Source organism: Magallana gigas, chromosome 7, assembly GCF_963853765.1.
Source record: "Magallana gigas chromosome 7, xbMagGiga1.1, whole genome shotgun sequence".
NCBI classification, from domain to species: Eukaryota; Metazoa; Mollusca; class Bivalvia; order Ostreida; family Ostreidae; genus Magallana; species Magallana gigas.
The window spans coordinates 20,049,073-20,121,161 of NC_088859.1; the positions used below are offsets into that span (position 1 = coordinate 20,049,073).

Sequence of the window (72,089 nt, forward strand, 5' to 3'; positions counted from 1 at the left end):
TACTTTTGTATTCTGTTTTAATATGAAATATTTTATAGATTTATAACCTGTCTACATTCTTTGCAGACAGACTCCTTAATCCACATGAAGTTTACCTGTTTTAGGCGTTGGTAAGATCTTGAACACAAAATGATGGTCTGGATCATCGCCACGGGTCCTACCATAATCGGCGACATTGTAAGAAATTCACAATTGGTATGGAAGAGAGGCAACTCTCATATAATCATGAGTTTTCTGTATTTGTTTTCTTACATATTTCAATTTAAAACTTAAAATGTCATTCTTAATATGCTACAGTAAAGTACATACGTTCAATAAGTCGGCTACATACAATAAGATTTCCTGTTCATCTGAATTTAAAGTTTTTTTTACAGTTATAAACAACACAGAAAAAAGACGAAAAAATGAAGAACATTTACAAAACTGAAAACAATCTGAACGTTATTATCCAATTTTTAAAAATACGTTATTCAACTTTCCTGACTTTTCTACCATGAATAAGATCATCCACACTAAAAGATTTTTTGTTGCTTTTTATTTTTTGTACAGTGTATGCTTTTTTTCATTTGACTCTTTCTGCAAATAATTGTTTGTGACTTTGTGTAGGATTACATGTATGTGTAATGTATGACGTACATTTACACGTTATAGGTAAGAATTATATTTTAAGTACAAAATATGATCTGACTCTGTAAATAAATTTCATCACTGATTTATAATAAAGTCAATTTATTTTCACGCCTACCTAAGGCAATTTTTCTAAACATTCAGACGTAAAGATATTTCTCACAACATCTCCCGTGAGAAAATAATTTGCCAACGAAGATTTTTTGTTTCAAAATGGATAAATAAAGAGCACTAATATCTTGAAAAAATATTGATGATTCGTGTAGGATTTTCTTGAAACAGTGATAAATTTTATTTTCTGTAGGATCAAAGTGTATTCTATAGACACTTTATTTCCAAGGAAAAATGAAAATTTCATTTTATTTTATACGAACTAAATAAAAAATCACAGAAATTTGAGCATGCTTATTTCATTCTTGTAATAATTAAACATGTCCTAAAGTGTATCTTATATCGGATTTAATTTTTCTTATGATTATTTTGATGAAAATTAATGCCTCGCCTGCCAGAAAATATGCAAACAAAAAAATAATAATAATTTCTGTAATATAATGCTTTGAGCTAATGGGAAAATAGAATTAGATATTTGAAATATTAAAAAGACTAGTACATTGTTTTCTTTAAAATCGTATTTGGACACATTACACGAGAAGCAGCGAGTGCATTATACCAGGCGTTTCAGAAATTGGTTGTATGTGTGATTCGTAATCCCAGGTAAAGGGTCTATGACGGCCAGATATTAGCATACATATTTAGTCTTGAAGAACATGAAAAGAAACCAACAACAACAGCCTCAACACGTTTTATTATTGTAAAGTAAATTAAGGTTTACAGTACTGTATTCAAGTGTACGTTTCATCCCTTACCAATTGTCATCAATATATTTGCATGTACCCCTTTTTTGAATCTCTTATCATGTTGCTATGTAGGAATACCCAAAAAGAGCCAACACTGTACTAGTTCAATACTGTATAAGCCCTCGAACAATTAAAAGCTACAATTATCAGATTGACTCTTTACAACACAACTCAGGTTTAACATGTACATGCATTATTGTTTAATTTATGGCGATAATAATTAAACAGATCGGGCACATACTCATTTGTTAAAGGGATCAAGACATCTGCTATTAAATAAAAATATAATGAAGCTAGTATGTAGTGCCAATCCAATTAGTTAACTTTACATAGACTATTGGTAGAACACTCACTTTGGTTGGTAATTAGAGATCGTAGATAGCGTCTGTTGCTTAACATACATGTAACATGAATGAATGGGGTTCTGTATAAGGCCCTTTAGACAACACACTCAAAATTGCATTAGTGAATTAGTAAAATAACGTTAGTTTTCGTGATACGAACAGAATGAATTTCAAAGTTATTGGTGTTTTTTTATACCTTTCTAATTTTTAAAAAAGATCGGCTTTATATTTTATGAACGAATCTTCAAAGTTTAACTACATGAGTTTTATCTAAGATAAGTACTGAAAAACTTTAATCTTCTTGGAGAATCGTTCAGTTACCCATAATCTATCTTCTTTGTCCACACACAGTCCGTGTGGATAAGACAGGTTGTCTGCTTTAGTCAGAATATAACAAATAAAGTGACCATCTTCGTCAAGTAAATGTATTACACGATTGGTGAAGTCTGCAACCAGAATATGACCAATACTGTCACAGCAAATGTCACGTGGGGTAAATTTAGACACATCACCCGTTGATATGTTACCGTCGTACACAAAACGGATGTCTAAGTCTTTGTCAATCACCATAATATTCCTCATATTTTCGTCTGTGATACATATGTCATAGTTGATGTTTTCATACACTGAAGTAGGACCACTCAAATAAACATGTGTGTACTCTCGTAACAAATTCCCGAAATGATCAAACCACACAACCTTTGCCTGTACGTTGTGACAGTCCTGGAGACAAACGATGATTTCACCACTTCGTGTTCCACAGATACCGTTTGGTTTACCTTCCGTTGTCGCGAATTCTTCTATTTTTCGATCAGACTTGATCCTCCTTACACGTTTGCAGCGATAGTCCGTATACAATATGGTCCCATCTTCCAGTACTGTCAGCCCTGTTGGCATATCTATCCCACTCACTGTTTGAATAGTTTCCAAACACTCGCCTTTTTCGTTTAGTACGTATAATTCAAGCCCTGTTCCGCTTTGAAGAATTTTATTTGAATGGAAATATCGAACGTATAAGGTGTATTTTGATTGAGAATCTATTTCAAATAATGGTTTTGGTTTGGACAGCAATTCTCTGTCTTTTGATGTTCTCCTGTCAATCACCGATGGCTTGATAATACCAAATTGGGCGTTTATTTCCTTAGTACTTGGCATGCCTTTGAGAAATCTCGGTGCCCTGAAGTTTATTTTTCCAGATAAAATATTTTTGTCAGAAGAAACTTCTTCATCTCTTTGATAAAGTACTTCTGCATCTTTGTTACCGTCGATCTTTGCATCTCGACTATTCAGTTCATTATCGTACTTCTCCAAAATATCCGCGTCTCGAAGTTCCATTTCATCAACAGAATTCAAAGCTTCTTGTAACACATCGATAACAATGTTATGTAGAATCTCCGCTTGCTTGTTTGCTTGACGTCTTATAACTTCGTAGCAATTATGAGCTCTGGATCCAACAACTGCAGCTTTTGGGTAAAAATAAGGACCTTTTCCTTGATTATCGGCTCTAGAGGATGCATTTTCGTTCAGTTCAAAAATATCTCCTATTGTATGTTTGTTGTGCTGTTGCTTTGTGCACTTCAGACAAATAGGAACGTTGCAGTCCAAACAACAGTATGTATGGGCAGCGGAAAGGGCAAAAAATACATTTTTACAAAATCAACGATAAACTAAATTCAGCAATCCAAAATAATATTATCAATGACCATAAATGCAAAACCAACAGTCTTCTTTGCAAAATAAATGTACATAAAAATCATCCAAAGATATCTAAATACAAATCAAACACAAAAAGTAAAACCAACAGACATAAATGTAAAACGAACATACATCAACATGAAACAAGCGGACGCACAAATAAACGCCAGGTGGCGTTTTTTGGGAAGCAATATACGTCATCGATTATTGGAATCCGGGATGGTTCGCACCTATTTTGTTTCGCCCTGAGATGTTTCGCACCTGCCTGGGAGCGAAACATCTCACTGTATTTAGATATTTTTCTCGTATTATCATTCCTCTGAAATTAATTATTACCTATACAAGAATTGAAATATGTTTTTAAAAAAACACTATTGAAACAGTGCTTGTCTTTATGCATGCATCGCCAAGAGAGCGTTCTTGCTTGATTAGGATTTTTATTTACTAATTTTATTAAGCCATGTCGTTTTATATGGTTCAGAACAAGAGGTGTGAACTGTGTAGTAATAACATTTATAGCCTGTTATTCACTTGAGAATTACCTGTATTTTTATAATGAAAAATTTGGGAATGTTAATTACAAATGTAAAATATTATATTGTTAGCATAGCTCTGTTTATGGGATCATTTAATTACATAAACTATCAGCTTGAACTTTACATTACCCACCCCCCTCCCCTGTATCCATTATTTAAACTACGCCTATTACCAGTCTTATTCTTATGGCAAAAGTCAAACTCGTTAAAAAAATTATTTCTATCCGACTTCTTTTTATTCTATAAATTGTTTATTTACCGGATGGCAGTAAATACAAAATTTACAAAGATGTCAAGTTGTAAATTTTGCATTACTTCCACCCGGTAAAATTAAAGTGATACGAAATGCAACAAATGACTGACAAATTTTACGTGAATAGAGGCGTGAAAATTTGGTTTGCTATAATTATCTATATAGATGTGCCTTAGCCTGACGGAAACGGAAAGTCATAAAATAAACATTTTGTATAAATTGTTATCATCAAAATATGCATTAATTAATGCATACAATGTTTTCTATAACGAAGTTTGATTTATTTTCCTACAGTCTTATGTATTGCCTGTACAAGTAGTTTGAAGAAAATTTAAGGCATGGCAGTATTCACGTCGCACTGGCGTCGGAAGCAAATTGAAAAGGGGGGGGGGGCTAGACTGATCCTCAGAAATATTGAGAGATAAAAACCTAATTCCCAAAATCATAAAAATCCTAATCCGTGGGGGAGGGGGGGGGGGATGAGGGTGGGGGGAGTAAACCTATACTTCCAAAAGAAAAAATCTAACCTAGTACATTAAAAATTATTTCCCCCCAAATCATGAAAATCTTAATCCGTGGTGGGGGGTGGGGGGAGGGGGGTGGGGGCTAGTATGCCTAAGACTCTAACTTCTCAATCTTTCAAGGTACATTAAGGAACAATTATATTTCCTGCGAGAAAAAGTGTGTGGGGGGGGGGGGGGGGGGGAGGCTGAACCGTCTATTCTGCTATGTGCCTAATGGTTAGGTCTAACTTTGCAAAAAGCCCCCCCCCCCCCCCCCGGTTCCGAAGCCTATGTGTCGATAAGCTTGAAGTATTCTGATACATGCACTTAATTTTAATTCACAATGTACATATATGTCTTGTAGCATTTAAAAATTTTTTTTTTCCAGATACATGTATTTGTATATCATCATGTTTATGGGTAACAAATAAATGACTTTTTTTATATATAAGACTGTACAATAATTGATTATACATATGTTTTCATCCGAATAGGAAATTTGGAACAAATGTACGAGTATAAACAGGTCATTAAAATATTATTTATAATTTTAAATAAATCATAATAAATAAATGGGAATGGAAATAATATTTAACCCCACGTTTGCTATAAGAATAAGACTGATAAAAATCGTAGTTAAATAGTGGATGCAGTTGGGTAATGTAAAGTTCAACCAGATACCGGTAATTTATGTAATTAAATGGTCCCCAAAATAGATCTTTGCTAACTATATATACATGTACATTTCTAATTACATCAACACTCCATTACATTACATAACAATACAGTCAGATGGTTTGCTCCGATGCAGGTGCGAAACATTGAGGTGGGAAACATCTCTGGGTGAAACAGAATAGGTGCGAACCATCCCGGATTCCAATAATCGATGACGTATATTGCTTCCCAAAAAACGCCACCTGGCGTTTATTTGTGCGTCCGCTTGTTTCATGTTGATGTATGTTCGTTTTACATTTATGTCTGTTGGTTTTACTTTTTGTGTTTGATTTGTATTTAGATATCTTTGGATGATTTTTATGTACATTTATTTTGCAAAGAAGACTGTTTGTTTTGCATTTATGGTCATTGATAATATTATTTTAGATTGCTGAATTTAGTTTATCGTTGATTTTGTAAAAATGTATTTTTTGCCCTTTCCGCTGCCCATAAGTATGCACATAAATAGGGTCTATGTTTATCACATTCAACGAAAGGTCTAACTGGTATTATTCCAGGCTGGTTCATCTTGCAACGTTCACAACATCCGCATCCTTGATTTGGTGAAGGTCGTTTTTCCTCTTTGTTTTCTTCTCCCTCTTTCTTTCCATTTTTGAAAGATAAAGTCGTCATAAACTGTTATAAAATAAGATATATACTGAATTAGGAAAAGGCTAATCGTAAAAATATGAATATACATTAACTGTTATTTTGCCCCCCACATGTTAAAAAATGTACTATTACAAATACACATGACATGAAAACAGAAATTGGATTTATAACTGCGATAATATCCTTAAAAAAACCTTTCCAAAATTGATATTTTATTTTTGTTTTCTTTTGAAACAAAATAGTGAATTCTCACGTTATTTTAGAAACAAATGATGTAAATTTTGTGTTTCATGGTAATCATACACCAGAATCAATTATACAAAAAGGTGATTTTGGGGTGGGGTGGGCTTCAAGTATTTGATTTTCATAAAGAATGTTATTTCCCATTGTACGAAATTTCGCTTAGTAAAATTGAACTTATTTGAGTGGAGTTGTATATTTTTTATTTGTTTCTTAGTATCGGGGGTTTTGTTTCTTGAATGTCTTCAACATCTGTTTAGTTATGATAAGTTTGCAACGAAATGGACTTAGTGTATATCTCAATGGACTTATGGTCAATCTTCTTCAAACCTATCTAGATTATAACGATTATCCTGATGCTTATTGCTATTACTCAAACCGGCTACGCTGTAAATGTACATGTAAATAAAAGAAAATATTTAGAAAAATCTCTGTTCGTCTTCCACGTATACCGTGAATCCAAACCGGTCTATGGAACTAAAACCTGTCCCCCTCCGTTCGTCCGTGAGTCTGTCTGTGATTCATGTAATCTAACAAGGTTGTATTATCATTATCTTGTTTTAGATGATTTGAAAACAAACGACTATTTGATTCAGCAATAATTTTGTAATGTTATTGCCCTTGGACGGCCTCATTCAAACCAGTTGAATCTTGTTTTCCCTTTAGAGACATTTTGCTTTGATATTAAGTATTAGTTTTTCAAATTTCTGGGCTTTCCTCATTGGTAATGTGCCTGCCAGGTGTATACACTTTAAAACATTGATTTGATACATGTATTTCCTTATGGATTCATTTTGTTAGCTATCTCGTAATTATTTATGTTCGCCATAATAACATCAAACGACAAAATTTGATAAAATAATAATAGTACATAGTGATGATATGATAATAAAGTGTTTTCTCTTGAAGTCATGTGATACTCTCTTTGTATTGCAATGACATGACGTTCATTTAACTTTTTTGGGTTATTCACTTTTATTTATCTATTCATTTAATTTGAGCGAGCAGATTCAGTCGGGTGAGGGGGGAATGGTGTTTTGCATGAATTTTCGAGCTAAATATAATGACTTAACAAGATACACCTTTCGCGTAATTTAGCTGTGGGCCAGCGAAGAATCAAACCTTGGGAAAAAAGAAGAAACATCTCTAAAGTAGACTTTATGGGTAAGGGGGAATTATAGTCTACAATACCGTAAAATAAAACGGGTAATGTGTAGATAGAAAATATTGAAAACAGGCGAAAAGGGATAGCATTAGCTGGAAAGGAGATGCGATAGACCGAGTGTCCAAACATTTCCGCAGCCCAAATTTCAAATATCTGAAAGGAGGTTATAGCAAAGTATCTGGCATATCCAGTTTACAAAATCTTATACAATATCACGTTTGATTTTACTAAAGGAAAGGTAAATAAACGTACAAACATAGTGTGCATGTTTTATATTGACCAGGAAAGTACCAGCCCAAAAATTCGAAACAAAAGAGACAGTGGGAAGTTTTCACAAATCGAAACTAGGTTTTTCATTCTTTTCATTCATTTGCCAAGTTACTTTAAATTTACATAGTTCTTACCTGTTTAAGGCGTTCAAATGATCTTGAACACAAAATGATGGTCTGAATCATAGCAACGGGTCCTACAATAAAAGTCGACATTGTATTAAAATTTTAACCCCAACACTGCTTAAAAAGAACGGTAACTCTAATATTATCATTATTTCGGTTTTAATTGTGGTTATTTTATCCCCTATTGGTGGTTTGTTATCTGTTAAACGACTGCTCCTATAGTATCATTTGTTTTTAGTTTTCTTTAATCAAAATCGTCTGCTTATATTTCTAAAAAATGCATATTTTCTCCAAAAAAAAAAATTCTTTCTATAATTTTAAGCCTGTACGAACATTCAACTATATATTTATTTAACATTATTACATATAAATATCTGACAAAGCATGAAATGTCACGATTTTCAGATGAGTCTTCAAATATGATTTTTTTAGATTCCGTATCAAGAAATGAATTCACAAATCTGGCACGTGGCATCGTTATTTAAAAATGGGGTAGGGGAAGGGTCAGACTTATCCAAAAAAACTTGACACGCCAAAAAAACCCTTCAGTTTCACTGTTCATTTTTTTATTTTACTTCAATATTTCACTTGGTCTAAAAAAAATTGTTGGTGCCAACTTCTTCGTTATTCGTTCACTTTTTTACAATTTACATTTTTATATGTAAATTTAAGAAAAATCTTAACAATAGATCTAGATCTATAGTGCCTTACATACAAAATTAATTTGCAATTTATGGGCGCACACAAACTTGCGGTATGGGTTTGAAAGACTTGGTCTCATTTCTTAATACCCTATATAATATTTGATACCCCCCTCTCAAAAATATTCTCAGGCGTTTTACTACAAATATCGTCCTTTACCTGCCTCTGATATTCTTGTAAACACCCTCAACAGTCCCTTAGAGGAAAGTAGTACGGCTTGATTACGTGTTTCTGTATGTAAACTTAACATACTTTCCTTTCTGAAGTCGGCGAAGTTGTCTAAGAAAAAATCTGAGGCAAGTAAAGTGATGACATCAGAAGTAAAATGTCAAGGGATTATATTAATAAGTTATGCACGTGTGTTAAGAAATTTGGTAAATCAGTTCGAAACTTGAGTAAATTTTTTGTGTGTCGTAATTTTTTTCTGGTATGTGATGAAGAACTGTACGTAGCTCTACTAAATATATATGACATTTCAACACGAATAGTCTCGCAGAGCTACAGTTCTGCAGCTACTCGTTATCATACACTTGGATTGTAGGATAGAGAAGATATTGACTAGTCCCGCAGTAAAATGATATATTTTTATATTTTTTTAAAAATCTTGAACGTAAACTCAACAGTACCTCGATATGAAATGATGGTGCAAATAATCCCAACAAGCTTGCTTACCGCTTTCCGGTACTCTCAGTACTTTGTCTCAGAGCATTCGCACAAGTTGAAGCTGTCGACTTGTATATGCTTTCCAAAAATTGGAATAAGTAGGTCTTTGTTTTAGACGTTAACATGATTATTCCCTGTCCCCTTTGGAAGTCCAATCAGAATGTTACTGTCGTTTTTTCTTTATAAAATACCTGCTTTATACCAACATATATACATCTAATTAATGTACTTGCAGGATTTGAGAAATGGGTACATTTTTTTCATGTTTTAACTATTATATGGACTATTGATAAATTTAACAACCCAGTGACCAAGTTTGACTACCAGCCTCTACGACATAGACTTTGGATTTATATAGAAGAGAGAGAGAGAGAGAGAGAGAGAGAGAGAGAGAGAGAGAGAGAGAGAAAGAGATGGTTTGCAAGGAACTTGGCACTTACATTTTAATTTGTTTTCAAGTACCTCCCCCGCATGCACGGGTGATGCATTAAATGTTTTCATTTTTAAAAGTAATCCGACACTTATTTGTATGCCATGCGAGTAGAAAATTATTCATTCCTGATCATCCAGTCTCAACCTTTTTATTTTTAATTTTTACTTTCATCGATTACGCTTCTTTAGGCATTGCATACCATCGTTGATCTTTTTAAAAAAATATTATTATTAATCTTGCGAAAATCTTTAAACAACAAAGGTTTAACTTACAAACACACAAACAAATTCACGTTTAATTTTGATTCAATGATAACTTTCACAAAGTTTTCCATTTGCAATAAACTGTTTATGTTGTCATTATATCATTTCATCTTGGCTTGTTCTTGCAACAACAGCAAAACAGAAATAAAAAACAAGCAATGGATTATATATACATATATAGACCGGGGAATATCAGATCTTGCTTCAATTGCTGATCCGAGTCTGAGAAAGAGATATGTCATCGAATGCTAATTTCTACGGATGTCCAGTTATGCTCCCTTGATAATTCTTTACATTTTAGTATAAATAAAGGTCATCTAGGGTTTTAATTTACTGTTTTACAGTCAGAAGCAAGATAAATCATTAAGATTTCTCTCTATAATATGGGAACAAGGAATTAAGAACGATCGATTTATTGCGTCACAAGAGGAATACATTTCAGACATAACAAAGTTCTAAATACTTTAAGACTTTGATAAAACCACTAAACACTTCTCCAACCCAAATATAACCATTATCATCTATGGAAAGGCTCGATGGAGAAGATAATTGTCCCAGAATTCCTTGTCCGGAAGTGTCTAACACGCGCTGCAATGCACCGCTATCGTTTACAACGTGAATTATATTGTTGATGTCGTCTGCCACAATAATATGTGACAATTTGTTACAACATATTCCTTGGGGTCCGAAAGCCTTGAATCTTCCGCCGTAATAGTTGAATCGAAATCGCCCATCATTTGTTGTGACAACTACTTTATTTTGATCTGAAACACATATGTCTCCAGAAATGTTTTGCGTAAGATAAGATGGTTTTCTAAACAGACGCCGACCATTCTGTTTGATTTCTATTTCTTGCTTTTTATACCCGTCGCCCCCGTATCTGTCTACTTTGGCTTTTTGTCCTTTGCAAACAGAAACTAAGATATCCCCATTTCTACACCAGTGCATCCCACGGGGTACAAAATCGCCGGTACTGCAAAACTGTTCGATGTCCTTACCGATTACTTTATATAAAGCTTTATCTGATGGTGAGCAAAACATGAGTTCTCCCTTTTTGGAAATGGACATTCCACCTATCCCATGTTGATCCGGGCTTTTAATCGATCGCCTTTCTTTTCCCCTATTGTTCAGCAGCCTCAGCCTTGATCCGTTGCCGCTGGTCCAGACCGTTTCCGAATCAAGACAACACACATGCTGGACTGCCGAAAGACCGGAATTGATTATGTTTATGACAAGGGGTTCAACAAGGCGCTGTTCTTTCTCCTCCTCCTTTATTCTATGAACCTGCACATCGGCAAACATTGCAGACGATCTCTCTGAATCTAAAAATATTAGAAATCTCAACATTTAATTCTTGATTTATGGATTATATGATAGTGTAGACTTCCTATTTGTAGATTGATTGATCGGTTGATTAACCTTATAACGGAGCTATAAATTTTGTTCTTTTATCCAATGTTAAGTTAATAATTATGATCGAATATATTCTCTCTCTCTCTCTCTCTCTCTCTCTCTCTCTCTCTCTCTCTCTCTCTCTCTCTCTCTCTCTCTCTCTCTCAGTGAAGCAAGACAGATTGCGTGTCACAGGTACATTCTCTCTGTTTGAAACGTAATGCATGTACATTTAAACAAAGAATTTTAAAATAATAGCCATTCATTGAAAGCGGTTTTTTTTCAAGCACATATTATCTAGTTCAACATCAAATAACTTGTATTGTCTTCCATGCTTTTTAAAAACGATTTTAACTATAACATTGTCAATAAGCCAATCTATGACTAATAAAAAAAAAAAATATACGACATGCATGTATATCTATTGAACAGTTAAGAAAAATACATAGGCCTATTGGGAGTTGGTTACATCCTAACCACTACGTAGGTACATTCATTTGAATGTTCATCTTCATGTTTGATTCTTTCGAGTTTCGAATCCTTATTAATTGATTAGGAATTCATTAAAAAAATATATTATAAATAAAACTCACCTATACCTTTGACAGTTAAACAGTTTAAAGTTTATTCATTTTCACTTCATCGACGGCGCCATGTTTGTTATGGACTGTATCTATGTTGTGGTTATTGATTTTTTTTTTCACTTTTACTTGGTATTTAAAGTTAAAACAGGCTCCATCGAGAATTGTTGTGCTGTCTTCTCTCTGAAAGGAGTTATGAGTTTTTATTGAAGTGTTTAAATTCGTATTTTATCGCCGCCGTGCTTTTGTGTTATGTAAATTTAAAGCGATTATCAAAGCGAAATTGGTTGTTCAGCATGAAAGATCTCTCTCTCTCTCTCTCTCTCTCTCTCTCTCTCTCTCTCTCGTCGTTTTTAAAGAAAGTTAATAAGATTTAAACTCCAAATCCCACTTGTAGTTTAGCATTTATACAGCTGTTATAAAGGTATAAAGTGTATATCTGACCCCTATCCCTATCATATTTTTATTTCATATTAGTTTCAAATCATAAAAGCACATTTTAACGTTCGTGTATAAAAATTAAAAGTTACATTAATAGGACAACTAATAAAATTGCATCGTTTATATTCATTTAGTACAGTAATTTAAAATTAAAAGAGAAACAGGAGTGCAATTTGACAAAATACCGTGCTCTCTGAGAATTATTGAAAGATAAATATTTACACAACATATGTATATAATAGAATTTTTAAAACATGTTTGAAATATTTTAAGAACATCTTGATAGACGTTGGAAATTGAAACTATACATTGTGAAATTTTTTTTACAAGCAATGAAATCGTGTCTGATACTCGGTCTAATACAGGGAAATTGTATTTGTTTCTACGTGTATGACCTTGTTGAATATGAACATCATTTTTTCCTAGAATGTGCTGCATAAAAAATATCAGGTTTTACTTACTGTGGATATTAATTTTCAGACCCAAGTGTTTTATCATATATAATGAATGTAACGTACATGTACTAGTATTTTTTCAAATATAATAAATATAACAATTGTTTTATTGTTTTCGCGCGAATAAAACGCTAAAGGGTTTAAACTTCAATTCAGATATTCAACATTTTGTTATCCCAAGTTTTTCTTAGTGTGGATATTAATTTTCAGACCCAAGTGTTTTATCATACATAATGAATGTAAAGTTATAGTATTTTATTCAAATATATATATAATAAATATAAGAATTGCATTATTGTTTTCGCGCGAATAAAACGCTAAAGGGTGTAAACTTCAATTCAAATATTCAACATTTTGTTTTATACTTTTAAGTTTACGGATTAATTGATGCATGCAAAAAATATTAGGCATAAAATATGTACTTCTCTAAATAAACAATTACTAATGAAAATATTTACCAAAAGAAAGTTTCTTGAAAAATAAAATTAACGGATACTTCAATAAAAACATGTCACTTTAAGTCTGGAATAGTGGTCAATCATGCCTGTATAAGAAAACGAACAAATATTGAAATCTTACCCCCCCCCCCCCCCCGCAACCCCCACACTTTCGAACCCCCCCCCCCCCCCCCCCCCAGCATTAAGACTTTTTTTAATATGCTCGTAATAAACAGCATGAGCATGAAGAAAAAAATATTTGTTTTGGGATTAACATCTAATTATCATATTAGATTATATTGAAAATACATGCATACATAAGCTACTTTAAAAACTTAAGACACGTGTACATGTATGTATATCTTTATCATATAGTGTGCGTAACATTAGACAGTTGAAAAAAAATGAAATGAATGAAATATTCTAAAATAGCCTACATGTAATTCCTCTCTCTCTCTTTTTTTTTTTTTTGTTTGTTAAAGATGAAGGTTTTTTATTAAATTCTTTTCAAAAAATCTAGTTTAAAGACAAACTATGTCGTATTTTTCAGCTTATTCAGTACCAGTATCATATAATATTTACAGGAGATAAATGTACGTATAATTATTGACGGTTAAGTCATTGCTTATAACAGGAAAGGAATTTAAAACACTTGATCAGATTTCATCAAAATAAAAAAAAATGTCCCAGAATTTTTAAAGGTTCGTGAGATATGTGGGTGTTGACAACGTGTAAAAATGTAATGACCTAGAAAGTGTACTCTGCGCAAAACTAGACGCGCCCTTTCTCATGAAAGATTAACGTGTTAACTTGCGCAATCCCCATTGTATATTTTCACGTTTGAAAGAATTGCGAAATGCCGTTTACGTAATGTGTCACAGTGTTACTACAACCCCCCCCTGCCCCCCCCCCCCCCAAAAAAACCCCACAAACATACCCGTTGAATCTTATACGCAGTTAGAATATGGTGCATGTTTGTGAAACTGTTAGAAATCATGAAAATGATTCACTTTAGAGAAGCAATAAAACTTTTGTAGAACTTTTAATTTATTCTTTATACAGTTCAAGCAAAACACTAAGATTTGCAAATATGATTAAAATACATTTCTTGTGTATAAAATCATTTTTTTAAATTGTTTTATTATATTCTTCATAACAATATAAATTGCATAAGAAGAATGAAAAAAAATATTCAAAAAATAAATAGATAAATAACATAAAACCGAAAAAATAGAATCGGTATAATAGATAGATAGATAGATAGATAGATAGATAGATAGATAGATAGATAGATAGATAGATAGATAGATAGATAGATAGATAGATAGATAGATAGATAGATAGATAGATAGATAGATAGATAGATAGATAGATAGATAGATAGATCAAAAATGTACTGAAAATTATTTTATATCTAATATCCGGACTTATATAGTCTTGCCTGATTTTTATCCTTATTTTTTTTATCTTGTGTATTTTTATGGTTATTTATTTATTTATAGATATTTATTCTTACAGTTCTATCATTTCCCTATTTCACTATATATGACGTATGTCCGATACCGTTTGCGTCGAAAGGTTCTGTCTTCGACTTTACGGTTATTAGACGCACCAGCTCCGGTGCGAGATTACACGAGATTTTACGCGGTAGTGTATTTTCAGATTCAATATGGCTACAACTGCAGCCAAATTTAACGATATATACGATCTCAAAGAGGAATTGGGGAAGTAAGTAAAAATTTTTTGTGATTGTATAAGTTCTGCATGTGTTAGAAATATTCTCTATATTGGAATTCCTTAATTATGATGAATTGCACATAAGGGTTTGATTGGTATTTCACTGTGATGCTATGATACAGAGGAAAAAAATCAATATTTTCTCGATCTGTGACGAGAGTACAAATTAATTGATTGTGTGCGTTTCATGTATTTGAAAATTATCACAATGATGGTTTTGATCCATTGTGACAGTGTTCATAGGTCAACTGGATCCAGTTGTATGAAATTCTTTCGAAGGAAACACCCTTTCAGTATGTAAACTAACGTTATAGTTAATTTCGGTATGGGTGTAAATTGAATTATTGATGGCAAAATAAACTGTCAATGTATCCTATGGATTTATTGACGTCTGAGAGGACTGACACCAATAACATGTGATAGCAGAAGACAGATGGATAGAATAGAGGAAGACAGTTTTTTTTTATTGAATGTGTGTGTGTGTGCTGTGCATCAGGTTAACACAAATTGATATTCACCAACAGATATCTAAACTTTTCTCAGGGGTATGCTTAGACAGATGCAGTTGTAAAACTAGATGTTATATTCCAAGAAATGTCGATATTTATGAAAGTCTGATAATATACAGAAGCCTTCATTTTTTCTTCTTACAAATCAAGATATAGTTTTCTACACAAACTGATCCAAGCTCGTTTCCCCTTACAAAGTGCAAGGATTGACTTTTAGAAAAGAAATTAAAAAGAAAATTTTTTTTTTTCCAATTTTAATTTACCTAACTTTAAAATATTTGATACTTTAGTTTATTATTAAATGTAAATCAAAATGACAATCCCTTAAATTGAGAATATTATGGTATTGATTTAGAAATTTCGTCAACCAGTTTAAAATAGCTGCATGTATATAGCTGTGAACAAAACAACATCTTAACAATTTACAAACACAGACTGTAATAACCTGCACTTAACACAAAGCCGTATAGTGAATTCAAAGTTCTCATTTGTCATTGGTAATGGAATTGCTCATGTAGGTCAGGTAAGACAATCAATATTTAGTCACAATGATAGTTTAATTATTTAAAAAGCACACTGAAAGGAAGATTTGCAAATAGCAAGTCCAAGGGGAAATCATGAAGGCATTCTGTAAATTCTGATTAATGACTTCTCTCTTCCTTTTTTTTCCGCACTCTCTCTCTCTTCAATACTGCAGACGATTGTGTCATGACAAGGGTGCTGATTAGAGTTCAGAGGTCTAAAGTTCCTTTCAGGTTTTTCCCCTCAATACACATTCCAAATGATTTAGTGTAAAGTGCATGGATGCAGATGTGAAGACTGATTTTTGTGTGCTTGCATACATGTATGGCGTTTGTCACTGGTATCATTAACTGAATATTTGGAATGGTTGTGAAGCATGCGACATCATGTTGAGATTGAGATGGATTATTACATTTGCCATCAATAATTTTTGCTGTATTAATATATACACAGACTGTGACAGTTTGGAAAAATTGTTTTTTGATACTGTTGTTCTCATCTGTAGTTACAGTTTCAAAGTTGATAAAAAGTAATTTTATATTTGCCAACTTTACTTTCAATACACTACATGCATGTAAATGTGAAACATATACTCATTGGCCTCATAATGCAATCATAAATGCAAAAGAAGAAGAAGAAGCTAAAAACCCCAGAAGAATTTAGCAGTGATGTAAACATGTCTGAGACATGTATCAATTATTCTCAATTAAAAAAAAAATATTCCGAGGAAACACTGAGAGTTAATTGCAATGAATACTGTCTATGCAGCTCCCTTAATGTTGAGAAAATGACAGCAGTATCAGATGCAGGCTCCTGTGATGCTTCAACCTCAGTATAGAGAAGTTGTTCTTCTGTAGAGAGATGAATAGCTCCCAATTTATCTGTCAATCACACATATCAGCTCTGTTGACCCCTACCAACTCGGCTCTCACCTGAAGACAGGGGGTCACCGTTGTTTATTCTGGCTGCAATCAATTTTTTTGGTGTGTGCTTTTTTCCTCATGGGGTCTCTCTGATGAAATTTCATCAAAAGGAAGGTGATGTAGCCAAGGGGATATAGGTTTACATTAGAAAGACAACTTTAAAAAAAAAACGTATTGATAACCTGTTTGTATTGATATATAAGAGGAACCTCTCATACCATTATTGAGAATATGAAATAGTTTTAGACAGTATATAAAGGATTTGAGTAATTTATCAATGGCTCGTTTGTAGTAATAAACAGAGAGAAAATAGCAAAGTACAGTTGTATATGTGTGTCCCTCAAAGATTAAAATGCAATAATTGTTGTGTATTGAGGCGTTTACCCTGCTTGTTTGGCTCTGTTCAGTCTGTTAGCATTGTCGTGATATTGTAGGCTATGTACACTTTCACACCAGTAGTCATGTAGTTGATTATTTTTAGAGGGAGACAGTGAGATAGTTAAGAATGGGGATCATGCCCACACAAATAAACGTTAAAAACCAGCTACAAGTGACTCATTGTCCGTATGGATACAAAATATACACACACGCTACTCTACACCAGTGTTGAAGTAATGACATTGGCAAAGATTTTCATAAGTAGAATGTGATGTAGTTTTCTTCACAGTAAGGTGGACATCTTGTCATCTTATTTATTGATTTTATTTTGCAAGGATGTTTTATAAAAGAGTATTGTCTGTAATTTTCTGTGAAAAAACCCAAGGTTCTAGATTTTATGTAGAGACATGTTCATTCACCATTTCTCTGTTATTTTGCTATATATTATTGAATAGCCTATATTCTACTATGAAAAATGAAAAGTGCAGTGAAAATGGGTTCATTTTGAGTTTGCCCTTTTCTCAGTCTTAGTAGGGGGGATAGGTCTTAGCAGTAATTTATCACAGAAACGAGTAAACGTGTATGTAAATTCTTTCAGTAACAGCTGCAAGCATTTTGATATCATCCTCTCTTAGGTTTAATGTACCATTAGATGATAGGGCTAAGCTTGTGTCTGTTTTAATAATACATCATAGTACAGTCCTACTAACTCTGACATGCTCCTGTGTTTGACAATAAAAACTTAGCCCCCAGTTACAAGTCGACAGCATCATGCATTGTCGTAATTTTGGCCTTGACACCGTTTTATGGATACTAGTGGAAATTACGCAAATACTTTATCATGGTGGAACATGCTCCCGCTCTGTAAACTGGGCCATAAAAGAATTGATTATCATTTTGTTAATTTTATTCATGTATATGCTGATGTTTACCTTGACTGCATGTTTTCAAAATCAATTTTGAAGACTGCATGATTCATTTTTACGATACATTTGTCAATGCACTGAATAGTATGGACATATTTATCTTCTCATTTAATTCATCTGATTTTTAATGACTTGGCAATTTTTTATGAATTATGTATTTTTAAATATGAATTGATTTGTGAACCAATATTCATGATTGCCTTCTAAATTACCCCCCCCCCCCCCCCCCCCCCAGTACAGTTGATTTAACAGATTCTTCAGTTCTTTTTTTTCTTTGAAGACCATAACATAGGTGTGTTTTTAACTCTCTGATTTTGGCTAAAGTCTTAACCCCCCCTCCCCATCCTTGTAAATTATGAGCCCTAGTTATAAAGATAAAAGATAATTATTAGAGTGATATACATGGGTGCCCATGTCACAGATAGCATCAAAATGCAGGTTATGTAATATTTCATTGTCTAAGACTCGTAGATAGTTCATACATTGGCAGGCGTTTAGACCTGCATTTTAAAACTATGTTCAGACTGCTGAGTTGACAATGTTTAGAAGATAACCACGATAATGTATTGTATAACCACTGCTAATTCATCAGTCCAGTTTCTAAGTGGTTACACCTGTGGTGCATGTGCGTCTATGATAATATTTCTGCACTTGCACTGTATGGTTTATGTGTAAAGGTGTAAAGGGACGATATAATGTTTTGGTTTCACAGGAAAAGTCTCATATTTATATTCTGTAGTAGACTTCAGCCTCAATGTATTTTTATAAAGTCTCTGCATAGAGAAGTGTCTAGAAAACCTGAAAATGTCTCAGGAGAGCTATATAATTATGATGCTATTTAGTCTGTAATCTTTGGACTGCATATCCCAGGGTGGCGGCCCAAATATCAAATAAAGAGGATGTCGTGGGTGTTGTTTTTTTGTGTGTAAGGGATTGGTGAAAGGTTGTCTGAAATCGGCTTATTGTTTTGCAGTCTGTCAAGTGTGGCTAGCTCAGGTGAGTTCTTGTTTGGACAAAGTTGGGATGATATGACAGCAGATTAGGTAATGCTCAGGGGATCTGGCCTGTGTCGGCCCTGCAATACTGTGATTTCATGATGGAATGCACAGTCATTTGATGCCAAAGTGTTCAATCTTTAATTTTGTCTAGATCAATTCTCTTAATTGCTTCAATTGGCTGCCAAATATAGGAACAAGTTGATTTATTTATTTGGTGGAACAACATGACACACACACTGTCACACATACAAATACAACACATTGCTTTTGTCGGACAAAATAGATTATTGAAGCAACGAAATCTTGCTTTTTTTTAAAGCATTGTTTTGAACCGGCCAATTATCACTAAAGAGAAGACAGTACAAACGAGACCTTGCATATTAATAATGGGTTATTTTATTCTTAGAATTGGGTTGTGCTATTTAAATAACAGTGTAGAGGTTAGCAGTGTCTTGGTATGTTAATTAATTAATTAATCAATGGATAACTATTTCTGTAATTTTATCTGCAATGTAGGTGCACACTCAATAATAAATATTGCGCCCTCGCGAGTTTGACCCTTCGTCATACCCACCACAGTCTTATCTGTTTTTATACCGGTACACAAGACAAAGTTTGTGGTATGATGTTGTCATTTGAGCAACGCTTTACTGCTTTACTCTATTTGCATAATTTTGACGAGGATGTTAAATTACCTTTTCATGAAAGAGAGATGGAATGAGTGAGAGAAAGTATTTTGATTTACAGATAGTAAAATTTACATCCTTAAATTCATCAGCATTTAATAAAATGTTTATAAAATCATACACACTCCAATGCACATTTTTGGGTCAACTTACAGCTTTTAAGAAATTTAAGGATTTTGTGGGAGGGAATGTACTTCATCAGTGTCTGTGTGATTTTTACCAACACCTTATGTGGGTGAGGGTGTGTGGGCGTTGGGTCAAGGACAATTTTATGTCTCATATTAATATTTATGGCGGGACTGTCATCTTTTTTCTATAGCGTATAAGTCTGACTGGTTTTTGCAGAAATGACCCACTTTTGTACATGTAAATGGTTTAATGTGCGAGATTTAGTATTTCCCCATTCTTCTTTTCCACCTGAAAGAAATCTTCAACTTCTTATAGTTCTCAGATTTCACCTGTACAAACAAATTAGCTTGTTAATTAGAACATGCAGTTAAATCAATATTGAAGATGTGAACTAACCCTTTCAAATATTGTGATGCAACCTTTGAAATTTGGACGTTGATTCTATAGAATTAACGATTGACTTTTGTCTTTGTTTTTTTTTCTTCAAAGAATTGATGTTCCTGACTTATTAACATTTTTGAATATTTGAACCACATGCGATCAAGGGGTAGATCATATTTGTAATTTATTTCTTTAAATCTTTGCAGATTTCTTTCAATATTTTAAACTGTTTTTTTTAATACAAGAGTGATATTCTCGTAAAAATTACCGGTACGCTAAATGACAAGTGCCAAACAGTTACTCGTAAAAAGTAATCGGTTATACCTTTTAATGTAAATTTTATGTAAATTTGGATGAAATTTCAAAGTGCTGGTAAACAGTATTTGAATATAAGAGCTTGTCATTATTCATCAGGATGGGACACAGGTATAATAAAATAGACTGCAATTGAGAATTATTGAACCCCAAAATACTCCCTGGTTAAGTTTCTAATTTACGTATTTCTAAATTTAAAAGTCTAAAATGATACAATATATTACAAACAGACACTTGAAAATTGTCGAGTTGCACAAATTAGATCCCGGGCCCCCAATATATTAACATACATGTCTAGTTCCGGTGCTATAATTTGTATAAAAACATGCATTTGTTAAAGAAAAGGGAGAAAAAAAAACACATAAATTTTAAATTTCAGTATATCAATTAAGTTATCCTTCCATCAAGTTTTTCAGTTGGTTATAATCATACGATTAACCAACTGAAAAACTTGATGGAAGGATCTTTAGATATATATATGCCACTAGTATAATCAAAATCTGAATTGTAGAAAGCACTACAAAATATAGAATGAGATACAATGTAGTTATCAATTTTTATAATAATAATAGATGCATGTAGTAATTCAAAGGAATTATATCATTAATAATCATCTTTTTTTTGTCTCTCTTGTTTTCTAGAGGAGCATTTTCCATTGTAAAAAGATGTGTTCAGAAAACATCAGGTTTAGAATTCGCTGCAAAAATAATCAACACACGAAAGCTTTCAGCACGAGGTAAGTCACTGGTTGTTGCTATGGACAGTGTCGTCATTTCACAGAAGTTTCTGGAATGATCTTCTTTTCTCTGAGAATAAAAGATACAAGACATGCTTACAGGCATAATAGTCCTGGTAAATTAATACAGTTAAATCCAGGTTATTTTGAACGAAAAAAAAAGTAGTTCAAAAGGAATATGAGAGGTTTGTTGATATGAGTAAAAAAATATGATTGAACTGCCGACTTCGGGTTATCTATATTTTATTGGAGATACCAAAGTTCAACTCTTTATATACATAGACAAACTATTAAATTTAGCAGGTACATCTATTCAAATATTACAGTGATGTTCTTTAATATAGTGGAGGTGCTAATCTTAGAAAAAGACAATGCTTTGTGTTTCTCAATTATATAATACTTTGATATTGAAAGAGAATGTCTAAAATTATAATCTTAAATCATTTTTATTTTTTTTCATGAGAAACAAAGCCTTTTTGAGATATATGAGATGTATGAGAACTGAGCAGCAGACATAGCATTGTTAATTTATTTTCTCTTATTCTTTTGTAGATCACCAAAAACTGGAGCGGGAAGCCAGAATCTGTAGGGCATTAAAACATCCAAACATAGGTAAGAACTGAAGAAGAAAAAAATGCACTCAGATAACAAAAATTTATTATGAGAACCTAAATTGTCTGATTGTTCAATCTGAGGGGAAGGAAAGGCACAGGATGCTTGTAAGTGTTAAAAGAAGTAGTTTTTGACTTCCGGGGATAAAAACATTTCCTTTATGCAAAAAGAGGAAGTGTTGAAATAATAAATAAAAAAACCAACAAATTTGTACAGTTTAATTAATGTATCAACTTTGATGCGCACTGCAATATTTTTATATGCTATTATTGTTTCTCTAATAAAGAAAAATTGAATTCTAGCTGTTAATATTAATTATTTGTTTTCCTTTTATACAACATTTTATAATGTTTAATACTTCTCTAGAATATACCTTTGAACAAGCTCTCACATATTTACCATAAATAGAAATTTATTGTGTCTAGGAGCACTGGCTAGCATCCTAACAGTTGCCAAGACAACTAGTGTTGCATTTAAGCCTGTGGCACACTTTCTGTCGGACAGTTCATTTCCTGCCCGAATTTTATAATGTACATTTGCTCCATCAATCAAAGTTATATTTTATCAGAATGTTTACCTGGAGAGGTCAATGTATGTTTATTGTAAACAAAGAAATATTCGCCCCTGTTTTATTTTCGCCCCTTTCGCCCTCCTTGTCTAGGGGTGAATTAAAGACTGGGCAAATTACATTGGCTCAAACTATCTCTTTTAAACACAACTTGGTTTGGGCTAATTCAAAACGGGGCAAAACTCTTTGCAAGTGAAGCTAAAATAACATGTGGCGAAAATAACCCTGTTTACAGTATTTTTATATTCAAGGTATAAAACAATTCTAATAATTCATACATTTTGAAATGGCCTATATTGATAATGCTGCAGTAGAAGGAAAAATGCTGTAGCCCGGCCATGTGCATCTGTCTGATAACAAAACATTCATTGATTTTCCTTATGAATGAGAATTGATCAGAATCTGTAAATTATTAAATGCTTAGAGGATTATGCAATAGGCATTGCAATGGATAGTCCCTGGTTGCACTCAAGCATTTCAGTATTGTATCAATATATGTGAAGGGTTCTGAATCAGCATGTTTAGCTATTCTGTTAAGTGTTATTAATTGGATGTGTTGAATGAGAAGTGTTTAATTCCTGTTTATTGTGGACTTTATGGTCTGACAAGCTCTGTTCTTTTCTATTTTTCAGTTCGATTACATGACAGTATACAAGACGAGGGTTTCCATTATTTAGTCTTTGACTTGTAAGTACTTGCATTTTCAGTTATGGTCTCAATAAAGAAAGTTATTAAAAACATAAAAAAAACCATATAGTAAAGCATGCCGGAAAATAGAAATCTGTTGCCACTGGCTCTTCAAGGTAAATAGCTTATTCTTGTACCATATTCATCTTAATGGCACTGTGAATGCTACCCCCCTTCCTAACCCCCCAAAAAGCATATCTCAATCCACCAAGAATAAGGGCCACTCTCGAATACAACTTACCAACAATAATATAATAATCTTGATATTGAAATAAATTTCATAATGTTTGGCATCTCAACATGCATAGGCAACTACAAATGATCATCCCGTTTTTAAAAATCCGAAACAAAGTGCCAGAGATGTAGGTTGCTATCCAAAATCTTCTTTTTGAATTCAGTGGTTTCATTGTTAATAAAATGTTTGATGCCATTACTATCCCCTGATACTTTATTAGCATATTCAAATTAGACTTATTTGATTGAGTCTATATTATTTCCACAGTTAATATGTTATCATACTGGTAGTAATGATTGTAAATTGATTTGAAAGTGAGGCTTGAAAATGTGCCATTTTGACCTAATTTGGTTTCTGTGGCTTGCACCAGTAAGAGAGTTCATGTGCTTAAACTGACAAAGCTGTGTCAGAATGTCAACTGAGAAAATAAAATACACAGAAAATTCAATAATTTTTGAAAGCAGAAACTGAGAAGTGCTGGAAGCCTATTTATCAGATGCTCCATCATTGTTGTTCGAATTACATAATCTAACTATGTGTAATAGCACAACCAAACCCATAACATATCTTGCAGTGAGCAAACAAACTAGGAGAATAAAAAGCAAGCTAGGGAAGAATAAATAATCAGATTTAAGCCATTGGAGAAGAGGTCTGAGATTGAATTCAGCTCTTCTGCATGCAGATTAAAAACACCCTGTCTTGCATTTTATGATGTTATAAATAACATGTATACTACAGATGTTATAAGTTCCTTTAAATTAATTTTTTTTTTTAGATATTTCAAAAATTCAAACCAGAAATCTCTGCTTTTCTCGCCTATTTGTCGAAAAGCAAAAGAAATTGGGTTTATCTGGGTTTTTTTTCTTCTCTGTTTTACTGATTCTTGTAATTTTAAAAACTCCTCATAAATGGTATGTAAAATGACTACCAACTTATTTTACACAGTGGTTTTGTCTAGATAAAAGGTGAAGGTAGAAAGTAATTTCATTTTTGGAGAAAATGTAGGGTCATTTAAGGAAACTGTAGTTTAAATTTGTACAGTGTTGTGTCTTACGTTACAACATATATGTATAAGAACATAGAGGCAGCTTGTTTTTGGAGACATCTGCAGTTATACTGAAAAGGAAAGGGGTAGTTTGAATAATAGGTTCTCTGTAGAAGGGATAGCATTCTTGCTGGACATGCAGTTCCTTTTCCTATAGTGTTTTTTAAATGTAGGAAATGTCAGATTTAGGAGAAGTTCAGATTTCCCTTCTAAAATTCCTCAATAGATGTCTGTATTTGATTAAATTGTGTGTAAAATGCCGGGACATGCGATCATTGTTTTGTGAATTGTCGATGAAAATGCTAAATAGGTGATAGCTCTGGGAAGAAAAAAAATCAATGTTCATTTTAACTGTCTGCCAGGTTTGACATTTCACCTTAGACATAACAGTAATTGTTTGATATGAATTTTGTTTACGCTTCTTAAGATTGTTACTCTAGAAGTCACTCGTGTCAGTGCCATTTGCATTATTTATCTTCCTTAATTCAGCACAACAGGATCTTTAGCTGCATATGACCATGCATTTAAGTGTGAAAATGGAAGTGAAAAACATTTAAGTGCCATATTGAGATACTTATTGAAAGTACTAGTTACTTTTTATGGATCTTATTTCTTAAACAACAGAAAGAAATTTTTGTTATATATTTTGATGAAAGAGACTCCATTGTTGTTAATTTAAGAAAAATGTATAATGAAAAATACTGTACGTATATTCCAAGGGAATGATATTTGAACTATCAAGTTGGTATGCCTGCGTGCAAACCTAAATACACTGCAATTTGAAATGTAGGATACTGTAGATTCCTTATTTTAAGCGAGTACTTAATTCTGCGTTTCTGCTGTTTTGCATCTAATCACAAGAATATAAAATGGTGAAAACCAAATCTGAATTGTTGTTGGATATAGTTTACATCTCTCCGAAAAATAAAAGCGAGATGCGAGATTTCACAAGATGTGGTTCTCGCGATTTTACATGGATATTAATTCCTCGCATTTAATTAGGAATCTACAGTATCAAAATCATGGGAGAAATACGAGGTGTAATTAAGATATAAGGAAGTGTGGATTACATGTACCTAAAACTGTGTACATACATGTTCTATGGTACTTGGAACACTCTGATCGTATCTTAATTTTAAAGCAAAACATGAAGTTTATACACATTTCTATAATTGTATATCCTTTTACAGACAAATATTTACATCCTTTTTGTTGAAATGTTGACAAGGAGGAAGGATAAGACAGTGTGTTAATTGTCATATTTTTGTTTTCTGTTATTTTGCTTGAGACTCCATTTAGGTGGGAAAAATTACAACTTTGGGAGCCATTTTAAGATTTATGAAACTTCATTACTTTAATGTTGCTTTGATGTTCATATAACACCAAAAGGATCACTAGTCCTGCAAACTCATCAACTAGATAATAACTTCCAATAATTTGTGTATTTTTAAAAGTACATATGTTTTTTTGTCTATAACTTTAAGATAGATCATACTTGAAAGTGAGGACATAATTTTATTAAAGAACTCATGACCAAATAAATGAATGCTAATTTTTCCTATTCAATGTATCAACTCAACATTGGTAAAGAATACATGGCATCATAAAATTAATGCATTGAGATACATTTAACAAGACTTGAAATTAACAACTTAAAGGATCCTTTGTAAAAAGCTATTAGAATAGGTCAAATTCTCGTCTTCCTTAGTTTTACTTTCACTTTCTGACAGCATCAGACTAACCACACACTATATATAGAGAGAGAGAGAGAGAGAGAGAGAGAGAGAGAGAGAGAGAGACTTAGTACATATATACTTCACATTTCCATTTGTAAGCTCCATACTTTTGAAAATGCACCATTCTGAAAACATGTAAATTGCTTATACAATGTGCTTAGTTTTGCTATGACACTTAAATTTAGATATACCGTAGTTCAAAGCAATTGTATTTCTGGTATTGGTATGTTGAGAGAGAAAAAATAAATCTTTTATTCTGCCTAAAAACAAGCAGAAGCTATGGTTTTCTTGTGCAGAATATCAAATTTCACACTCATTTCAATTTCGTAATACAGGCAAATATTTCTTGAGCAAATAAAGTGTAGAAAAATAACCACTAAATCTTAGAGAGGTAAACAAAAAACCCCCAGAAAATCAGGAAATTGCCAGACCAGTGGATGCTATTGAAATGATTGCTAGGAACTGTTCATTTTGTGTAAATTGAAAAGATCTTTTCACCATTTTCTAATAAGAAATCTTAGAAGGTCTTTGACCCATATTGTGTCTCTTCAGTTCATTTTCAAATGGTTTTGGTCATAAGGCTTTTCAATAGAAGCTCTACTAATGAAATATTTTCCTAGCAACAAATAAAGAAATCTTACAAGGTCTTTAACCTATATTATGTATCTTCAGTTCATAATCATATTCATATTGGTTCTTTAACTATATTTTAGTGGCTAGTTTTCAAAAGAGAAGCTAAAGGTGTTTGTGGATGAGTGTTTGCAATGGAAAAATCTTCACAACCCTTTAACAAGGGATATGACAATTTCTTTGAGCCATACTGTGTATCTTCAATATGATTTTGAAAAACTTCTTTGTCATATATAAGGTTTGTTGGAGGGTTCTTCTTCTATCCTTTTTTTTTGCTGCCACAGACCCCAGAATTGATTTTGTCAGTGAGAGGCCCATTTTGTTAGAAATATATATGGCACCTAGCATATAATGACAGCTACAGAAGACAGAAATCTGTTTGTTTAGCCATTAAGGAGTCAGCGAGGATGGCAGCCCTCTCCTTCATTCATATAATTGGATTTGACAAGCAGAAGTCTGAATCAAAGAAATTTGTAGAAAGTCTAATTAAGACATGCAATCAGACCACTGTACAACTGTGTATAAGGGTATTGATTAAAGAAGGAGAAGGACTCCCAAACAGATCTTGATGTTAAAGTAGGGGCTTGTTAATTGTGCTTTGGGTGTGAAATTTGTAAACTTGCTCATGGAGGCAGTTTAGTTATTTCAGAGGGCAATTGTCAGTTTGGGAGAGAAACAATTGAGTGAAATTCATGAGTTCTGTAAACCAACTTATATTTGCGTGCGAGAAATATTCAGGAGAGCCTCCTATATCAAAACGAGTGTGGGTAAAGCATGGTCATGAAAATAGTCGTTGCAAACCTGTTTTCTCCGGTAAATTGCAAAATAAAGTCGTGGCGAACAAAAGTTTGTTTAAATTATTGTTGGGATAATGTTGGGGATTTAATTAAGGAAGTGAGGAAATCAAAGTAAAACCTTTATTTAGTATAGATTATAGTTTTAAAGTGCCGCTATTATCAGGCTACTAGTATGAATATAGACTTCAGTTCTTTTTGTAGTTAACTTCCTTTCAGGTACTTCTACTATGAAGGTGTGAAAAATTGCACTTATCTATTTCTCATTAGACCTTTTATAAGTGCTAAGGAAACATTTTGCATACATGATTTTTGGAAAAAATATATTCTGTGTAAAGCCCCACAAGCTTCTGTGATGATTTTCTAAATATCTGGTAAAAAAAAAAAACCATCAATTGCTCAAACAATAAGATACAATCATAGCATAGACTTTATTGAATGCTAGACTATTCGTAGCTCGATGGCTTCTTTTGAAATTTACTTAAAAAATAATTACCATGCATACTAAGTCAGGAATTGGAGGCAGTAGTATGATTTCTTCACCAGATAATGCTAATTACAAAATGTCTATCTGAAGAACACAGAAAAAAACATCAAGCACTCTACACAGAAAACGATGCTGCGACTGTCTGATCTTTGAGCTGGATTAGGAAATCCATATCTGATTTCTCGTATTTCCGTAATTTGGTTTCACATTTTAGGGTCTTATAATTTTTCTGACCCCTCCACTCCTCTTTGCAAACCTTGTTATTCTCTTTCCTTTACATTTAATGTATAGGCTTACATAAATGATAATGAGATATGAACAGAATTATCCAAATTTTTTTCTCTTATCATATGATGATGCTGTATTAAATCTACCGTATTGTGAATTTTTTTTTTTTGATCTCTTCATCTTGCAGAACTTTTTGATTATTTATTGGCACAGATCGGTTGCTATGAGAAGTATTCATGTATTTAATTCAATACGACAACTATAATGTCAGAAATGCGTTCTTTGATAGTTCAAGGATTCTTACTGTCTGTATATTTCATTGCATAGTTGTAAATGTCTAGCGTAGAATAGCACCGAAGGTATGGTACCTGAAGCAAATCAAATTGATTACAAGTCTTAATGAGAAATGCGGTAATTAATCAGTTGTCTGTACTGATTAAAAATCAATGTTGATGATCTCTTTGACAATGCTCCTATCAGTGAAGGAAGGGATTAGGATTACTGGGATTACAGTGTGTCATTGAAGTCAATCTGCAATTATGAATGGCATTGAATGCACTTTATACACATTAATTGACATAATTAGTAACTTTGATTGCTCTGATTTGGTTCCAGATTTGATAATTTAGCTAACAATTATATTCTGATTTGGGGGGGGGGGGGGGGGGGGTAGCAATATTTCAAGGTGTTGGGGGATATTGAATGCGGTGTTATACAGAAATTTATTTGGAGGAATGAATATATTTAGTGTGTACTTTGTATCAACACTTAAGAAACCTGCCAAGCATTGAGCTCCGAGGTTCTTGTGCCATATTGATTAGTGGCACCTATACAAAGCAGTTAGCGGTAATTTACTGAATGAATACGAAACCTTGCTCTCTTTTATGTCAAGAGCCTTTCTGATATTAGACACCAAGTCAAAATGAGGAAATAAAAAAAAAATGAAAAACGAGGAAAGAATGGTATTTGATTCAAAACTTTGTGGTAAGATTGGGTTAGGGTTTTGTTTTGTATTTTTGGGAATGATTTGAAAAGACTCATTTATGGGTTGTAAGCTTTTGTTTTTTGCAAGTCGATGTTCCCCCAGTAAGACTATTAAGGTCTATTGTTTAACTTCATGCAAGTCTGGTGTTATGAGGTATGACAGGCATTTTTGCTTGCTGCAGTTTTTCTAGCCATAGTCATGTACGTACATTTCACAAGTTATTTTTGTGTCACGCATTCAGGGTTTTCATGTCTTCTTAATTATAAGCCATATGATCTGGATTGCACCATCTTGATCTAACCATGACTACAATGGCATTGCAGCAGCTTATGTTGGTCATCTGCAATTTGAGAGAAATCACAGAATGTGGTTTATTTTAAGAGTCCCCTGAATGAAAACGAACACTTCCCACACTCTACACGTTAGTATGCCTGGTGTCTGCATCAGATTTCTGATCTTTGGTGTGATATTCTAGACGAAATCAATCAATTGATTTTCCCAAATGCACAGGAATAATATCGCAATTGATTTTAGCCACTGCAGGAGAAGAAAAGTGTGCCAACTGGTATCTTTGCTGACCATGTAACCTCTCTAAAAACAAAAATCAATTTTGGTTTATTTTAAAACTGTGCAGAATATCGCTACTTGTATAAATCATGGGATGTTTTGCCAAATAATAAGGTGCATGCACTGCCCAGACAAGATTTGATGTGCAGAGTTGCAGTTTAATATTGGTGTGTTCAAATTAAAGCGACAAAATAAATTGCTTCATATATAAATCGCCTACTGATATGCAAACCCCCAGCAATTGGTATTATCTCGAATTCTTGCACATCAATGGTACCTTCTGATATTGGGAATTGAATTCAAGGCTTTTCAGGATTAAAGTCGGCTTCAGTATTTCAATAAGAGAAGTACGAATCAAATCAGATTGCAGGAATTAAAAAAAAATTGCTTGAAAGAATTATGGCCTGTTTAAATTAGCTGGGGCTGGTGCAAATGTGGACGACATTCTTCATCATTATCCATCGCGCCATCTGACACATTACATACCAATTCACCATTACCACCCACAATATCAGTAGGTAGAAGAAAAAAAAAATCCAAAGGAAAAAACAAAATAAGTGAATACATATTCCGTGGGCCTGACACAATTAATGGTATAGGCTAACCTCCATCCATTAAAGAGCACAGAAGAATAAGGCTACGGAATTATCATACCTTCGCCCCCGCAGTAGTGACACTGCTGCCTGGACAAGCTTTTGTGGGGGAAGGTAATTTTGTCGCAAGAGTCACCTGTGTCGATCTCGGTGCTTCGAGTTGAGTGATTCTTCTGTATGTATATTGCTATATCTAGCTGTCGCTTACTGTGTAGGTGTGAGAAGCTTTTGTAGTCTAGAAATTCTTTGCACTTTGAAAACAAGTTGTGAGGTCTGTTGTAAATAAATACAGATTTGGGCGCATTTCTTCACATTTGTTATGTGATATCGAGTGATTCATTACAGAAATTACTGCTGGATGAATAATTCCTCCCACAGTTTATTAATAGTTCACATTTTTCAAAGGTGTGTGATGGATGTTTCATAAAATGTGACTTGGAAAAAAAATAATAAGGAACACATTGTTTGCTGGTTTTGTTATTAATGAAAAAAGCTTATAGAAAGATTGGATTCAGAATATATTTAAAATTAATGTAGAATATGAGAGGGTTAGTTTTTTTTTTTCTACAGTTGAAATGGATACCGAAAGTTAGGGATTCATTAGCCATTTTGGGGAAAATTTAATCAACATTTTGATAAAATTGGGCAAAAAAAAAGGATTGGATATGATCCATTTCAAATTTCAGCATGACCCAACTTTAATTTTGACAAAGGTAATCAGACCATCAATAATTTCAAGATCTATGGTGAATAATAACAGGAAAGCAATACTTAATTTGATTTCAGTGCTAAGTTTTTCATACAACAATTGGTAGTTTTCAGTATTTCTTTGTCTGGTCATCAGTCTTGCATGCATGGTCATTGTTCACTCAAACTCAATCCCCAAGAGAAGTACACATTTTATTTTAAAAGTTAGAAAACTATTTTCAAAAATACTATTCTGGAATAATTCAAATTCATTACTTTAAAACTTAATTTTACTTTAAAGCAATTAATTGAAAAAATGGATATAACTTCATGAATACATCTGTAATTTGTGTCCATTATCAGTAAAATGGAGGCAATTTGGATTAACAGCTGGATATATTCACAAAGTGTTTTTAACATATGACTATAAATTGCTAAATTATCAATTTATAAAAAAGGAAGTTGGTGTACAATATATATAGACTTCTTTATATATTTTAGATACAAAAATACTATTAAACAGAAAAAATAAACCTATTGGCAATTGGGGCCAGAGTTTGGCTCTTAAGGGTCAGTCATAAATCCCTTACTTTTGCACCTTTAAATTTCTTGAGATATAAAATTTAAAATGCATCACTGTTTTAAAGATTTCGAAGAAAATAGAAGCATTTTGTTGGCTTTTAAGATATGTATAGGCAAACATTGTACATTGTACATATAATACGGTCAGGGTGTTACATAATACACGTAAGTGTCAGAGAAATAAAAGTTTCATGAATATGAAATATCTAAATTTCATGTGAGATATTTTAGTTTAACTTTGAATATCGATCCTGGCATATGATTTGTGAGCATATTTAGAATTCCTCTATTTATAATGCAGTTTGACTTCTTGACCTCATTCCATGACCCCAGATTGTAAGGTCACGATCTGTTTGTAAACCTGACAGGCTAGTATGTCATGATGTTTTTTTTTACCTAGGTTTAAAAGGTCTTTGATCCTTTAAGTGCCGGGTGACAACACAGAAATGTTTTCAGAGAGAAGGCTAATTAATTTTAGTTTAAGTTTGAAACTATTACATAGATACAAATCTCTGCAGTGTAACAATGGTTCTAAATTGGAAACGGGTTACAAGGGGTAGGATTACTGCACAGTGTATCAGGTCAAGGAGCTAATAAAAAAATTGAGATAAAAAGCTTTTATTTAAAAGTATTCTACAGTTATAAATGAAAGTGTAAATATCACCTGAAATGTCTCAAACCTTCGGTTATAAATTCATTGCAGTTCAGAGCTTTATTGAGACACTTGAACGTGACATTATCATAGCATTTTGTGCTTAGATGGCAGACATTTTCCTCCAGTTTTGGTTTTGATGTGCCCCTCTTCCCTTCAATTTTTTGGCCATATACTGTGCGGCTTGCTTCGTTTTCATGGTTGTTTGAAGGTTTTATGGCTGATTTTTTCTGCGTAATGCCAGGATCGACTGTATCCCGCGAAGAGCCAGTGTTTGAATAATGAATTATTGAATGAATAATAAATTTGAATATCCATTCAATGCCATGAGATTAAGGGCATTGATGTGATTTATTAGTTAACAACTGATAGTGTTTTTTTTTTTGTTTCAGGGTTACAGGGGGGGAATTATTTGAAGACATTGTCGCAAGGGAATTCTACAGTGAAGCAGATGCCAGGTGAGTAGAGACGACCAATGAAAGATTTACAGTATAGAACACGTACATCCTCATACTGATATGCAATCTCTGATTAAAATACAGATCTCTTCAGTCACGTATACTGTATACACAGAAATATTCACCCCTGTTTTACTTTTGCCCCTTTTGCCCTCGTTGTCAGCAGGCTAATTAAAAACTGGGTGAAATTCAGATGTCTAAAACTATCTCTAGGCAAATTCTAGATGGGGCAAAACTGTTTGCTAATGTAGAACGGCAAAAATTACACGTAGCGAAAATAACCCTGTATGCGCAGGTATGCGATTTGTGCTACTGAAGAGATATGACGGTTTTGACCCTTGTGCCAACTTACACAAAAGCAAAATTTGAAAAACCCTAATGGAGAAATTAACAATCAAAATGTAGCTAGTGAAGGGGTATTGCAATGATAATAGGGAAGCTAGGGCAGATGATGGACATAGGAAGAGGAATTGTAACATGGTCAATTTTGTGCAAATTTTCAAATGTATTATACATGTCATTTGGATGGGAGTTTTCTCTTTGTATTTTCAGAATTTGTTGCAGATAATAATTACAAAAAGATAATTGTTTGCAAATTCTGAAAAACTTGAAACATAAGATATCTGTATCACTTATTACCATGCATCTCTACTGTGAACGTGTAATTAATTCCTTTGAGATATTTCTAATATATGCAAATATCCTTATAACAAGACCGGACTGTATATATATACATATAGGATTCCATGAAGGGCCTCGCTTTAGAATATCCTTAACAGCCAAATTATCGAGGGAATTTCCCCGTTTAGTGCTAACGAGTCTGGCTATTGTTGGACTTGGTGATCTGTAACAATTCAACAGTCTGACAATCTCCCAGGGTTGTGGATCATCTCCCATCCTCCTTCCGCATCTCCTTTATGAGATTGAATATAAGTTATTCACTTTTTCTCATGTTGTCAATGTTGTCGGTGTTAAAAGAGATTTAATCTACTTTTTCTGCTTCCCTGTTCAAAAAGCATTAGTATTGGGTTGAAATGCACTGTTTAACTTATAGGAGAGAGAGAGAGAGAAAGAGAGAGAGAGAGAGAGAGAGAGAGAGAGAGAGATGCAGTTGTGGGGGAGTAAACTTGATATCTTGAGAATCATTATAATACTATTAAAGTTTCATTTTAAGGTTTAATTTAACAGAATATTGTGTAATTTCAAGAAATCAGACATTTTGGGAAATTAGCTGTAAAATAGAACTGACTGAAATTAAATTATCTCATTCTCTCTTTTTTTTTCATTCCAGCCATTGTATGCAGCAAATTTTAGAAAGTGTAAATTACTGTCACGTCCATGGAATAGTTCACAGAGATTTAAAGGTAATGAGCAATGCTACCAGGGCGGGGGAGTATTTTCCCCCAAATTTATTATGATGCAAATAGTTTTATTGACATAACAATTACTTCACAGCATCCAAGCAGGTTTCTTATTAACTGAGAAATTATTGCATAGCATCCTGGCAAGTTTTACATGAAGAGTTTTCTGCAAGACTTCAGTGAGATTCCAAATTTATCATTCTTGACAATTGTAAAAGGAAGGGGGTACCAAAGTTATCTGAGTAGATTTTATCAGTTTTTATTAGGGAAAGAAAAGACAGACTTTTCTCCTTTCTTCAAATGGTAAGGTAATGTCATTTGTTAAGGTTGACTTTGATCTTCCAAGAAACTCAGCTTGTTGATTTTCGGAGACATGACGTTTTTTACCCCATGCAAATTAATGTCATTATGCTTAAATAAATCTTCTTTCAAATGCAATTATGGGGAATTTTCTTCTCTTCAACGTCTGTCTGATCCGGACACAGGATTGGACAAAATATCGGATTCATATGCAGAGTCACTTGGGGGAATTACTGCTTTAATTATTGCACTAGGCTGTAAATTCTTAACAATTGTATTCACAAAAATTTGATACAAGCATGGATTGCATTTATGGATATTTCAAACAATAAATCTGCCATCCATACCGGACATGTCTGACAGTAAAACAGAAAATTCATTGGGTTATGGGAGGAGGAACATCTAGATGATACAGATTGATATTAACAAAAGATCGTGAGCTTAGGACCAATCTGTGCAATTTGGTTTAATAGAAGATTTCTGGTTATGCAACAGCTGGATGATTTGTTGTACGCTGTTGGAGGAAGGGCGCGATAATATTTATTATTTTTACGCTCATTTTGATTCAATCTTGTAGTACCGTTACCATTCAAGATATGGTACATGTACTTACATTTTTCAAGTGTTTTAGTTTGCTTCATCATATTATCTAATATTAGCCTGTGCTGTAATTTTTTGGTGGAGACATTACTATGAGAACTTTATTATATCAATGATTTTTCCTCAGAAAAATCTCAAAATATATCAAAGTTTTTATTTAAAAAGTTGGAAAGTACATTTATGCATATAGATCTTCTGCAATCTGTTGTTAAAACACTTAAGTATGGAGGGGCCTATGGACTTTTTTTTTTTACTCATAAACATGAAATGAATTGATTTATTTTGGGAAATTGTTATACGTCATGTACAAAATCTTTTTGCATACATGTTGTTATGTAAAGTATTACACATGAAGTAGATCACATACACATATTTTAGCAGTTTGATAATTTTATGAGAAAGTCAAATTCAGCATTTTACTTTTCAACCTGGACCATGACAAAATCGTACATGGATGCATGTTGAAAAGCTTTCTTTCTTTCTTTCCTTCTTTCCTTCTTTCTTTCTTTCTTTCTTTCTTTCTTTCTTTCTTTCTTTCACCTAACAAGAAGGCAAAATAGAAGGACTTGGTCTGACCCGTATGATAATTAATATGAATCAATAACTGAACAAAAAAGTAAAAAGGAAAATAGGAAAGGGAGACTTGCTGTAGTTCAGTGGAAATAAAATTCTTCTCCGCCTATATGTATTTATTCAGCACATACAATGTAAATAGGCTCTCTCAAGTCTATACTGAAAGAAATAGTTCCAATGTAAATAAAAAATATTTCAAAAAATGATGCAAGTCATTTTTACAAAGAAAACTGATCTTGAAATTAATTGAAAAGGATAGAAGGCAATTATGAATGTTTTTTGATGTTTGATCTTATCAGTTAACCATTAAGATGAATTAATTAATTATTTTATTAATTATTTTCAAGGTAGATAATGATATGGATTGGTCAGCATTAAATGATGCAGATCTACACTTGATTGGTACAAAAACATCTTAATATTAAAGATTTGAAATTTTTGAAGGCTTTTAAGTTGATACAGGCATTCCTCTTACACCTGATACATTATACCCTACATCTGGTAATTTAGCGATGATCTAATTTTTGCTTTTCAACAATCTCTTTTTAAATTGCAAAGAAAGACTGACGCAAAATAGAAATGCTACACATTTTCCTAAAAAAAAACCCAGTTATACGGTATTAAAGAAAGTAATTTAAAAATGTTAATTTTATCGCATTTTGATGATAGCAATTTTCATATATGTAGGTACTAGAGAATTTACATTTAAATAGACCAGAGAATATGAAACTAGCTCAGTTATAAAATTTGATGAATTAATACTTTTAACTCATTTTGATTATGGCAATATATGACTGTACTAGAGCTGCATGTACAAAATATGAAACATAGGCTAAGATGTAAAATTTGATGATTTGGGTTTTCATATTGAGACAGTCATTATTGTTATATGGCACAGAATTCAGCCTGCTTGGCATTTCTGTCAACCCAAAGCCTCTTAAAACGCATGTTGAGTGGTGTCAAATAATATGAACAAGGTCTGGTTCTTGTGAATTTATTGATCGAGTCCAACAAAACTGCCAAAAGTACGAACGCTCATCACATATCTTGACTAATATCAACGAATTGTAGACCTATGCATGCTTGTACCTGTGTTTTCAATATGTCACTGATAGAGTGGAAGTAGATGGGTCTGCAAGTTAATAAAGTTGAATAGAATGTGACACTCGATAGGCTGAACTTAGATCTCTCAAAGTTCTTGATCTCTTGAATCAAATCATGGTTCTGATTAGGTACTTGATTAAAAGTTCTATGTAGAAAATTCATAGTGATTTTACTAGCTCTAAATCCTCCTTTATTTTTACATATAATAACTAAAAAAAAAATTTAAGCTTGCAAATAAAAATTACATGATCAGTTCAAGCTTAAGTGCAATACTTGGCTCTTGTAATACGTCGTCTATCTAAAAAAAAATCATGCTTTTAAATAAATTCAAGCCACTGAGACTATATTTATATACCCCGGTATATACAATTAAAGGATCTTGCTTGGATGCCATGATTTATTTTATTCAACTTAGCGTATTGTTTCTGAATTGTGGTTTCATAAATATTGGCAGGCATAAATTTTTGTGTATTTTGTAACATTCTTAGTTTAAGGATCGATGCAAAATTTCTTGTAAAATATAGCTAGCCTTTAGATTCTGTCATGTTTCTTTCTTCATTCATCCTCTAACTTTATGGACCATCTTAATATGTAACAACAAAATATGCAAAAATTTGTGTTCTATGCATATTAATGAAAATAAAGTATGCTGTAAAGATCAATGTATAGATGTGATATCAATGGAAGCTTGGATTCTTCTCTCTTATCTTGTGAGAAAGAAATATCCCAACAACAACAATAAATCCGTAACTTTGATGATCATCTACTCGCTATAAAAAAACATTGATTTTGTTGGATGCGTTTCTGATTTTGTGATATTTTGATGTCTCTTTTACAGCCAGAAAATTTACTGCTAGCAAGTAAGGTAAAGGGGGCCGCCGTAAAGCTTGCTGATTTTGGTTTAGCAATAGAAGTCCAAGGAGATCAGCAGGCATGGTTTGGTAAGTTACAACTACATCCAGCATCTCAATTACAACTGTGTAGACACAACCCAATTTAAATTAAATAATGTATTTGTCCTTTTAAGCAGCTTGAACAAATTTGTGAAATTTGTTGCAAGACTTGGCTTTACATCTGCTGAAACAAGCAGCTTTTTAACAAAAACTCATTTCTAAAGTAGTATATTATGGCAGATTTCTCATTACATGTACAATACATGGAATTCCATTTACATGCATATACGATCAAATAACCCTTTTACTTATGGAGACAGTTAAACTCTCTCTGCAGAATAACTGAATTTTGCATTTTTAAATTTCCTATAATTTTTGTTTTCATACCTGTATCTTTATCTCTTGCACTATTGAAAATTATACATATACACACATATCCATATAGTTACAAAAAGCCACTATTGATCCCCTATCCATGTAAACCAAACCTTGATTTTATTCGCTAAATAGTATCTACCGTATGAACAAAGTAAATCCATCTTAAAAGCCTTTCTGTGGCTTGCTTGTCTACTTGATTACCCTTTGAAGATGATGAAAGACAATGTCAATTCTTTTATTATTAAAAAAAGGGGAAAATGGAGTTTAAATGTCTGTATATTAGACCAAGATATGCTAGTCCATAGTTTAAGGCAATTTCATAATTCATGGGCATTAAAAACCCACAAAACAACAAAATGGTTGACCAAGATAGGATAGGTTCATCAGTAGTGTTGAGATTTTAAAGTTAATTTTATTGTCAGAAGATAAAAGATTTAAGAAAATGTAGTTTTGCTTTAATTTGCAAAGCTTTGCTCATCCTTTTTTTCAATGCAAAACTTTGCTCATCCTTTAATTCAATGCAAAGCTTTGCTTATCCTTTAATTCAATGCAAAGCTTTGCTCATCCTTTAATTCAATGCAAAGCTTTGCTCATCCTTTAATTCAATGCAAAGCTTTGCTCATCCTTTAATTCAATGCAAAGCTTTGCTCATCCATTAATTCAATGCAAAGCTTTGCTTATCCTTTAATTCAATGCAAAGCTTTGCTCATCCATTAATTCAATGAAAATCTTGCTCATCCTTTAATTCAATGCAAAGCTTTGCTCATCCTTTGATTCAATGCAAAGCTTTGCTCATCCTTTAATTCAATGCAAAGTTTTGCTCATCCTTTGATTCAATGAAAAGCTTTGCTCATCCTTTAATTCAATGTAAAGCTTTGCTCATCCTTAAATTCAATGCAAAGATTTGCTCATCCTTTAACTCAATGCAAAAATTGCTCATCCTTTAATTCAATGCAAAACTATGCTCATCCTTTAATTCAATGCAAAGCTTTACTCATCCTTTAATTCAATGAAAAGCTTGCTCATCCTTTAATTCAATGCAAAGCTTTGCTCATCCTTTGATTCAATGCAAAGCTTTGCTCATCCTTTAATTCAATGCAAAGTTTTGCTCATCCTTTGATTCAATGCAAAGCTTTGCTCATCCTTTAATTCAATGGAAAGCTTTGCTCATCCTTAAATTCAATGCAAAGATTTGCTCATCCTTTAATTCAATGCAAAGCTTTGCTCATCCTTTAATGCAATGCAAAACTTTACTCATCCTTTAATGCAATGCAAAGCTTTGCTCATCTTTTAATTCAATGTAAAACTTTGCTCATCCTTTAATGCAATGCAAAGCTTTGCTCATCCTTTATTTCAATGCAAAGCTTTGCTTATCCTTTAATTCAATGCAAAGCTTTGCTCATCCTTTAAGTCAATGCAAAGCTTTGCTTATCCTTTAAGTCAATGCAAAGCTTTGCTCATCCTTTAACTATAGATTACTCCTGTATGCCATATTTGTCCATCTGTCTCACTTTGCATTTATTAACCATAACACAGATGTTACTATTATGGGCAACACATGTTGCTTTTACAACACTCTGCAACATACAAAGTGAAAAGCTGTCATGTCATGTAACTAACAAGGGAAATTGCAACAGAGTATCTTCTAAAAATAATATTTTTCAAAATGAACTTGCAATGTTGATTTCATGTCTATAACACACTTATCTGTTTGACTCTTATAATGTAAGATTTCAAAAAGAACAGCGGAAGACAAAACAGACAATACTGTTATCCAGTTGATGTAATTAATGTGTGTCTGTCATTTTATGAGATATTTAAGAGAATTTAGTCTTTACTCGCCCTATAACTTACAAGTCTTTTCTGACCAACTTCCTATTGACTGTCGATTAAAAAGGAAATGTACAAGTACATAGGAAATTGATTAGTTTTGGAGACAGGAAATTGACAAGAAAGAGGCGATAGACAGACGATTATCTATTTCATCTCATTTTTGCCTCCGCTTCTTTTGGTCTGCATTATAGTTGTGTTTTACCAGATTAAGTTGGTTAGGGATTTTTTTTTGGGGGGGGGGGTTGATATCTCCACTGCACATCAAGACCAGACGTAGAAGTTGTACAGTGATATCGACTTTAACCAGCGGCTGTCATTGATCGATTCGGGATCAAATTCAGTTTTACTGATCGACATGTTTGGTTTCCCCACTGAATTTTCCACAGTCTATCATTCAGTAGCTGTGAGAGATTTTTCCCTTTGATTAAAGAATTCCAAGTAGGGAAGATTTTGTCTAGACACAAAAAGGCTACTTGGTGCTCTTGCTTTCAGTGTTTAACCTTTTTCATTGCATGCAGGGTAGAAAAGGTGGCTGGGTTGGGAGTATGAATGTTTATAATCATTATCACAATGGATCTAATGTAATTTAGCACCAAAATTACAGTATAAACTTAGGCATTTACTGGGTCTGTACCTTAATTAGCAGTGTTATATTTAAAGGGGGCTCACCACACCTTAAAAAAGTTTCTCAAATCAGTAGAAAGTTACTTGATCATGATAAAAAGCATGATGCATTATAAGTATTTAAGGGAAATAGCATGAATTTTAAAAAATTAATATAGTAATTATGAACAAAAGCCCCAGGCAAAATTAAACTCATGATCTGTAATTCACAAGCCCGATATTTTAACCATGCACTGATATTCATTCAAATAGATTGATACGTATACAAACAATGTAAGAAAACAGTCTTGATGTAGTGGAGTGTCTTAATTCTAAAAGTCAAAACAAAAAATAAAACATTTGTATACATTCCATTTTAATACAAATGAACTTCTGAGGACATGCTTATATTTACCAGTAATTGGTTTAATCTGAGAAATATAACTGTAAATTATTATCAAGTGTGCGTAATACATAATTCATCTCTCTGATTTCAAACTTAAACGAGAGTTTTTTGTTTTGCAGGTTTTGCTGGAACACCTGGCTATTTGTCCCCAGAGGTAATAAGGAAGGATCCCTATGGGAAGCCAGTGGATATATGGGCATGTGGTATGTATAGATGTCCGCCAGCTAGCACTAAAGGCTGTCTTAAGGTTGTCTTAAGGGATTTTCCCAAAATATTGTTAATGCATTATATTTGGCGTCTACTATATTTTGCGAAAGATAGTTTTTCAATGAGTTGGTGTAGATTTGAATTAGCATATTCCTGAATGTTTCTTTTCTCATACATGTATGCATGGCCTTTAGCAATGTAATTGATTAAGCCTCCAAGGCCGCATTCGGCCAAAAATGCTAAATAGAATACACAGCCAAATATAATACGTTTACAGTATGTAGAATTTTTCATTTATCTTCATTATTATGAAATTTGGATTGCTTGAAAAGATGTATATTATGACTCGTGACCCTTATTTAGCCAGATAGGTGTTATTTTTGTTAATTTTTTAAAAATTGCTAACAAATGTAATAAAATGTACCCATGTAGGAAAATAATTTCAAATGTTCGCCACTTACTGCAGAAAAAACTGTCGAACAGAGTTTAGCACAATAAAGAAATTTCGTGAAAATATATACATTATGTTTACTTGTCTTAGCGTATGCCAGGTACATTTTTTACCTGTTAAAATGTACATTTTTGAAGTACATTAAAAAATTTCTTATCTCCCTAAAGGAAAGAAGCTTAAGAGCAAATAAATTTTAAAGGGTATTGGCCAAATTTTAGAGAAAATGCTTTATAACACATTTCAATTGCATTGATTGTTTTTTTTTTCAGGGGTAATATTATACATTTTACTGGTGGGTTATCCCCCCTTCTGGGATGAAGATCAACCTCGTTTATATGCCCAAATCAAAGCCGGGGCATATGATGTAAGTAAAATAATCATTGAATAACCAATGTTATTCTTTTAGCTGTAATAAATTGATTAAAAGGTATGAATTAATTACCGGTAATTAAGGTCAATCAAATGTACAAGCTTGGAAATTTTGCCAGAATTCTCCATTGAAACTTTCACTTATTTTACTCTATTTAGGACATTTTTTTGGTAAACCTTTTAAGTATATTAATATACAAATAATAGTTACAGCTTGATTTATTTTAAAACAACTTTGCACAGTTGGGACTGCTTATAGTTATCAGAATTTCACAGGATCTCAAATTTTGTTAGTAGAGAAGGATGAATTTTGTCTTAGATAAATGGTCTATATTCATAGTCAAGATCTTAAAAACCAGTTACCTTTTTGAATCATCATCATCAAAATATGAATTTGACTTAATTAGAATGCATGTAAGAGAGAAAGAATGAGAAATATTAGTGTCCTGAAAACTGGCACAAAAGATAATACCTTTCAACAGTTGAACTTCTCTTCTCAGTGTTACGTCTGTCATAAGTAAAATGTATGTATAGATGCATAAGATGTGTTTTTTATTATTTTGTTTTCAGTACCCTTCCCCAGAATGGGACACAGTGACCCCTGAGGCCAAGAATCTTATCAACAGTATGTTAACTGTGAACCCTGCTAAACGTATCACTGCCACGGAGGCTCTCAAACATCCCTGGATCTGTGTAAGTACAGGCACCCAGAACCCCACCTATAGTTTCTTTTTTGATATATGAAATTCACAGTTTTACCTATCTCCGCAGACTTTATTTTTTAATCATGTTCAGAGCAGTAGAGAAGTGTATAAGTTATATACATACAGTGATTGATTTTTTTTACTTGGAATTGTAAAGAAATATGATAACGTGTGGCAAAATAAAAAAAAAAGAAAAAAACTAGGAAAATTTATTTATTGGGTAAGGTAAAATTTATCTTTAGATGTAGATCAATCAGTTTTTTGTTGACTTATATGCACTAAAATTTGCTGAATATAATGTAAGAAAAATAGAGCATTGTGATTGCCTCTAATTTTGATCAGAGAAGTAAAATTAAAGAATTCCCTGCAGTTTGTATTGCACTGATTGAATGGTGTATATACCTCAAATTTCATTAAAAAATGTATTTCTTTCATTGTCAAAAATTTGAAATATTTACCAAGTTTCAGTGAATCTTTTCAATTTTAAAGTATTTTTCTTAAAAATGAAAGGGGTGGACTTAAAGATACTAAAAATTGAGTGATACATATTTACATGTATCCACATTTATACGTTTGCTTGAAATGAAAGTACAGATTAAATAAATAATTTATCTAAGGTATTAAAAGAATTGAATCAGTGGTATCCATTGCCTCCTTTCAAGAAAGACAACTTCTTTTGAAACAATTCAGCATTTAGTCCTTTAAGTTAGGTAAAATAATGTACATTGTACTACTCACGTATAGACTTATAGGTTTTTGGTAGCAAGATACTGTTACTAGGTAACAGGCAATATATAATCCTCTTTGGAAAATTCCAATTGAATTGAATTGGCTTTTTACAATCTTTGTATTAAATTTTTATTAGACAGGAAAAAAAAAAAATAGTGTGATGTTAACATATACTAGTAACCATATATCAATGTAGTTTTTTTTTATCATCGAAAAAGATAAGGATTGGTATTTGATTAAAAGGAAGTACGGTATTTTTATCTTTCAATTCACTAGATATTAACGAGTTTTCAGGTGTAATAGTTAATGACATTTCTTCTTTCAGCAACGTGAAAGAGTAGCATCTGTCGTACACCGCCAGGAGACTGTGGACTGCCTCAAGAAGTTCAATGCTCGCAGAAAGCTCAAGGTCTGTTCCTAGTGAAGAATTTCTCTCTCTCTCTCTCTCTCTCTCTCTCTCTCTCTGTATGGTTTGTGTGTGTGTGTGTGTGTGTTTGTGTGTGTGTGTGTAACAGATACATACCAACATGTAGACATGTCATTAAATGTTTTAGATCAGAAAGACTTGTTAGAAAACTTTAAATCTTTCCTTGTGGAAGATTTGAGAGATGATCAAAAGAGATGCCTTATATCTTATCTCCAGTTTATTTATGATATCTTTCCTTTCTTCAACACATGTTTTAAAAATGTGTTTTATTTGTAACTGATACATCCCTTTTATTGATTCTCATCATGTCTAAGACACTTCAGCAACAACATCCATGTTTTGAAATGATACCAGATTGTAATATTTTATGATTAATATGTTCTATGAAGCATAAATGAATAAAGAGGGCAAATGTTATATAATTTTTTTGAAGTACATGACATACTGTATCAGTGTTCCAACCCCTTGACTAGGGAAGATGCATTTACTGTTGTTTATTGTTTCCTTAAACAAAGCTTTTTATGTGCATATTATTTGTCCATCCTGCTAAAAATGGGTGCAGGCACAAATTAAGGTTAAAACTGCAAAGAAGCTCAGCAAATCAGATACCTGTAATAAACACCCATTGAGCTAATAACATTTGAGTTTTTGAAGACTTTACAACAAATTAACTACCTCGGTTACACTACCAGATCTAAAACTGAATTGATTACAAGTTTTAATGAACAAGCATACATTCAAGATTGTTTAACACAGTCACCTCCCATTGAAGATGTTTTCAATTTTTTTCAGGGAGCCATTCTTACCACCATGTTGGCTACGAGAAATTTTTCAAGTAAGTTGGAGAATTTCGTATCTATATCGTCAGTGACCAGTTTTTTTGTACGAGTGTCAATTTACAATGTTCTATTTTTGGCCTTTTTTAATGATTTCATTTTTCATTAACCCTGACAAGTCGTGTTTTGCCTCCCTTCAACACTTATACATGTATAAAAAATTTTATTTCTTAATTTTTAAGTATCTTTTTTATTATTTTTTGCCTATCTTCTTTTTAACCCAGAAAAATTTTCCTCTCATTACTTTTTTATTGAATATTTCTAATCCTGCATTGTTGGTTGTTTAAAAAATGTTTTTTTCTAAATATTGTATTTGCAATCGCCCCCCTTTGTACTTTTTCTGGATTTTGCAACTTTTAAAAAGACTAAGAGAAGTGAAATTCTGAGGTCTTCATCACTGCAAAACACACTTTGGAAACAGTTTACGTTTCTATCAAGTTTAATGAATTTTTTTTCTACATCGTAAGATAAAGATATTAAATCAAAATTTGTTTAAAGAAAGTAGAAAAAAAATCTTTGTATTAAAAATAGATAAGCTGTGACTTTCATGACAAAAAGCTTAAGGTTATCGCAAAAAGCCTTTAAAGGTGGTTCATTAGACTAAACTGCTTTAGATGGTTTGAAATCGATATATTAAAGAGGCTTCATTTGAATCTAAACAACTTTATTGTTGTACTGTGTGAAATCTGTGTATTCTACAACACACAAATATCACCCCCTCCAAAAAAACCACTTATTTTATTGGTTTCAAAATTTCGTTTAAACTTTTTATTAACTTTTCCAAATGATCCCCAAATATGTACAAAATTCTGATTCAAAAGAAGATTATCAATACATAAAAAAAATGTGTGCATAAAGGAACTGCCCAAAAAAAGGTTAGGCGAAAATATATGTGAATGCGTGTTCACTGTGTGATTTTTGGTTTTTTTTACTTTGGACTGTACTAATACTGGCATGATAACTTTGTACATCTCTGTTTTTGCTTGCTTTTGTATATAGTAAACAAAGGTAAGTGTCACACATGGAAACTGTAGCTTCAATCCGTGGCTGTGCGGGCCTTGTGTGTTGTGTGATACATGCGTACAAGCTCACGTGTACAGTAGACGTTCTGTGTAGTTCTTTGTGTACACGCCGCACCTTTTATCTATACCATTGAATTTGGGTTTTAAATATTTTTTCTCTATTTTTTTTTTCTCTTAAAATTATTAACAAATTTTGATAAAAATAATCAAGTCTTCTTTCCTTCAGGAGGAGAAGTGGCTGCTTTTCTGGGTTCTTTTTGTAGAAGCAAATTAACGTTTTTTTTACTTCATGCATTAATTCACATTTAATGAAAATATATATCCTTTTTTTATGAACTTTTATTTTTTCTAATATTGCATAGAGGGAATAAAGACTAATATAATCTATTTTAGTTTGCATCAAATGTGTTCCTGCATTGGTTAAAATTTACCAGTAGAAATTTAGTTCCTCATTAATCAATTATTTTCATTGGATATTTGGAATGAGGGAATATCTATTGCACAATACGAACAGTTTATGCTCAAAACATTTCACGCCAAACTCAGCAACATATTATTTGCAAATGTCAAAGACACAGAGAATTTTGTAATTAAAAATCACTTGTATTAATTTTTTGTATGTTATATGAGTACTTTTTTATGTACATTATTGCTTATAGAAGTGAAATACTTTTCACTTGGTCAATCCTGAAAAAGAGGATTAAACAAAAATTATTAAAAGAGATATGATTAATACTTTAAACTGCAATGATGAAATTAATAAAAAAAGAAAAGTATAAAAAAAAGGGGGTGATACCTATCTGATATCACTGGTTGTCAAATTCAGGTAATGCCCTTTCGCCTGCTGTTACTCCCGCCATCTTGGCAGGTAGGTCTGTGTGTGACCATGGTAACCAGTCAGGTTCTTCCGTGTTGCATTTCCAGAATTTTCTCTGCCACATTTTTTTTCATTTATGACCCATCCCACCTTGTTTTCTTTTTGGTACCAATTTTTTTGTGTTTAATTTAGTTTAGTTATATTAATTTATATATTTAGTTTTTTTTTTAGTGTATTATTTTGCATTTTTCTCCATTTGTTTTCATATTAGTTTTATAAGTTGAAAGAGGCATATATTCTACTTCTCAGGAAATCCATTGCTACTAAATTGACAAATGTACACTGAATTTACTGGTGTGACTGATATTGTATACATTTAGAAATAAAGATGAAAAAGTTTTCTCTTTTACTGTTGTAGAGATTAATGCCAGACTCTAATATCTTCACATATCAATTAAAATAGAAGAACTTGTCAATAACACAAATTTATTATCACCAAAGCATTTGAAAAATTGTATTTTAATTCAAAATGTCCACATTCCAATGGTAAAGGATGCTTCCCAAATACTTGAAACAAATTCATTGGAAATATATCGGCTCAATTATCATTTTCGGGTTTTTGATTGTAAAGGGACATCAAGTGTGTTAATAGTTTGAGGGAAGCTTTTGGATTTGGGCATTAAAAATTTCAAGGGAATTGTGAAAAATTGTCTTTGAAAATAAAATTTTGAAAGAGGCAGAATGACCCCTTAAATATTGCCTTTAGTTACAGTACAAATGTAACAAAGCTTTACAGAATTCTGTAAGAATACATTATGGTTTTTAGATTTGGACCAATTCCCTAATCAGAAACTCCCTGTTTTGAATTGCAATTCGATTGACTCCCTAAGGGATGCCCAAAAGTTACTTCAGAACACAAACATTTGATCAATAGGTAAACAATTGGCTGTTATAGACATTGTATAGATATTGATGAATTTGTGATGACCTTTCAGTGCAAATTCCTAATTTCTTAACTTGTGTCCTCTCTGACAGTGTGGAACAAAAACCCTGGTATGTACACCACAAATAAAAGAGATAAAAACAACAACCACAACAAAACATGGATCCACCACTGCTTCTTTCATCCATAATAGTTCTTGTAACCAGCTTCTCTGTCATTTTATTTTATTTTCTTCTGTTTGGAATTTAGCTTGCTTGGCATTTGAAAACAAAAACAACTTTCATATCTTTTTTGGCCTCCTCTCACCATCATAGATTCTGTTTGGGGTCATTTCCTTTTGGGTCGGGGTAAAAATGTTACTTTTTCTCCAAATCAGTAATCGAGTTCATTTAGCAAAGCTTATTTATTAAATCTTATTGTTATAAATATATATATTTTTTCAATAGCAAAATTTTTTACTTATCACTTTGATCATCATAGAAATAGGATATATATGGCACTACTAAGCTGGAACTTATATTTTCATGATATATTAAACAAAATCCAAAAAAATATACCTGCACTAAATTGCATTTTTTTGTACATTTGATTTGAATGAATTGTACATACTAATGCTAAAATGATTGAGCAAATTATTAAAAAATGTTTGGAGAGAAAGATATCAAATTAGTTTTCACTAGCATATCACAGGTATAAACCCACCATCTTCATTTTGTGTTTTCTTGAGCATTTGATTCAGTTTTGAACATTATCAGTATTAGATTGGATGATTTTTGTTTTGTTTTGTTTTTTGTTTTTGTTTTTTGTTTTTGTTTAGCTTTGCATGCTCTTTCCCTCTCTTTGATTTTGTTTTGTTTAGTGGAAATGTGACATACAATGTATATTGTGCATTATGCTGATCTGAAATTCCCTAGATGGACAACGGCATAGTCTCCTGAACAGTTTACCATACTAGGTCAACACCATGGTAATGTCAGCATCAAGTTAACATTGAGTTCACTAACTCATTTCTCTCACCATTTTGTTTGGTCGCCAAGAGACCTCCAGTTTCTTGGAACTTGTGTTGTAGGCGGACATTATTAACCGTTTCTGGCATTATGAATTATATGATGAATTTTTATTATTATTTTCGGACATGATCATGTCAAGGGAGGCATTTCTCTTGTGACGACAGACCGATGTAAATAACTGTAATTTTCCTCATCAGCCCCATTTCCATTTATGTCTATTTCCAGAGACAACAAATTGCCGATATTCGTTTATTTTTATGGCATTTATGCTATTGATTAAGCAGCTGATGTCATTAAGTCATTGTCAAAAGCGATTTGTGCCTTCTTCCAAAAAAGCTGTCTTTATCTGCAGTCCACATGAAAAGGTCAGAATGTAGGGTTATGATTTATCTGAGTAGGAATATTCAGCATGAATTGCCAGTGGATCACTGGTTGGTTTCAAGGTCAGTGGTAGCAACAGTTAGGACTATAGTGCTAAGATTGGTTAATAAGCAAGGAGATGATTTTTTGGGACAGTGTCTCTTGTGCAAGTTCGTGAAACAGGATGTTAAAAAGCATGTTGGGTAATGTTGGATGTCATGAGTCACTTGTTGTAGAAAAACGTCTTTGAAGAGAACGAATCTTTCTCGAAAGTCTGAAAAATGGATGCAGGCATGTAGCTCTGTTATTTTCTTTTTTTATAGGAATGAATAGATGGAGTTTTTTTTTAATTATATGAAATTGATTATTATAATACTGAATGATATACAATATGTATAATTTTTTTTCAGACCTGTTATGCATGGAGACGAGGGTTATAAGTGCAGTAGTTATCAGCAGACATTTTGATTTTTTGATTACCTTTATCATGTATTTCAAACTTATCAATTCATAAAAGTACATGCCATTTGTATATCTTCAAAGGTCCTACCAAATGCAATGTTATTTTTGCATGCCAGATTATATCAAAACTGTCCAATAATACTAATTTTCTTATCATTAATACAATTTTTTTAAGCCAATATAACTAATCATATAGTGGCATCCTCAATGGATATTGGTCTTGAAATCTTTTACACAGCTTTTTTTTCCTTGTGCTCTGATCTTTCCATGAAATACTGAATATACCTAATAATTCAAATACAAATGCTAAAGTGATGTTTGAAATTAGATTAGTTGTATTTATATTGCAAATTTTCAGGGAAAATGAAAAATCAATTTGTGTGTTTTTTAGGCCGAAGTCTGATCGTGAAAAAGAACGACGGCATTAAGGAATCCACGGACAGTCAAGCCACCATTGATGACGAAGATACTAGGGGTAGGTGTCAAAAGGGGTAAAAAAAAAAATTAGTGTTGCCAACAGTTTTTCAGGATCTGCTCAACTCTTGTTTGAGAGAAAAATTAAACGAAAATTAAATGTTGATTAACCTTCAAAAAAATACTGTTAAGCCAATATGAGCCTGCAGTCAGGTGGTAGTTAAGGGTATCTGGCATTTTCTCTATGCCAACTGTCTCTGCGATTACAATGTTCTGGCTAGCAAAATTATATTACTAGGCAAGTAATTAGCAAAAAAAGCGGAATAAAATCAGGAAGGCTTCTATAAATGTGGTGACAGCTTCTACAAGAGCAAGTGCGTTTACCTAAGTAAGAAAAAAAAATCCAATGTCTCTGAACCTGTGTCTTTCTTCTCTGCTTGACCTCTTAGGAAAAGCTGACATTGACAGTGAGTATGAAATCTCTTACTTTCAGTTTCTGACAAAAGTGAAAGTATAGCTTCCTGCTGGTTGTGTTCCTGCATTTAGTAGTATTTGACCTGTGACCTTTCAGACTCAGTTATTTTTCTTTGGACCTATTGTGTATTTCCTCTCTACCATGATAATATATGAGGCCACCATGCAGGTGGACACATTGATTCTTTTTCTCCCAAACTGTTGATTGAATGCCCTCTGCTAGATATCTTAGGTTTTGATATTGTGTTAGCAAGCCTTTATAGTTGAGAATTCTCTTGCCCTCTCTCTCTCTCTTTCTATCCATCATGCAGTGATATTTTTTTTCTTCAAATCTGATGATAAAAACATGAGTCATATTATATATAGGGACTATATATGGTCAGTGTTCTTGGAATACACTTACCAGATTCCCCTGATAAAATTACACATGAAAGTATGACAGAAATGTATAGCAACATTTACACTTTTGGATTTTCATCAAAATTACATATTAAACATATATTAGGGAAGAAATCTTGAATATGTGTTATTGCCAGGTGGTTATAACTGATAATACTCTGGTGCAAAAAGATGAAAATTGAGGGGAGGATTATTGTGTGAATTATGTAGGAGTGTAAATCTCCGGCACTGCTTCTTGTGTGGAAACCTTGATGTTGTCACTCTGTGTACCTGTACCTTTTTGTGTTAGGTTATTTAAAGAAAATAGCATAAAAAAGGAGTCAGTGTTTGTTAATTAAAAAAAAAAAAAAATCAATATGAAAATGAGATCAATTGCATTTTTGGAGAAAAAAAAAAGAAAGTAATGAAATGACTTTGACAGAAAAACGTAGAATCAGAAATTTCAAACATAGTATGATCTATAAAATTTCTGTTCTAGGTAATTCTAAACAGATTTTGAGCCAACCGTTAGGTAAATTCTCCGCATTTTGGCCTTGACTACAAGCTTTAGAGTTCTCCTTTGCCTCAAAGTAAAATAAAACCATACAAACACCAATGATCTTCTATTAACTCGCTTGCTTCATGTGTTAGTGTATGTCTTTGTTGGCTTCTTAGTTAAAATAGTGGTTCCACCAGTGAAGAAAAACCATTTTTACTTAATTAATATGTTTTTGTTTAACCTGTTCTATAAATACACTATGATGAGTCTTTCCTTGTTGCACATGTGATGATCATTATTTTTGCTGTGTTGAGCTAAGGCAGTTTAATTTTTTCGTAAGTATCTAAAAAGTAAAAAAAACAACAAATTTTTAAAAAATCAAATCAAAGGAAGAAAATGCAATGCTTAATTTCAATTAATCTTTATTATAAATTGTAACAACATGATAGGTAATTAAAATAATTTGACACATTTTGACTTCCATTGAAATGCTTCAGGGGCAATAACTCTTACTGAGCTGCAGATTCAAGAGCAGAGTGGATGCTCTTCACCTAAGTCGCTGTGTAAGTAATGAGGGTGCTTAATATACGCCAACACAGGCACTCTGTTTTATTTTTTGCATGTTGTTCATGTCTGTAGGAGTTTTATTTTTACTCAGGTCTTTTAGTTTTATAAGAATTTGAAAATTCATGTAGGCAGGTTATGTAATACAATGTCAATGAATTTTTAGCCAATCAAATGAGGTGTAACAATAAAAATTGAATTATAAAAATTTGAAAATTCACTATCATATTTGTTTTTAAAAATAATTTAGGTGAACCTAACACAATTAAGAATATTTCATCATGCTCTCTGTTAATTTTTTCAAGCTTATGTCTAAAATTTAAACCTTTTTTTTTTAATGCTGATCATTCTTCTCTTATGACTAGGTCTTTACTTACTTTGATCAAATGAAATGTAAGAAAATAAAAGACTGAGATTGAAAATTTATCATCATAACTAGATGTGAAAATAAGAAGAGTGGAACTTTGATATCTTGAACACTGATATCTCGAATACAATGGATATGTTGAAGTGATTTCTAAGTCCCAACCACTTATTTTTTAAGCATTTCACCCTCGATATCTTGAATACTTGGATATCTCGAAGTTTTTAAACAATCCCATCAAGATCAAGATAACGAAGTTTGACTGTACCATAGAATATTAAGGAGCAGAAGAATGCTTATCCGGACTTTTGTTAATATGACTTAGTATGATGCTTAGCACCATTTAGAGACCATTCTTTCTTTTGTAGTCTTTTTAATTTATCACATCAAATCATTTTCACATAAATGACAAAAACGAGTATAATGAACACACACACATTCTACTCCAAAGACTTGTTTGATGTTTGTGTATCTTGTGACGTTTTGCATTGTGTCTGTTTTATTTAGGTTTTGTTTTTTTTGACAATTTTTTTGCACTGCTCCATGTATTAACAAACCAATCAAGGTACAAATATGTCAGCTTATATTGGGTTCACAGTGCATCCTACCTAACCTTAATGAACAAAGTCTTATTGGAGGAGGTTGATTCAAGGTCATACCCTTATCCTCATAAGAAGTCACACAACACTGGTGCAGATATTCAAATTGATTTTTCCTCCCACAATTATTCCCCGATTTTATTTTGCTTTGGTATCTCCCCTCTTTTCTCCTCTTGGAATTCTTTTATCAAAACTTTTGTGGCAGGTCAACCACTGATGGTCATTGCTTTCTGAATTCAACTTTTTGTGTGACTGTATTATTTGATTAAATCTTTGGTTCTAGTTTCAAAACAAGTAGTTAAAATGGTCAGCAGACGTAGACATTGAGTTAAAATCATGGTTCATTGATTTTATTCTACGTTTAAATTTAGCCGCGTTCCAAGCTGGAGTCATGCATAGTTAATTTGATAATGCATTTTATTTATAGAGAAAAATTCTGAGATTTTTTAAACATACGCTGTGGAATCTTTTAATTCTTGTGGGTTGCCAATTTTAATACAAATGCAATTTTATGGCTTTTCCTGCATGCAACTATACCAGTGGATCTCATGATTTTGATGAAATTTGAACCCCTGGAATTAGAATGATTCCATAGTTCTTTGTATTTTAGTGTTAATGTTATAGACATATTATTTGTTAGGAGGAAAAAAATACATCTGACTATTACTTAACTTTTTCATCCTAACTTACAGTTCTTTGCATAAAATTCTATAATTATATTTCTTAATTTGCTTTGCAGAAATTTTAACGTAAGTCCTGTGTTTGCATTAATTTATGCAACCAAAAAAAAAAAAGAGTAGAAAAAAAGACAGAGTAAAATTAATGGAAAAACTATTCTAATGGCAAAATTGAATACTGATCTAACTTAATCACCCATTAAGACATTAATCCACTACAATATAAGAGGAAGTTAACAGTAACTTGTCTCTCAAACTGTGTTGCTTGTGGAACGGTACTCTTCCTGACCTGAGAATGCTTGGCTAAGGTCATCTTCCTTTATAGAATTGTGTGTTTGTAGTCATCATAGTAAATAGAATTTAACAGTAAACACAATGTTTGCTTTCAAGATCATTAGATATTCATTTCAATATAGTTTTTCACTTTTGAAATACAAGGAGAAAAATAATTTTTAATAGGTTCCGAAGGAAATATCTAGTTATTGAAATGGTGAAAATAGTGGGCAGGTGGCTGCCAAAAGGGTATCCTAATTGTATGGATACTCCTCCAACAGTTTTCAAGATATGGAGTTGCTCTTTTGCAGATCAATTGTACATATATCAGAGGTGTGCATATTGCTAGGATTTTGATTTCTGGTAATTTATGAAAAAAATACCAGCTGTTGAACTTGGTCATTTTTGGCAAAATATTGCATATAGGGTACCCGTAGTGTATGGATAACTTCTTCTACAATTTTCAAGAAAGGAAGTTGTTCTTTTGCAGATCAATTGTGCGTATATCAGAGGTGCATGTGCACATTGCTAGGGTTTTGATTTCTGATAACTTATGAAAAAATACCAGCTGTTGAACTTCAACTTTTTTTGGCAAAATATTTCATATAGGGTACCCTTTTATTGTATGGATAACTCCTTCTACAGTTTTCAAGATAAGAAGTTGTTCTTTTGCAGATCAATTGTGCATATATCAGAGAGATGCATAATGCTAGGATTTTGTTTCTGATAATACATGAAAAAAATACCAGCTGTTGAACTTAGTTATTTCTGGCAAAAATATTGCTTATAGAGTACCCCGTTTCTGTGGATAGGTAGCGTTCATCAATTCAGGGTTGACAAAGTAATTATGGATACTATTCACACAAAAGAAAACCCGCCTTGCTGTCACATTGACAGCTTTTTTCTTGTTTGTAAATTGAGAGATAAAAATATTGTTCTTTAGTCTTCACAATTTAGTTACTCTTTGTCATACAACGAAGACTTCAGAATTTATTTAGAAGCAGAATTTTGGTTACTTATCCAGCAACTCATGCTGGACTCACAAACTGTCACTGTTAATCATTCAAGTTTCCATTAGCACCACAGTTTGTAATACAGATCTTTGGATAATTGTAATACAGTACTTGAAGTGATGTGTTCAGGACTAAAATAATTGTTTTTTTTGGATAACCCATTCAATCCTTGCATGAGACTTTCACTAAATGTACCCTAACATGTAGAATTTGGTAGGCACCAAGACTGAATTTTGATTATACAGAATACACATTGGGTAAAATGCAGTCATAAGTTGTTTGTTTTGTTTTACTATTTGAATTTTACATATCCAGCTTGGAGCGCTGCAAAGCTGTCAAAGTTAGTTTATCTTGTGCGCTGTAGTTCAAGTAGTGAGTAAATATTGGATAAAAAGGTTGCTGCCTGTTTAAGACATTCACCTGCTTGTGTATTTCAGGTAAAAAACAGGAAATCATCAAACTGACAGAACAGATGATTGCTGCAATCACCAGCGGAAACTACGAAGAGTACACGTAAGCATTTTTTTTTCTACAAGGCCCCATCATTTACTGTGGTTTCATTAATATTCGAGGGTATCAATTTTCGTGGATAAAGTAAAAATCACAGTTTCAAGGATACGTAAATTCGTGGCCAATGACCCTATCAATTCAAAATATTAGTAGAAATTGCAGTTCAATGAATATTTAATTTCAAGGATAAACTTAACAACAAAATCAACGAAAATTGGTATTCAACAAATATTGATGAAACCACGGTATCCAAAATGGCTGGCGATGGGTTTGATGTAAAAATCCTTCGTGGATAGCTCCCAATCTCTCCATAACGATATATACAGACAGACTAGGTTTTATACTTACATGTATATCTTGCTTTCTCAATTTGTATTTTAGGAAATATGCAGACCCTGCTCTAACATGCTTTGAGCCAGAAACCATGGGAAATATGATTGTTGGAATGGACTTCCACAAATTTTACTTTGATCATGGTAAGAAGGAAATGCTATAAAACTTAAAAATTAAAAGAGGTAAAAATATGTTGTATGTTTCATCATAATCAGTTGTTTAAAAAAAATGTTCAAATAAAATCAATATTACATTTGGTATCACATTATTGATTTGCTTTTTAAAAATCATGATGCTCAGATGATGAAGACTTGGAAAATAAGAATGATCTATATTGGTCTTTTTTGGTTTATTAGTGTTTTCCAAGAACAACAAGCCAGTGAACACAAGCATTCTAAATCCCCTTGTTCACCTCCTGGGAGATGATGCAGCGTGCATAGCTTATGTAAAGCTGACACAGTACATAGACAGGTTAGTCTTAAATGTAAAGGGAAGGATTGATATAAAAGTTGTGCAATAATGTTGATTTTTATAACTGAAGTGAGTGTGTAATATTGGTGTTGATTTGAAGGAAAGGCAACCAAAGAATTTCCCCATCATTTTTGCTAATTCCAAGAAATTGAAGTACCCTTGATTGAATGCTTTGCGATTGGAGCAAAGCATTGTTAGGATTGCTCAGGAAGCAGAAATATATGCTTATTTAATAATGCTTGTTTTTTCTTTTTTTTTCAGGGATGGAATACCACAAACAAGGAAGGCTGAAGAAACTAGGGTTTGGCAGAGAAAGGATGGGAAATGGCAAAACATTCACCTCCATCGCTCAGAGCCAGCACCCCCTAACAAATAGACACACAAAATTATTAGAGATTTTTTCCAATTGTATGATAGAGTGTGTGTTTGGACTTCAGTGTCCATCATTTCTGTTTTCCCCATGGCAAAAAATCACCAAAATGCTTGATTGTACCAAGCTATAAACTGGGGTTACAAGATTGAACACAACACTGATTTAGGCGTCGTGAGCCTTGTTTCAGATGCTCAGTACTGAACATGTTTTAAGATCTTCTTAACAAAGTTTTTTAACCAATTTTTGATGATTGGTCACCAGTTTCCTATCATTTTTATGCATAGCAATCACCTTGTGATTTTTCTCCCCCCTTTTTCCAATTCTCTTCTCTTTTTGATGATCTCTCGCAATTGAAATGTTACCAAATTGGACTTGGCTTCTATAATTCTTTGTCTGTAAATGTAAAGGTTTTGGTCTTGGGTGTCAAGTTTTTATCTACAGAGTAGTTGAACGTAAAGTCAGAACATTCTCACACACTCCTAGATTGTGATGGAATTTCTAACGGTTTGAAGGGCAGTAGAAGAGGATTTTCAGATTGAACTCTTCTCTGTGTTTGTATACATATCCAGTCGTTGTTGAGAGAGGCATGATGGGTGACATTGGTTGCCAACATGAGAGTCGGCTCACCATGATGTGATGTTACGTTTCACCACCAGAATTTAAAAATGATGTAGATTAGAATTTATGACTTTTTGCATTAGAAATTACACACAATAAAAACAAACACAATATTATTTTTGTATTCCAAAAAGTCAATGCTATGTGGTAGTGGGATTATAATTAATACCCTTTAATTAAATACAATATGTATTATTTTTTATTCAGCTAGTACATCTATTTCTCTTAAACTTTGTAACTGTATTTCTGAATCTTCTGATTGTTGTGACAAGACTTTTAACAGCTGGAATAGCAGTAGTTTTTGAAATTGCATTATAACATAGTTTCAAGTTTATTCAAGTTGTTGCTCTTTGTTGATATTTTTTTTTGTGTTGAGTAATATATTCTTTTGGTTAGTAGCATTATGTTTAGATATGGCATGTAAGTAGTGTTACTGAAGATGAGTAGATAGATGGGGAATGTAATGCACAGTGTTATGAATATTCATGATTTGTGCCATTTATTTCATTGTTGTTTCTTATTCTTATTAATTCATTACAGGGAAACACATCCCACAATCATATTTTTTTGGCATAGATAATCTTCAATTGCTTTGAAAAAGATTGTCAAATAAAATGGTTGGTTCAAGATTGATAAAGACTGTCAAGAAGGGTAATGATGTCATCATGTTGATGACAGCAGCACAGCTGTGTTGTGGAATTTGATGAATTTAGCAGAGAAAAACCGGTGCAATGAGAAGAGGTTTTTATTAGCAAGAATAGCTACCATTACGTGAAAAGAAGGCTTTATAATCCCAGTAGTTTATCATGAGCAGTAACTCTGCTCATATACTCTGGGGGACAAATCACAAAATCTGTGACATTTTTCCTGACAGTGAGTGTTGTTGATGAGAAAAACAAAAAAAGATAAAGAGGGATTTGTTGTCATGATTGTAGAGTTGTTCTTTCTTGTGAGTGGATGCATTCAGTCCAGCATACAAATTAATAATTTAGATGTTTGGGGATTTATTTTATTTTTGCGTAGTGACTTGTTTCCGTTGGAGAAAGGAATGTTTCCCTACTGACCAAAATAGTTATCAGTCCCCATTTGTGGTTTAACAAAATTGTGCAATATACATGTTAGGCCTCATATTTTATATGTATGATATTCAATTTATTGTTTTGTATTTCTGTATTCAAGTGATATTAGTATTTGTCCTAAGCTGTTTACTTGTAAAATGGTGTGTACGTCATGAAAAAACGGTTGACTGATGTTTTTTGGTATAAGTGTACTGGAAAAAAAAAACTGGTACATTGTAACATGTTTTTGAGAACAAAACGACATGAAAACAATTAAATTGAGTAAATTTGAGCTAATCTATAAATGTTAACTTGTTGGTTGCATGAAGAGAACGTAGATTTAAATAGGCTTTTATTTTGTTTCTATCCCTCCCCAAAAGTATTTCATATGAGAATTTTCCTAGAAAATATGTAGCTCTGTTTTGTTGATTGAGACTGTAAAAAAAATCATGTATTTGCAATGAAAATAACAGCAAAATATCTTCAACACTGCCATTTGCTTCTGGTTTTATAATAAATGCAAACTGTAATCAACCAACCAACCAATCCTAACAAAATTGTTCCTTCAGTCATTATATGCACCCATTTGCATGTTTATAATGTTTTAAATATTTTTCATATACTAGTGCAGAATTTTTTTTTCATGGTGTGATGTGGATTAGGTTATCTAACTTGTGTGTGACCATTGTATATCCATGGTATTTACAGCAGCATTCACTTGGTCGAAAAATCTTCATTCACATAGAATAACACTGGAGAAAGTGTGTTTCCTTGTAGGACGGAGGGTAGATTGCTCACCATTTGTCCAGACGACTTTTTCAGATACATAATAATATACATTGTTTTGCTAACTTTCTTTATCAATTTTACTTTCTTTCCATTTCTTTGTTTATCTTTGTTCCCCTTATTTAGAAATACTTTTAAAAAAGCTGTCTTAAAATTGTGCTATAGTTTTATGAACAAAATACCGTCGCCCTTTTACACAGTACCCCTGATATTTAGAGGCTAAACTTTGAGAGAATCTGTGATTCTGTGGTATTTTGTTTATGTGATGTTCACTTTTCATTTAATCTTTCCACTCATACTATCCCATCATTCCTGACACCTCGTGTACGCTAGCACATCCTATCTTTGAAGTTTTCTCCTTGGGCTTTCTCTATCTTAATTATGTACACATTTAATAAAATATTTATTATATTTTCTTTTCATATTCAAGATTAAATGTGTTTATGAATCACTTTTTATGAATTTACAAAAATTTGAATGTATTTTATTGTAAATGAGCTCTATGATGTATATTTCACTTACTAGACATGTTGTACAACTTTTTTTCAAATAAAACTTTAATGTGACTATGTAATGTAGTGCTTTCATCATGTAATTTTTGAAATAAACATTTCTTAAGACTTCATTTTAGTTGGTCGTTATTTACATATTTCAACAAAACTGTAATCTTTATCAATCCCTGAAAAAAATTTAATGGAAGGGGACATTTTTAATCGGGTTTTCAAAAAGATAAAACCGGTTATTGAAATTGTAAAAATGGCGGGCCGGCGGCTGCCGAAAGGGTACCCTTATTGTACGAATAACTCCTCCTACAATTTTTAAGATGGGAAGTTGTTCTTTGGCAGATCAATTGGACATGTATCAGTGGTGGTCATGTTGCTAGGATTTTGATTTCTGATAATTTATGAAAAAATGCCAGTTGTTAAACTTGTCTTTTTATGGGCAAAATAATGCATATAGGGTACCCCTATTGTACGGATAACTACATGTACCTCTACAGTTTTCAAGATATAGGAAGTTGTTCTTTAGCAGATCAATTGTGCGTATATGATTTCTGATGATTAATGAAAAAAGGACCAGCTGTTGAACTTAGTCATTTTTGAGGCAAAATATTGCATATAGAGTACCCTATTTCTTGCGATAGGTACATATAGTGTTCATCAATTCAGGGTTGACAAATGGAATTATTTTATTTATTTTTAATATAATTATTTTAGCTACTTTGTGTGGATACAGTTCATACTAAAGAAACCCCGGTTTGCTGTCGCATTGACAGCTTTTCTCTTGTTACCAACATATTATTATGAATATATCTTAATATTGTTACTCAACAGCAATAGCAGTATTCCGATTTTATTTTTATTTTTTACTCTGAAACTGATTTCAAATTTTAGCTACTTTGTGTGGTTGTTTCATTTTGCAATCAACTGGAAGAACTTAGGTGCTTTTTACTGCAGTATATATTTTGTTATTTTGGCAGTCTTAAAAAACTTAGCTACAGTGATAACGATGATAACTCCTCGGTCAATTCAGCATTGACTGGGCATTTTTTGTATCACTGGCAATGAAAACTGATGTACAATGAAACACCTGGTACTGTAGGTGATTATCAAACAAAACATAGCTAAACTTGTCATCTTTTAAAAGTTGAAATGTGTTCAATAAATTCTTCTTTTTTCCACTTCTGTATACCAAAGACAGTTAAATTACATCCTATGAAGTCTTTACTTCATACTGATACCGAAAACTTTTTGGGAGTTGATTTTAATCAACTCTCCTATGGAGTTACTCTGGCAAACCGCAAGTGAAACAGTGTTTGGACCTAAGCACAAATCATCACCGCTGACAAGACTTAGATCATGAAAATATTAGATAAATTCTGTGTACTGTATGCTGAACCATTAATTTTCAAGGAAACGTATTTATAAATACCTTGAAAATAGTCAGATTTTAAATAGTAGGAACAATTTAGATATATTTTGTGGTCGTATGTATTCCTACGCCAGAGTTCAATCTCGTTCAACCAGACGCTCGGCTGTATCCATAAATCTCCGACAAACAGTGAGTCTCTCTTGGTAGTCGGAGATTAACGGAGACAGCAAAGCGTCTGGTTGAACGAGACTAGAGTTCAATATTGCTTGGATCCAGACATGTGTACAATTTTTAGAAATATTTCGATTACTGATACATAGTTTGATGGAATTAATTCTATCTTTAAATATTACACAACATGATTCATATGGGGTTTTCTCGAAATTCTTGTCGGAAAAGTTCGAGAATTTATATTATAAAAATGTGCGTAATTCAAATACAGATTAGAAACTACTTGCCATGCAAAATAAATATCGATGATTTGAAAATTAATAATAATCGATAAAATCAACTCCCGTCAGTGGGGTTTTTGTACATGTATTACCTACATTTTGGATCACCACACATAGATATCAACGAATCGTGTGCTCACAACCCCCCCCCCCCCCCCAAAAAAAAAAAAAAAAAAGAAACAAAAAATACCAAAACCAAAAAACACAAAAACAAAACCAAAGTGTACAAGCTTTTAGGAAATAGCCAATTTTTTTTGTACGGATGCATTTAATTATGTTGTCACTGGAATAACTCAACTCAATGTCATATGTAAGTGTTAAATCAGACTCAAGTCAAGAAATTGCTTTTTTGGGAGTTGATTTTAATCAACTCTCCTATGCAGTTATTCCTGCAAACCGAAAGTGAAACAGTGTTTGGACCTAAGCACAAATCATCGCCGCTGACAAGACTTAGTTCTTGAAAATAATATTATTAGAAAATTCGATGTAACGTATGCTGAAGCATTGTTTTTCAAGGAAACATATCTATAAACACTTTGAAAATAGTCAGATTTTATATAATACGAACAATTTAGATATTTTTGTAGTCTCATGTGTTCCTACGCAAGAGTGTATTAAATTCTCGTTCAACCAGACGCTCGGCTGTTCTCCGTAAATTTCTGACAAGCAGAGAGGCTCTCTTAATTGCTTGTCGGAGATTAACGGAGACAGCCGAGCGTCTGGTTGAACGAGACTAGAGTTCAATAAAATAGTGCTTGGATCCATACGATTTTTAGAATTGTTTCGATTACTAATACATAGTTTGAAACCTATATTTAAATATTACACAACATGATTCATATGGGGTTTCTCGAAATTCTTGTCGGAAAAGTCTAAAAATTCTTAAAATAAAAAAGTGCGTAATTCAAATACAGACTAGAAACTAACTGCCATGCAAGATAAGTTGATTTTAAAATAAACGATAATCGATAAAATCAACTCCTCTCAGTACTTCAGTACTTTGATTATACATGTACATGTATTCATGACTGAATGTTTGCTAGTTGTCTCTGAGGATTTTGGCTTTTAATGCTGTAATCAATTTTTTGTATCGAAATATATATGATTTATTTTGCAGTCCAAAAATGTTATCTGTAAGTGAAATATGTACGCTACTGATATTTAAGTTAGGATAACAAATATGCACATGAAAGTTACAGTTGAGTCACCAACATAAAAATGGCTACTGTAGTATAATCATTCTGTTCCTACCTTAACAAATTTTTTAGACGGTTGACGTTTTAAAGATACAAGTGTCTCACAATCATGCCATGATTGGAAAGAAAACTTCTTCTTTTTTATTATGAAGCATTTTTCCATTTTTTTAATGTAATGAACTGAAAAATATTCAAAAACAAAATTTTAATTTGCCTTTTAGTGATTTTTTTTATTTCTTAAATGAGCGTCTGCAAAAATACACTTTCAAGCTACATGTACTTGCAAAATGTTTTTGAAATAAATTTTGGTTTTACAACCATTTTTACAGTGAAAATAGACAGAAATATGGTTTTTTTTCTTCAGATTTTTGCTGTATTTTATATAAGTTATTCCTTATTCATAAACCAAGAATAGTTCTTAAACATTGCCTGTCATCACAGCAATATATCTCGCCCGATGTGGTAACTGCTTTGATAAAATGACAGTCATCTTTCTGAAAAAGAAGAAGATATCATGTCGGTATTTTGCATTTTTAATCATCGAAAAGTCATTTGTTACATAAAATTTTCATTGCTTTCCAAGTGTAAGGGTTAAAGTTTTGGCTCTTAATAAGATCAACGGGAAACAACATTTGTCTATTAAAAACTGATCATAACGTCGATTTTAAGAAGAAGAGGCCCGTGGGCCTTTATGTTCACCAGAGCATTGTCCCGTTTAAACCAGTATACTAATAAAGGACAGACATGTTAGATGAAAATCGGTTTGTCTTGGTAAAGTAAGTGTGTGCTTTTTCTACTAGAGGCATAAGCCAATGTTTGAAGAGACAGTACGGCGCATCTAAAAAATTGACTTGAAAAAATTTTCCGATCGGGTTCGATAGGTTTGTACTACTCATAAATGAATAAACTTTCAGAAAATAACAAATTTCTCCATGAAGTCAATCTAATTATTCCATAAAGTTAGTTATTTTTCACAACCCATAAATATATACATCGCAATGTGTTACGGGGTTCCACCTTCTATACTATTACGCATGCGTATTTACTATAAACAAAACACACACTGGGCTCGCGAGGCTTGTCCTGTAAAGGTTTGTTGATAGAAATATATGTCATGTCTTTTCTACGTCTCACAGGTAATAATTGTTCAAAGTTTTTAAAATAACCAGAATTAAAATTATTTTGTGAGCATGTATTTTGAGGTTTTAACACAGGAGTTACTGCAAACTAAATTCATTTTGTGAGTGAAGCCCCTTGAGGGTTATTTGACATATTTATGTCTGTTCATTTTAAAATTTACTGAAATTGGTTAACCATTTATAAATTATCGAGGAAGTGATGGTATGCTCCATTTAGAGAGCCCCTTTTACCTTGTACTTGATGATGACCGTAGTCGGGCGAAAGTCTTTTATAGTCTGTCCCAAGATACAAATGTATTTATGCAGCACATTTGGAGGATTTTTAATAAAAATACACATACCTGTGAAAGATGTGCAATTGAAAAAGTTGAAAGGGATAATTTCCAAGATAGTTTCATTGACACATTATCATCTTTCACTTGGAAAAGTTCACAGGAACGAAACTGATTCCTTACGGAGATTTATAATGGGGAATGTTTACATCTTTTCTCCATTCGGAATACACTCGGAATACATCGCGCAATTTTACAACGTTATCATCCGGGCTTGCTGCAATACAAAATCCCCGTAGACATAACATTTTTTAGCATTGTATTGAAACCTGATAAGCGAACAGGGGCGTTTCGACTGAGAAATCTTGGAAATTTTTCATACTTTTGAATGAAAATCGTTTGAACCCTGAGGTATTTATAAATATAATGCAATTAAGCAAAATGTAAATCCATGATATCTTTGGACAGAGTAAAGTTGTCAGCACGTGTCAATTACTGTCAATCAAATACCACGATTTGTACATCCCTTAAACTTCTGGAAGCTTATTATTACATAAGTTACATATGTGAAAGGGATTTCTTCGACTGCCACAATGAACATTATTTCTTTTTTCCTAATGATACAATGTGTAAATCTGCAGTTGAGCACGCATGTGTTTTTTTTCCAGCTGTACTGTCTCTTCAACTGACATTGAATAGGTAAATGTATATGAAATTTATATAAAGTATGTATAAATACTAGTATATGTGTGCGTTAGGAATGGGAATCAAACATTATTTATATGCCAAACTTTAATTAAAATTCAAATTAAAATTTTGAAGATTTAGAAAAGTAAGAATGTTGAATTGTTTATAGACAACACTCGACGAAGGAAGGTGATCGCTTAGGTGACCAAAATACGCCGTTTCAAACAACTAAACAAAAAGTATTAGTATTCTATCACATTAGATATTTCTAAGCGTTTTTAAGGGGGATGTGCATCTTGTACATTTGAGAATAAAATGTATTCATTTCTTGAGCTGGCCTGTTTCTGTCCAAAACTGACTAATAGTTTTGTCAAAAGATAAAAAAGGCAATAAATTTAATATTTTGTATGTTGTTTTGTATGCAACTTACGCATACAAGAGCAGAACAATGCCTTTTTAATCCCTTAGAACTGTGCAGTTACAGACTTAAATTCAAGATTTAAAAATGCGAAAAAAATATAAAAGGAGGTCATTAGTGAACAATAACCATTTGTTGAGAAAAAAAGTCAGAGCTTGCTTATTTTAAAAGGTGTTACTTTGTCTCAAAAGAGGGTACCCTATTTTGAAAGCGGGTCTCAAAAAACAATCAACTCGCACGATACATTTTGTGTACATGTATGGAGGGACATTGAACTATAATTTTCATTGAAAAAAATGTAAATTTTTTATTTTTATTTAAAGGGACTTGGACACGATTTGACTTTAAATTTTCAAATTTTATTTTTCTATCTTCAATGTTTATAATGATAAATATAGAAGTTTATAATGCTAAGTCAGAATTTGAAAGTCAAATATCAAGTTATAAGCAAGATACAGAGCTCCTAATTCTTTGTTTTATAAACAAAGCTCGAATATTGTTATTTTTTACAAATGTGTTGTATTAGTGTAAATTTCAATCAAATGTATCTTTCTTTTGTTTAAAATAGTATTAACGAAGATAATGAATTAATTTAAATTGTTTTACATGCCATTTTGTATAAGAAATAGTAATTCTCAACATTACATTTTTTGTAAACAACTATAAGACTCGAGCTTTGTTTACAAAACAATCAATTCTTACATTTGTATCTCGCTTGTAACTTGACTTTAACATTCAATATTTTTGGTCAATCATTTAAAATGCACCAGTAAACCATTTTATACATATAAAGTGTAAATAAAATTTTTGATCTCAAATTGTGTCCAAGTCCCTTTAAGACAATTAATTTCAAGGACCCCTACCCTACCGCGAAAAAGAATTAATTAAAGGACTATGTGCGTTTTTATGCATTTTTTGCCCCCAAAATCAAAGTTTTAGAAAGAGCTTTAAAATTAAGGTGAAAGATAGTTAAAAAATCATATTCGAAATAAAGGTGTAAAAGGTTATCACAACAGTGACGTCATAATGTAGAAATGACGTCATGAAGATTGCATTATTTTGATAAATTGATGTTTTGTTGCAAAATATGGGTATTTTCCTATGGTATTTCGACTGGGAAACATCGAGCGCAGGCTTGCTCAAGTACCATTTTTTAATACAATGTGTATAACTATCTGACGAAAAACATATGTTAAAATCGCACTTGAGCAGACCTGCGCTCTATACTTCCGAATGCAAGAAAACGATAAAAAATGAGAATATTTTTCATTTTTTTCAAATTTGCGGGAATTAGGTCATTAAAGTGACGTCATAGATAAACAGCGAATGAGAAATGGTGACTAAAATCAAGATTAAAGTTATAAGCATCCTCAATTCAATGATTTGTGAAGATTTTATTTTTATACGATATTTAAAAATTGATTGAAATCGGGGGCAGATATTTGACCATACTGCACATAGTCCTTTCATTTATACTTATGAAAAAAAAAATTGAAACTGGATGTCTACTACATTCCAGACAGATTATATTTATGCTTTTCGATGAAAACATCACGTCAATGTGCCTCAATAGACACACAAAATCTAATTTCGGACTAAAATTTTCTTGTTATAAGAACAGACTACATGCCGACTAGTAAACATAGGGTACCCTATTTTGAGGCAAAGTTTCTCATTAATGTGAAAAATTCAACCTTTTTCTCAACAAATGGTTGTATAGAGGACACCAATGAACTCCTCTCTTATTTTTCAGATTTTTAAAACTTTAAAATATGTCTGCAGCTGCGCAGTTCTACAGCTGCTCCAGTTGATTAAAAGACATTCTTCTGTTCTTGTATGCTTAAGTTGCATATAAAACAACACGAAGCACCTCATATTTATGGTTTTTTCATCATTTGTTCATAGTTTCGCCAAGTTTTAGGAATAACACTTCAAGAAATGTTTACTTTTTTAATCTCAAATGTACAAGATGGCCGCACATCCCCCTTAAGAGGATTGAAGCGCAAATAGGTGGACATATTTTAATGCAAACACCTTCTACGCACCAAATGGCTTTTTAAGTTGAAATTACATATCTGTAATATTATAATTGAAAGGCACATTATAGATTTTAAAGATACTTTTCCATGCACACTTGTATGACAGAATTTCCTTCGTTTATACTCGTATTATTGTACAGGATTAAAAATTATTTGTTTGAGCCAGCATCAAAGTTCAATTTCTAATATAACAGCATCATCTCAAACACAGCATGTTTTTTCTGTTGAATTCCGGGACATTTAGAACAAAATATTATGACTCTTTATGGGGTGGACTGGGAGCTAGTTGTATGGTAATTATTACACAACTTTAATGATCAGATTAACATTTAAAAATGAACACAAAATATCTTACAATGGAGCAATGGACCGTAAAATTGTAATGTGGGTAGGATCGAATCATGCAAGTTTGACCGTCTGGACACTCATTTCCCCACACACAGTTCATGGATGCGTCACAGACTGGGCATGGTACGCCTGGTGCTGCAGCTAAAAAAAAATAGAGAATAAAATCTAAACCACAAATTTATTTATATCTAGATGGTTTAAACTCAGATTTCTCACGTGTCAACCCCAAAATTTTATTTTTGACCTATCAAGGGGTCAGGTGCAGATATTGGTGGTGCAGAGTTATATTCATGCATAGTATAAATTAATCAACATCTGGCGATGTGTAAAAGTATATTCTTGAAAGATAACAAAATAATGAAATATTCAACCTCAATGCTTATTCAAAATTAACCATTTTGCAATATTTGTGTCAAAGAATTGAAGCAAACTAGTATGAGAGAAAGTATCGAGTTACATGTATGCCACCAAAATACAATTGCTTGAATGCCATCGCCGACCAGATTAACGTCGTGTCGCGAAAAATCAACTTGACGCTTACGGCCAATCGACGTTCCGTTCATAGCGTCCTTAGCATTGCAATAACAAACTTACTTGGACAAGAGGCATCGTTGCAGGGATGCGAGTTCTTGTTAGACCCGACACAATTCGCCCCTCCATGACTTGGGACCGGGTTTGAACAGGTCCTATGACGTTCCTTTGTTCCTCCACCACACGTTACAGAACAATGTCCCCAAGCACCCCAGGCGGACCAGGAACCATCAACTTCATATTAGAAATTACCATATGATAATAAAAATTTGCTGAAAAGATGAGACTAAAATTGGTTTTATTGCATCCACACATGGATGAAGCCGTGTATGCTAAGTAGGAGGTTGCAAAAGGACATCAATTCTTACTTGGACAATGAACGCTATCGCAGTGTTGTGTAAGAGTTGTAGACCCGACACAGTCCGCTCCTCCGTGGCTTGGGGCCGGGTTTGAACACGTTCTGTGACGTTCATGAGTTCCTCTACCACACGTAACGGAACATTTTCCCCAGGCACCCCAGGCAGACCACGAACCGGCAACTTCGAAACAAATGCGAAGAAAGATGACAAAAAATGCATTGTTTTTATCATTAGGAGCATTTACCAAAATAAAGCCGGAATTCGTCGGCTCATATTCTTTTTGATATTCATTGACAATTTGAATAAAAAAATTCCAAGGACTTGCGATTTTTTTGCTCATGTCAAATCAATAATGTTCAAATGTATAAGGGGTCACAGCCTCGTTCTGGTTTTAAGGTAAAACTTTCAAACTTCATGCCCCTAATTCACTTTTCTTTTTTAATATTGTATGTTTAATGCTTGAACACTTTCAATGTTTCGTTTGCCCTCTCTTCACTGAGAGCAAAACGGGGTGTTCATTTTGCGAATTCTCAGTCAAATCGGTTTAATTGAAGCAGGGATCGTGGTTAAGATACTAAGTAACGTATGCACAAGTTCTTTCTATGTTATGATTCAAAGTGCACGTAGTCATTGAATGTGAAGATAGTAATACTATCTAAAGCGGGACAATTCCCAGCAAGGTCCATTGCACTAAAGATATGAAGGCCCAAAATAGGAGTAGTTTATCATTTGATATAAATAAGTTATAAAATACTCTGATACTAGTCTGGAGTAGAATAAATTAGGAAGAGATCTGCTAGAGTAAAAATCAGTACAATCAGAATCAGTTATTGGTCTGTGAAGATTGCATTATTCAATAAAAACGATTACTATCAAATGCTGCCATGGAAGGTCCCGAATAGCATTTCATAAAAATAATTTTTCATCGAATATTTTTGCTTAATAAGTATTTCATATATCAAAAAAGGGAACATAGAATCTTCACACACAGGTCAAATTCATAAATGAGAATACAGCAAGTCCTTATTAATACTGATGTTATAAATCAAAATTAAACCTAAATATATTTCCAATTTATAAAAAATATACCAGATGCAATTTTGGTAAAAATCCATTGCTAAAAGCAGGTCTTATCTGTATAATTAGTTTTTGTCATTCCAATGACAAAAAGATCATTTATGCTTACTTGGACAATGCTGAGTATTGCAACTTTCAGTAACTGTAAGAGATCCAATACAGTTCGCCCCTCCGTGACTTGGGGCCGGGTTTGTGCACGTTCTATGACGTTCTCTGGTTCCTCCACCACATGTTTTACTACAATGTCCCCATGCACCCCATGCGGACCACGATCCGTCAACTTAAAATTTATTATAACAATAACTGTATTGATTGATTGACTAAAGTGTATGTAACCAACTGATCCATTCAAAAATAGCTAGATTTCAACACAGATAAATTAATTCATAATAATATGCATTGTATACCGTACAAGCTTTCAAAAATCATATACGAGATGGTACGTTTATAATTCAGTAATAGTATTAAAAATATTGTTTATTATACTCATTGAAACAAATACCTAGTAAACATCCAAACATTTTAGCTTTGTTTTATTAAAAACTTTTTCGATTCAGCAAACCTGGGCATGGATTTGTGTTGCAAGACGAAGTTTGAGTGGATGACCCAGAACAGTCGTCGCCTCCCCATTTAGGGGCTGGGTTGGAACACGTCCTTGACCTTGTGGTTGCCCCTCCTCCGCAAGAAACAGAGCAAGCTGCATAATGCCCGAAGTGTGACCATCCACCATTAATAGGAGGAACTATGAAGATTATAACTTATCAATTGCAACTTGGACGAACACAACTATAAAACTCCTCTGCAAAAAACTTCTATCGACAACCATGAGGACATCACTTTTACTAGTGTATATATGTATGTATATATATATATAAATAAATATATATATATATATATATATATATATATATATATATATATATATATATATATATATATATATATAGCGCTTATGAATGTTGATTAGCTTGTTATATTGTATTAATAAATAAAGATTTTTAGGGTACACTTACGCTTCCTTTTACAAACAAATTCAAGCTGAGTTTTGGTATTGCAGAATGTATCATGCCATGTACCGTTCGCAATCATCGCGATGCAGTCTTCATCTAATCTATTGTCTGGCTCTCCTATATATTTATAAATATAAATTGATATTGTTCGAGGGCTGATACAGGCGGTGCTATGGAAAAGGGTATTTATTATTATATTTATTACATACTAAATAACAGTAATAAAATTCTATTAAAGCATCAACTTGAACAAATTGTTTTTAAATATTATTTGAAAGTAGTCTCTACGTGTATTAAATAAAAATATGAGATATTATTGTTTTACCAAACATGCAGCTACAGAACCGGAATTTCCCCGTGTTTTAAAATTAACTGCTCAAAAACTGAAGTTTTCAATTGCATTTAAAAATGTTGACTGTAAGAAATGTTTTATTTTTTCATCTGTTAACATGCACAAATGCATAAACGGAAAAAGGCAGATGGGTTGCGCACGAGATGTAATACGGATCCGTTTCAGCCGTAGGGCTGATAACCTGTATCAGCCCCGGAGGCCGATATGAGTTTTGTGATGTCATCTGTATCACATGTGCAAAAAACATGTATTTATTACTAAGTATGTAATATATATATTCACTAATAAAGAATCTACGTTTTCCTAAGTATTTTTTATCAAATGCATCCCTTGACTCTTTTATATACATTACATTATATACATATATACATGTCATTAAATAGTAAGAGTCCAAGTGCATGTGAGTTATATCAGATTTATGTAGAAACAAGCTCAGTCTGTGATTTAGCTCTTCTCCTTTCTCTACTCCCCTCTTTTTTAAACAATTAGGAAGAAACAATATTCTTTTTTTTCTGTACCTGAGTCCCACTTTGAATAACCCCACACCAAATTGGTGCCGACCCAAGACCATGTCCTGTCTCTCTGTCCATCATTTCCTCCAATCCATATATCTTTTCCTCCAGTTAAACCTGAACTCAGAAATGATTATTCATGTATACATGCATTATTATACATGTGTTCTTTAAAATAAAAATTTTGGGGGAAAAATAATTCAAGTCATTTAATATCACTTAAAGAGAGGCTACCGTGAACAAATTCATTTTCTTGTGAATTTTCCAAGTAAACCAGGGTTGCTGAATGAAGTTGACAAGTTTCTAAAGCATCTGACCACGAGGCCTTGTCTGTAAATAGCTTAAAGCATGCTCCGTTTCTTTCTATCCAAGGAGATGTGCACTGATGTTTAGCAGCTTAATAAAGAAAGGTCATATTCATTATCAAACTAACACAATTTAATGTATGAAAAGAAAAGCATGTACAATTTTCTTCAATTTTTTATGAATAAATAAACTGTTTTATTACCTTATCAAATGGATTTTTTTTTTTACATGTTTCATATTTTTGTCTATTTTGTATAGGTATTTTGTTTTTCTTAATTGTTGAAATGGTTTTATTGATCTGCCGGTCAATAAACTACGATCTATAAAATCGCCTTTAAATGGAATTTGGATCTGGATGCATAATGGTATGAAAGCCTTCTGTACAATAGACCAGAAAAATGTTCCCTTGGTGCAGGGAACAGCTTAATATGTTCTATTGCCCGATGCCAATGGTCGAGCTGTTTCTTGTACCAAGGGAAAAATATTCTAGCCGATTGCCTGCTCAGGCATTAAATAATTGTCCAATATCTGACACCATGTTACTATGTTAAAACAATACTTTTTTCTTTGTTAAATGTTCTAATAATAAAAGTATACTTTTAGCGCAAAAAGAAAAAAATGTTTTAATTAAGT

The 72,089-nt window shown here is 32.7% G+C and overlaps 2 protein-coding genes and 1 long non-coding RNA gene across 14 annotated transcripts in view; 1 reads left to right on the forward strand and 2 right to left on the reverse strand.

Annotated features, from left to right (window-relative positions):
* Window positions 1–10,007: 10,007 nt before the first annotated feature.
* LOC109620335 (uncharacterized) lies at window positions 10,008–12,157 on the reverse strand. Its single transcript, XR_002201025.3, has 2 exons — window positions 11,988–12,157; window positions 10,008–11,324 (listed from the first exon to the last, which is right to left on the reverse strand). It is a non-coding gene; the product is annotated as an uncharacterized lncRNA (long non-coding RNA).
* Window positions 12,158–14,875: 2,718 nt separating this feature from the next.
* Window positions 14,876–59,509, forward strand: LOC105341112 (calcium/calmodulin-dependent protein kinase type II delta chain). Of its 12 annotated transcripts, none has more exons than XM_066067599.1 (21): window positions 14,876–15,036; window positions 21,454–21,548; window positions 22,101–22,160; window positions 23,361–23,415; window positions 33,029–33,094; window positions 34,386–34,458; window positions 37,871–37,973; window positions 41,265–41,348; window positions 42,073–42,167; window positions 42,743–42,865; window positions 43,931–44,014; window positions 44,825–44,867; window positions 46,717–46,758; window positions 49,874–49,957; window positions 50,346–50,363; window positions 51,248–51,280; window positions 51,745–51,810; window positions 55,175–55,250; window positions 55,629–55,723; window positions 55,937–56,051; window positions 56,313–59,509. In XM_066067599.1, the coding sequence occupies exons 1-21, from the start codon at window positions 14,978–14,980 to the stop codon at window positions 56,425–56,427; spliced, it is 1,584 nt and encodes a 527-aa protein (XP_065923671.1). In that variant the 5' UTR covers window positions 14,876–14,977; the 3' UTR covers window positions 56,428–59,509. The 12 variants fall into 12 exon arrangements, with proteins under 12 accessions (XP_065923671.1, XP_034312771.2, XP_065923672.1 ...); XM_034456880.2 differs by lacking the exon at window positions 46,717–46,758 and adding an exon at window positions 47,743–47,760; XM_066067600.1 differs by lacking the exon at window positions 51,248–51,280.
* A 3,106-nt stretch (window positions 59,510–62,615) lies between these two features.
* The window catches only part of LOC105341114 (uncharacterized), a 19,611-nt gene continuing 10,137 nt past the window's right edge, over window positions 62,616–72,089 (reverse strand). The window contains exons 10-18 of the mRNA XM_011447462.3: window positions 71,385–71,546; window positions 71,157–71,267; window positions 70,290–70,403; window positions 69,839–70,018; window positions 69,386–69,556; window positions 68,209–68,379; window positions 67,904–68,074; window positions 67,317–67,450; window positions 62,616–62,900 (exon numbers count right to left, since the gene is read on the reverse strand). Coding sequence (XP_011445764.3) covers window positions 62,805–62,900; window positions 67,317–67,450; window positions 67,904–68,074; window positions 68,209–68,379; window positions 69,386–69,556; window positions 69,839–70,018; window positions 70,290–70,403; window positions 71,157–71,267; window positions 71,385–71,546 — 1,310 coding nt within the window. The 3' untranslated portion in view covers window positions 62,616–62,804. The remainder of the gene's footprint in view (window positions 62,901–67,316; window positions 67,451–67,903; window positions 68,075–68,208; window positions 68,380–69,385; window positions 69,557–69,838; window positions 70,019–70,289; window positions 70,404–71,156; window positions 71,268–71,384; window positions 71,547–72,089) is intronic.

What these genes read in the sequence shown, in the direction of transcription:
- LOC105341112 (XM_066067599.1), top strand. Translation starts at nt 14,978, where the DNA reads ATGGCTACAACTGCAGCCAAATTTAACGATATATACGATCTCAAAGAG. An exon ending in ATGCTCGCAGAAAGCTCAAG is followed by an intron (nt 44,015 to 44,824) that starts GTCTGTTCCTAG and finishes AATTTTTTTCAG; the next exon opens with GGAGCCATTCTTACCACCAT. An exon ending in CTCTTCACCTAAGTCGCTGT is followed by an intron (nt 51,811 to 55,174) that starts GTAAGTAATGAG and finishes TGTGTATTTCAG; the next exon opens with GTAAAAAACAGGAAATCATC.